The 72089-nt window shown below is 45.3% G+C and overlaps 1 long non-coding RNA gene across 1 annotated transcript; it reads right to left on the bottom strand.

Moving 5' to 3' along the window:
• Nucleotides 1–20928: 20928 nt before the first annotated feature.
• On the bottom strand, nt 20929–51956 carry LOC138657639 (uncharacterized). The gene is made up of 3 exons (XR_011317104.1): nt 51870–51956; nt 50145–50296; nt 20929–21370 (listed from the first exon to the last, which is right to left on the bottom strand). It is a non-coding gene; the product is annotated as an uncharacterized lncRNA (long non-coding RNA).
• Between the last annotated feature and the right edge of the window lie 20133 nt (nt 51957–72089).

Below are 72089 nucleotides of genomic sequence, written 5' to 3'. Positions count from 1 at the left end.
TTGAGGGTGTCAATGATGGCCTTCTTGACATCTGTCAGGTCGCTAGTCTTACCCATGATGGGGGTTTTGAGTAATGAACCAGGCAGGGAGTTTATAAAAGCCTCAGGTATCTTTTGCATGTGTTTAAAGTTAATTAGTTGATTCAGAAGATTAGGGTAATAGGTCGTTTAGAGAACCTTTTCTTGATATGCTAATTTATTGAGACAGGTTTTTTGGGTTATCAGGAGTTGTATGCCAAAATCATCAGTATTAAAACAATAAAAGACCTGACAAAGTTCAGTTGGTGGATAATGAATCTATAATATATGAAAGTTTAATTGTAATCATTACATTATGGTAAATAATGAAATTTAACACTATATGCTAATTTTTTGAGAAGGACCTGTATAAGATATGGCCTGGCGTGAGGCAATGGTCCTTACGGTCATGTAATAGTGAATTGGTACATTGAGGTCAGATTTCACTGCTGTAAAAACTTTTGAGATAGAAATAATGTATATAATCTTTTGTATGGTAATTTCCCCCTTCTATTTACATATAAGATACTTATATACTGAGTATATACTTATAAGTATATATATATATAAGTAAGTAAGTATATCTATAATATAACGCTGGGAGCGTCACTCTGTCCGAAGCCTCTATAGACTGCGCAAGCGCAAGCGCCGGCGCAGTCTGGGCCTCACAGAGCGACGCTCCCGGGAGATCGCGGTGTGCGTTCACACTGAACACACACCGCGATCTCCACCGCAGAAGCAGGGACCGCCAGGAGGGTGAGTATCGGCCTATATTCACCTGTCCCCGTTTCATCGCTGAGCGCCGCCATCTTCCCGGTCTTCGGTCTGTGGCCTTCAGTTCAGAGGGCGCGATGACGCACTTAATGCGCGCCGGCGCCGCCCTCTGACTGAACAGTCACAGCCAGGAAACCGGGAAGATGGCGGCGCTCAGCGATGGAACGCCGGACAGGTGAGTATAGTAAGTGCTGGGGGGGCCTGAGCTGGCGGCGATACCGGCACCTGACCCCCACAGCGCGCTGGTGTCCCCGCCTGCTCAGGCCCCCAGCACTCGGCGCCGAGCGGGTCAGAGGCAGTATGGGGACGCAGGATGGAGCAGCACATAAGGATGGGGACGCAGGATGGAGCAGCACATAAGGATGGGGACGCAGGATGGAGCAGCACATAAGGATGGGGACGCAGGATGGAGCAGCACATAAGGATGGGGACGCAGGATGGAGCAGCACATAAGGATGGGGACGCAGGATGGAGCAGCACATAAGGATGGGGATGCAGGATGGAGCAGCACATAAGGATGGGGACGCAGGATGGAGCAGCACATAAGGATGGGGACGCAGGATGGAGCAGCACATAACAGTATGGGGACGCAGGATGGAGGAGGACATAAGGATGGGGACGCAGGATGGAGCAGGACATAAGGATGGGGACGCAGGATGCAGCAGCACATAAGGATGGGGACGCAGGATGGAGCAGCACATAGCAGTATGGGGACGCAGGATGGAGCATGAACATAAGGATGGGGACGCAGGATGGTGCTCAGCGATGGAACGCCGGACAGGTGAGTATAGTAAGTGCTGGGGGGGCCTGAGCTGGCGGCGATACCGGCACCTGACCCCCACAGCGCGCTGGTGTCCCCGCCTGCTCAGGCCCCCAGCACTCGGCGCCGAGCGGGTCAGAGGCAGTATGGGGACGCAGGATGGAGCAGCACATAAGGATGGGGACGCAGGATGGAGCAGCACATAAGGATGGGGACGCAGGATGGAGCAGCACATAAGGATGGGGACGCAGGATGGAGCAGCACATAAGGATGGGGACGCAGGATGGAGCAGCACATAAGGATGGGGACGCAGGATGGAGCAGCACATAACAGTATGGGGACGCAGGATGGAGCAGGACATAAGGATGGGGACGCAGGATGGAGCAGGACATAAGGATGGGGACGCAGGATGGAGCAGGACATAAGGATGGGGACGCAGGATGGAGCAGGACATAAGGATGGGGACACAGGATGGAGCAGCACATAAGGATGGGGACGCAGGATGGAGCAGGACATAAGGATGGGGACGCAGGATGGAGCAGCACATAAGGATGGGGACGCAGGATGCAGCAGCACATAAAGATGGGGATGCAGGATGGAGCAGCACATAACAGTATGGGGACGCAGGATGGAGCATGAACATAAGGATGGGGACGCAGGATGCAGCATGAACATAAGGATGGGGACGCAGGATGGAGCAGCACATAAGGATGGGGACGCAGGATGGAGCAGCACATAAGGATGGGGACGCAGGATGGAGCAGCACGTAAGGATGGGGACGCAGGATGGAGCAGCACATAAGGATGGGGACGCAGGATGGAGCAGCACATAACAGTATGGGGACGCAGGATGGAGCATGAACATAAGGATGGGGACGCAGGATGCAGCATGAACATAAGGATGGGGACGCAGGATGCAGCAGCACATAAGGATGGGGACGCAGGATGCAGCATGAACATAAGGATGGGGACGCAGGATGGGAGCAGCACATAAGGATGGGGACGCAGGATGCAGCAGCACATAAGGATGGGGACGCAGGATGCAGCATGAACATAAGGATGGGGACGCAGGATGGGAGCAGCACATAAGGATGGGGACGCAGGATGCAGCAGCAAATAAGGTTGGGGACGCAGGATGGAGCAGCACATAAGGATGGGGACGCAGGATGGAGCAGCACATAAGGATGGGGACGCAGGATGCAGCATGAACATAAGGATGGGGACGCAGGATGCAGCATGAACATAAGGATGGGGACGCAGGATGCAGCAGCACATAAGGATGGGGACGCAGGATGCAGCAGTACATAAGGATGGGGACGCAGGATGCAGCAGCACATAAGGATGGGGACGCAGGATGGAGCAGCACATAAGGATGGGGACGCAGGATGCAGCAGCACATAAGGATGGGGACGCAGGATGCAGCAGCACATAAGGATGGGGACGCAGGATGCAGCATGAACATAAGGATGGGGACGCAGGATGCAGCAGCACATAAGGATGGGGACGCAGGATGCAGCAGTACATAAGGATGGGGACGCAGGATGGAGCAGCACATAAGGATGGGGACACAGGATGCAGCAGCACATAAGGATGGGGACGCAGGATGCAGCAGCACATAAGGATGGGGACGCAGGATTGAGCAGCACATAAGGATGGGGATGCAGGATGCAGCAGCACATAAGCATGGGGACGCAGGATGGAGCAGCACATAAGGATGGGGACGCAGGATGGGAGCAGCACATAAAGATGGGGACGCAGGATGGAGCAGCACATAAGGATGGGGACGCAGGATGCAGCAGCACATAAGGATGGGGACGCAGGATGCAGCAGCACATAAGGATGGGGACGCAGGATGCAGCAGCACATAAGGATGGGGACGCAGGATGCAGCAGCACATAAGCATGGGGACGCAGGATGGAGCAGCACATAAGGATGGGGATGCAGGATGGGAGCAGCACATAAGGATGGGGACGCAGGATGGAGCAGCACATAAGGATGGGGACGCAGGATGCAGCAGCACATAAGGATGGGGACGCAGGATGCAGCAGCACATAAGGATGGGGACGCAGGATGCAGCAGCACATAAGGATGGGGACGCAGGATGGAGCAGCGCATGACAGGATGGGGACGCATGATGGAGCAGCGCATGACAGGATGGGGACGCAGGATGGAGCAGCACATGACAGGATGGGGACGCAGGATGGGAGCAGCGCATCACAGGATGGGAGCAGCGCATCACAGGATGGGGACGCAGGATGGGAGCAGCGCATGACAGGATGGGGACGCAGGATGGAGCAGCACATGACAGGATGGGGACGCAGGATGGAGCAGCGCATGACAGGATGGGGACGCAGGATGGAGCAGCACATGACAGGATGGGGACGCAGGATGGAGCAGCGCATGACAGGATGGGGACGCAGGATGGAGCAGCACATACCATGATGGAGACAATATACCAATATAAATGCCACCCGGGCGTAGAACGTGTTCAATAGCTAGTATATATATATAAGTAAGTATAAGTATATACTTATATACTGAAGTTCTCCTCCACTTCCCCTGTCCAATTAGTCCAATAAACGATATGGTCCCATTAACGTATAATTTTGATGGAAGTTGTTCCCGGATATATTAAGTCTTCAAGGTCCAAAAAACGAAGTGCAGAACAAGCGGATCACACATAAGGAATTCACGTACAAGTACTAAATAACAAAAGATAAAAGAACACACAATTAAAAACGTACCATGGTCCAAGGAACAATATATAATCCTTTACATATCTATATGAAGAAAGCTGTGGAGAATGGGCACCCTGGGTCTATGTCTTATAAAAAGGGGGCAAATGTCAGCCTCTCATTTAAACCTCTGGGTACCACGGTGATAGATTTATAGAATACGGGTAGCCATATTATTTTTTTTGACTGTGTTTCTGTACTTATGGTGAGGTGATCGGATGTACACACGTGCATTAGGAGGAGAGATCCTCATGATGCCTGGCTATGGTATAGAGAGAGGATACTCCGATTGCGTTATGCGTTACGTGCGCGTGCGCAGCGGGGTTTGTGTCGAGTGAAGTTACTCTTTTCACGCCGTACACAGCGTACGCATGCACAGTTTGGTTGTGACCTCCATGACAACGGAGGCACAACAGGATCTGGGTTGTTCCGGGTTCCGGGTTAGGTCACCGGTGGTGCGCCTGCGCGTCTTGATTATTCGGCCGCGGTCCACTCATTATGAGCGTCCTTTCCTTATGTGGCGCGGGTGATTAGAGGTACCATAGGCGATATTTCGCCATCATGTGCTCCACATAACGACGCCTAATGAGTGGCTAGTTTTCCTGTGCACGGAGTCCAGGTGCGCATTCGCTAATGAAACCGGTGGGCCAGCGTCCTATAAAAAGTGCAGTAGTGGCAGGACAATTGTATCACTCCCCTTTGAGAAAGCAACTTGGCGAAACGCGCGTCAGGGGTCGTGGCGAGGCTGCATAGAAGTCTGGACTGACTATGGGTAGGTGTTACTCTCCTTTAGGTTATATGCGCACATGTTTTTATGGGAGAATATGAAGCTGTGTCTCTGTAGATAGGACTCCTCATTGTAGGATCAGATAGACTTTGGAACAGTGTATCACCAACCCAGTCCTATGGACTTGTATCCTTGCCCTTTAGTGTACTGGTTGATTCCTTCCTCCTTTCCATGTATTGGAATTTTTTTACATTAATGTTGTAATGTGTATGTATATTGTATTTGTCTTTTTGGATATGTAATGAAATAAAATGTTTATATTTTTATATATTTTGGTGTCTAAAGCTCCCTTTTTCGCTAGTATGACAATTGTTTGTCAGCCTAGACTCCAATCTTAGGATCTTAATTGAGCCTTGTCCTGATTGACAAGTATCACATGGTCTCATCCATACTACCGGTGCTTCACACAAAATTAATATATCAAAAAGTTAGTTTATTTCAGTTCTTTAATACAAAAAGTAGCCCTTGGAAATGAAGGTCCCAGAGTCTGGAGGAAGAGTGGAGAGGCCACAATCCAAGCTGCTTGAGGTGTAGTGTGAAGTTTTCACAATAAGTGATGGTTTGGGGAGCCATGTCATCTACTGGTGTAGGTCAACTGTGTTTTATCAAGACCAAAGTCAGTGCAGCAATCTACCAGGAAATTTTAGAGCACTTCATGCTTCCCTTGCCGACAAGCTTTTTGGAGATGGAAATTTCTTTCTCCAACAGGACTTAGCAGTGCACCTGTCTACACTGCCAAAGGTACCAATACTTGGTTTAAAAACAATAGTATCACTGTGCTTGATTGGCCAGCAAACTCGCCTGACCTTAACCCCATAGAGAATCTATGGGGCATTGTCAAAAGGAAGATGAGACACCTGACCCAACAATGCAGATGAGCTGAAGGCTGCTATCAAAGCAACCTGGGCTTCCATAACACCTCAGCAGTGCCACAGGCTGATCGCCTCCATGCTACTTTGCATTGATGCAGTAATTGATGCAAAAGGAGCCCCGACTAAGTATTGAGTGCATTTACTGAACATACATTTCAGTAGGCCAACATTTTGGATTTTAAAATCGTTTTTCAACCTCATGTCATAAACTATTCTAATTTACTGAGATAATGACTTTTGTTTGTTCATTGTTTGTAAGGCATAATCAACATTAGCAGAGATAAATACTTGGAATACCTAAATCTGTTTCTAATGACTCTATATAATATATGAGTTTCACTTTTTGTACTGAAAAACTGAAATAAATTAACTTTTTGATGATAGTCTAATTTTGTGAGAAGCACGTGTATATACAACAGTCTTGGTGTCTCCCGTGTTATGTATATACAGCAGTCTCGGTGTCTCCCATGTGATGTACATACGGCAGTCTCGGTGTCTCCCATGTGATGTATATACAGCAGTATCGGTGTCTCCCATGTGATGTACGGTGGGGAAAAAAAGCCAGCCACCAATTGTGCAAGTGCTTCCACTTAAAAAGATGAGAGAGGCCTGTAATTGACATCATAGGTAGACCACAATTATGAGAGTTAAAATGAGAAAACAAATCCAGAAAATCACCTTGTCTGGTTTGGCAAGATTTATTTTGCAAATTATGGTGGAAAATAAGTATTTGGTCACCTAAAAAATGCAAGATTTCTGGCTCTCACAGGCCTGTAACTTCTTTAAGAGGCTCCTCTGTCCTCCAATCATTACCTGTAGTAATGGCACCTGTTTAAACTTATCAATATAAAAGACACCTATCCACAATCTGAAACAATGACACTCCAGACTCCACTATGGTGAAGAGTCAGACCAAAGAGCTGTCGAAGGACACCAGAATGAAAATTGTAGCCCTACACCAGGCTGGGATGACTGAATCTGCAATAGGCAAGCAGCTTGGTGTGATGAAATCAACTGTGTGAACAATAATAAAAAAAATGGAAGACATACAACACCATTGATAATCTCCCTCGATCTGGAGCTCCACGCAAGATCTCATCCCGTGTGGTCAAAATGATCACAAGAACGGTGAGGAAAAATCCCAGAACCACACTGGGTAGCAAAGGCTACCATCAGTAACACACTATGCCACCAGGGACTCTCAGTGCCAGAAGTGTCCCCCTGCTTAAGCCAGTACATGTCCGGGCTCGTCTGAAGTTTGATAGAGAGCATTTGGATTATCCAGAAGAGTATTGGGAGAATGTCATATGGTCTGATGAAACCAAAGTGGAACTGTTTTGTAGAAACAAAACTCGTATTTGGAGGAGACAGAATGCTGAGTTGCATCCAAAGAACACCATACCTACATGGGGGATGCAACATCATGCTTTGGGGATGTTTCTCTGCAAAGGCACCAGGACGACCGATCCGTGTACATGAAAGGATGAATAGGGCCAAGAATCGTAAGATTTTGGGTGCAAACCTTCCATCAGCAAGGGCATTGAAGATGAAACTTGGATGAGTCTTAGCATGATAATGATACACCACCAGGGCAATGAAGGAGTAGCTTCGTAAGAAGCATATGAATCTTTATTTTTTTGAATCTTTATTTTTTTTATATAGCGCTAACCTATTACGCAGCGCTTTACAGGTTGCACACATTATCATCGCTGTCCCCAATGGGGCTCACAATCTAAATTCCCTATCAGTATGTCTTTGGAATGTGGGAGGAAACCGGAGCACCCGGAGGAAACCCACGCAAACACAGAGAGAACATACAAACTCTTTGCAGATGTTGTCCTTAGTGGGGCTTGAACCCAGGACTCCAGCGCTGCAAGGCTGCTGTGCTATTCACTGCGCCACCGAAGGTTCTGGAGTGGCCTAGCCAGTCTCCAGACCTCAACACCATAGAAAACCTTTGGAGGGAGTTGAAAGTTTGTGTTGCCCAGCGACATGCCCAAAACATCACTGCTCTAGAGGAGATCTGCATGGAGGAATGGGCCAACATACAACAACAGTGTGTGCCAATCTTGTGAAGACTTACAGAAAATGTTTGACCTCTGTCATTGCCAAAAAAAGGATTTATAACAAAATATTGAGATGAACTTTTGTTAATGACCAAATACTTATTTTCCACCATAATTTGCAAAATAAATCTTGCCAAACCAGGCAAAGTGATTTTCTGGATTTGTTTTCTCATTTTGACTCTCATAGTTGTGGTCTATCTATGATGTCATTTACAGGCCTCTTTCATCTTTTTAAGTGGGAGAACTTGCACAAATGGTGGCTGACTAAATACTTTCCCCCCCAGTGTATATACAGTAGTCTTAGTGTCTTCCATGTTATGTATATACAGCAGTCTCAGTGTCTCCCACTTGATGCATATGCAGCAGTCTCGGTGTCTCCCATGTGATGTATATACAGCAATCTTGGGGTCTCCCATGTGATGTATATACAGCAGTCTCGGTGTCTCCCATGTGATGCATATACAGCAGTCTCAGTGTCTCCCATGTGATGTATATAGAACAGTCTGAGTGTCTCCCACGTGATGTATATACAGCAGTCTCAGTGTCTGCCAAGTGGTGTATATACCGTACTTTACCACAATACAATTTGTTATTGTACATCAATGCAAACTTGGAAAAGCAATTTGTGAATAGAAACATAATCAATACCATCTAACATCACAGCCGCACCAAAGAGAAGCAGCTCCAGCCATCCCTTTTGGGGTGAGCAGTAGCGTAGCTACCGGGGGGGCAGAGTGTGCGGGCGCCCCGGGCCCGATGCTCTGAGGGGGCTCACCCGGAGCTATGATACAGTTAAATTCTGTGGCATACCGGAGAGAATCGATCTCCCTGCTCTGCCACCTGGCCGCTATGGGGCCCCTGAGCAGGCGAGGGGGCCCGGTGCCAGCAGTGGGCACCCCGCCTGTCATCGCAGGGTCAGCTGTACTAGCATTTAGCCGATACAGCTGATTGCATTGATGGGATGTCGCCGACACTGACCCCGGGCTCGATGACTTCACAAGCCGGCGTTCGCTGTCAGGAGATCGTCGGGAGCAGCGCAGAAACCAGGAAGAAGAGAGGTGAGTATTTATTGCTGCTGCCTTATTACAGGGTCTGCCTCTGGGGATCTGCCGCCTTATTACATGGTCTGCTTATGGGATCTGCCACCTTATTACAGGGTCTGCCTATGGGGATCTGCCGCCTTATTACATGGTCTACCTATGGGATCTGCCGCCTTATTACAGGGTCTGCCTATGGGGATCTGCCGCCTTATTACAGGGTCTGCCTATGGGGATCTGCCGCCTTATTATAGGGTCTGCCTATGGCGGGCTGCCTTTATACAGGGTCTGACTATGGGGGCTGCCTTATTACAGGGTCTAAATATGGGGGCTGCTTTATTACAGGGTCTGACTATGGAGGCTTCCTTATACTACAGGATCTGACTATGGGGGCTGCTTTATTTCAGGGTCTGACTATGGATGCTGCCTTATTACAGGGTCTGCCTATAGGGATCTGCCGCCTTATTACAGGGTCTGCCTATGGGGGTGCTGCCTTATTACAGGGTCTGACTATGGGGCTGCCTTATTACAGGGTCTGACTATGGGGGCTGCCTTATTACAGGGTCTGACTATAGGGGTGCTGCCGCCTTATTACATGGTCTACCTATGGGATCTGCCGCCTTATTACAGGGTCTGCCTATGGGGATCTGCCGCCTTATTACAGGGTCTGCCTATGGGGATCTGCCGCCTTATTATAGGGTCTGCCTATGGGGGGCTGCCTTTATACAGGGTCTGACTATGGGGGCTGCCTTATTACAGGGTCTGACTATGGGGGCTGCCTTATTACAGGGTCTGACTATAGGGGTGCTGCCTCATTACAGGGTCTGAATATGGGGGTGCTGCCTTATTACAGGGTCTGACTATGGGGGCTGCCTTATTACAGGGTCTGCTATAGGGATGCTGCCTTATTAAAGGGTTTGACTATAGGGGTGCTGCCTTATTACAGGGTCTGACTATGGGGGTGCTGCCTTATTACAGGGTCTGACTATGGTGGCTGCCTTATTACAGGGTCTGCCTATAGGGGTGCTGCCTTATTACAGGGTCTGACTATGGGGGTGCCGCCTTATTGCAGGGTCTGCTATAGGGGTGCTGCCTTATTACAGGGTGTGACTATGGGGGTGTCGCCTTATTACAGGGTCTGCTATAGGGGTGCTGCCTTATTACAGGGTCTGACTATGGGGGTGCCGCCTTATTACAGGGTCTGACTATGGGGGCTGCCTTATTACAGGGTGTGACTATGGGGGCTGCCTTATTACAGAGTCTGACTATGGGGGTGCTGCCTTATTACAGGGTCTGCCTATGGGGGTGCTGCCTTATTACAGGGTCTGACTATGGGGTGCTGCCTTATTACAGGGTCTGCCTATAGGGGTGCTGCCTTATTACAGGGTCTGAATATGGGGGCTGCCTTATTACAGAGTCTGACTATGGGGGCTGCCTTATTACAGGGTCTGCTATAGGGGTGCTGCCTTATTACAGGGTCTGACTATGGAGGTGCTGCCTTATTACAGGGTCTGACAATGGGGGCTGCCTTATTACAGGGTGTGACTATGGGGGTGCTGCCTTATTACAGGGTCTGACTATGGGGGTGCTGCCTTATTACAGGGTCTGCCACCTTATTACAGGGTCTGCCTATGGGGGTGCTGCCTTATTGCAGGGTCTGACTATGGAGGTGCTGCCTTATTACAGGGTCTGACTATGGAGGTGCTGCCTTATTACAGGGTCTGACTATTGGGGTGCTGCCTTATTACAGGGTCTGACTATGGGGGTGCTGCCTTATTACTGGGTCTTACTATGGGGGTGCTGCCTTATTACAGGGTCTGTCTATAGGGGTGCTGCCTTATTACAGGGTCTGAATATGGGGGCTGCCTAATTACAGAGTCTGACAATGGGGGGGCTGCCTTATTACAGGGTCTGCCGCCTTATTGCAGTGTCTGCCTATGGGCGCTGCCTTATGTTATAGAGTCTTCCTATGGGGAGTGCATTATACTATATCCTGCTCCCACCTTCTAATGATCTGTCTGTTACTCCTCATTGCTGGTGACATATCCCCAAATCCCGGCCCTCCCCAATTCATCCCCACACTCGTTTCTAACCCCCTGCCACGATCCTCCGCACGTTTTCCCAACCACGACAACCTCATACCCATTCATCCAGCCCCCACTCCCCCGCCCCCCCTACTTGGAGCACTATGGAACGCACGCTCCGTCTGCAACAAACTGGCATTTATCCATGACCTCTTCATCACCAACAAACTCTCCTTCCTCGGCCTCACCGAAACCTGGCTCACCCCCTCTGACTCGGCCTCTCCAGCTGCGCTCTCCTATGGCGGATTCCACCTCTCTCACACCCCTCGCCCCAGCAACAAACGCGGTGGAGGAGTTGGCTTGCTCCTGTCCGACACCTGCTCCTTCACTCCAATCCCGCTACCACCCTCCGCTACTCTTCCCTCGTTTGAGGTGCACTCTGTCCGCATCTATTCCTCCTCCAACCTCCAGCTGGCTGTCATCTACCGCCCCCCAGAACTAGCCATCTCCACCTTTCTCGACCACTTCACCACCTGGCTACTTCATTTCCTCTCTGTTGACATCCCCGCTATCATCATGGGTGATTTCAATGTCCCCATTGACACTTTCACCTCAGCTACCTCTAAACTTTTATCACTGACTGCCTCCTTTGGCCTCACTCAATGGTCCTCTGAGGCCACTCACAAAGATGGCCACACGCTGGACCTCATCTTCACCCGCCTCTGCTCCCTTACTAATCTCACTAACACACCCCTCCCCCTGTCTGACCACAACCTACTGACATTCTCGTCCCTCTCCTCTCCTAGTGTGCAACCCCCCACTCCACAAACTCACTCACCCTCGCAGAAATCTCAAACATCTCAACTTACAATCACTCTCTGAGTCCCTTCTCCCTCTCACAGACATAGCATCCCTTCACGACACAGATGCTGCTGCCACTTTTTATAACACCACAATAACAACAACACTCGATTCGGCCGCCCCACTCATGCATAGTAAAACTCGTACAATTAACAGGCAGCCCTGGCTGACCAGCCTGACCAAAGAAGTGAGACGGGCTTCCAGGATTGCTGAGCGGAGATGGAAGCGATCCCACTCTGCCGACCACTTCACTGCATACAAGCAGTCCCTCGCCAGCTTCAAGTCTGCGCTCACTGCCGCAAAACAAACTTACTTCTCATCCCTCATATCCTCCCTGTCCCACAACCCTAAACAGCTTTTCAACACTTTCAATTCTCTACTCCGTCCCCCCGCACCTCCTCCCTCCCCCCTCATTTCTGCTGATGACTTCGCCTCTTTCTTTAAACAGAAGATCGATGCGATCAGAGAAAGCTTTGGCCCACAGCGCCCACTGCCCCTCTTAGCTGCTCAACCCTGCTCCTCCAAAACCAGCTTCTCCACCATGACAGAAGATCAGCTCTCCACCCTCCTGTCAAGATCACACCTCACCACCTGCACGCTTGACCCGCTCCCATCCCACCTCATCCCTAACCTTTCCACGGTCTTCATCCCAACCCTAACGCACCTCTTCAACCTCTCACTCACAACAGGTGTCTTTCCATCATCCTTCAAGCATGCCAAGATCACACCCATCCTCAAAAAGCCCTCCCTCGACCCATCCTCTGTGTCTAGCTATCGCCCAATATCTCTTCTCCCTTATGCCTCCAAATTGCTGGAGCAACACGTCCATCTTGAACTGTCCTCCCACTTCTCCTCCTGCTCCCTCTTTGATCGGTTACAATCAAGCTTCCGTTCCCATCACTCAACTGAAACTGCCCTAACTAAAGTCACCAATGACCTACTAACTGCCAGGAGCAAGCGACACTACTCTGTCCTCCTTCTCCTGGACTTGTCTTCTGCCTTTAACACTGTTGACCACTCCCTTTTGCTACAAATCCTCTCATCCCTTGGCATCACAGACTTGGCCCTTTCCTGGATCTCGTCATATCTAACAGACCGAACATTCAGTGTCTCCCTCCCCCACACCACCTCCTCACTTCGCCCCTTGTCAGTCGGTGTTCCTCAAGGCTCTGTTCTAGGACCCCTACTCTTCTCCATCTACACTTTCGGCCTGGGACAGCTCATAGAATCCCACGGTATGCAGTACCATCTCTACGCTGACGACACGCAGATCTACCTCTCCGGACCTGACCTCTCCTCCTTGCTTACCAAAATCCCGCACTGTCTGTCTGCCATTTCAGCCTTCTTTTCTGCTCGCTTTCTACAACTGAACATGGACAAAACAGAATTCATCATCTTTCCCCCATCTCACTCTACCCCTCCACCAGACCTATCCATCAATGTCAATGGCTGCTCACTATCCCCAGTCCCACTCGCCCGGTGCCTCGGGGTGATCCTCGACTCTGCCCTCTCTTTCAAGCCACATATCCAAGCCCTTGCCTCCTCCTGTCGTCTCAAACTCAAAAATATTTCCCGGATCCGTGCTTTCCTTGACCGCAACACTGCAAAAACGCTAGTGCATGCCCTTATCATCTCCCGCCTCGACTACTGCAACCTCCTACTCTCTGGACTCCCCTCTAGCACTCTGGCACCACTCCAATCCATCCTACACTCTGCTGCCCGACTAATCCACCTGTCCCCCCGCTATTCCCCAGCCTCTCCCCTGTGCCAAGCCCTTCACTGGCTTCCTATCGCCCAGAGACTCCAGTTCAAAACCCTCACACTGACATACAAAGCCATCCACAACCTGTCTCCTCCATACATCTGTGACATGGTCTCCCGGTACCTACCTACACGCGACCTCCGATCCTCCCAAGACCTCCTTCTCTACTCCCCTCTCATCTCTTCTTCCCATAACCGCATCCAAGACTTCTCCCGTGCTTCCCCCATACTCTGGAACTCTCTACCCCAACACATCAGACTTGCGCCTACCATAGAAACCTTCAAAAAGAACCTGAAGACTCATCTCTTCCGACAAGCCTACAGCCTGCAGTGATCCTCAACCTACTGAACAGCCGCACAGCCAGCTCTTCCCTCTCCTAGTGTATCCTCACCCACCCCCTGCAGACTGTGAGCCCTCGCGGGCAGGGTCCTCCCTCCTTATGTACTCGTGTGCCTTGTTATCTGCTCATGTTTAATGTATTTGTCTATATTTGCCCCGTATTCACATGTAAAGCGCCATGGAATAAATGGCGCTATAAAAATGTATAATAATAATAATATCGTGGACTATTTGGTGCATTATGCTACTATATATGGAGGATATCTAGGGGGCCATCATACAGTATGGAGATTACAGTGTGGGGGTCATTATACATTGTTGGAGCCGTCAAACAGTTTGGGGGCTACTAAGGAGTCAGTATACTGTGTGGGTGGTACTATACAGTGAGGGGGCATTATACTGTGCATAAGAGAGCATCATACTGTGTATAGGGGAGCTGTACAGGGGGAGACTCGGGGCATTATTAAATGTAAAGTGGGCACTTCTTGTTATAGGGGAACTCAGGTTACTGTGGCTATCAAAGGGGCACACAGGGCAATATAACTTTCTAGGGGGCAAAATATAGGCACTGTTTTCTAGGGCACTTACACCTGGCATTACTATATTATAGAGGGGTGCCTTACAATTTAGAGGGCACAGAGAACCACACAGCAGATGCAGTAATAGGGACACATACGGCAGCAGCGGCTCAGTATTGGGGTATAAGGTGGAGTAATAGGGACACATAAGGCAGCAGCGGCTCAGTATTGGGGTATCAGGGGCAGTAATAGAGACACATACGGCAGCAGCGGCTCAGTATTAGGGTATCGGGCAGTAATAGGGACACATACGGCAGCAGCGGCTCAGTATTGGGGTATCAGCAGGATGAGGAGTTTTTGCAGGTTGGGAATAGATGGTGATGGGGCTGGAATGTGAGAAGTGAAATGTGTCTTTGTTGTATTCTCTGCAGATGAGTCCTGGCTGGAAAAGGTGTCATGTTGGTCTGGGCCAGATGTAAAAGATGGGAAAAATTAACGATTCCATCAGAGAACGTCAGAGGTAAGTCATTATCTGTAACTGTGCTGTGATCTCTTATATGTTCTGTAGGGCTGGTATCTACCACTGACCATATAGTGGTAATATCCATGTTGGTCGTTATATCTTCAGTAATAGCGCGGTCATCTGCTGAGGTTCTCCTCCACTATTAGGGCGCATCACCGAGTTGTAATCAAGGTTACCTGGTTAGGGGCCCACTCAGAAGTTTCGCCCCTCTGAAACAAAACCCTAGCTACGCCTCTGGGGGTGAGTAAATTGAATTTTTAGTTGATAATTTTGTATGGCCTGTGAATAATGGTGTAAATATCCAAATGGCCTTTGGCAGAAAAGGGTTAATTTCCCCTGTTATAGATGGTCCATTTAACATAGCTAAAGATTTCCAGAGTGAATGCCAGAGATACAGATCTTTACTAGGACCTCTAATATCCTCTTCATTCTTTTATCGGCCTCATCTTTACAAGTATTGCTCTAAAGGTACCGTCACACTAAGCGACGCTGCAGTGATACCGACAACGATGTCGATCGCTGCAGCGTCGCTGTTTGGTCGCTGGAGAGCTGTCACACAGACAGCTCTCCAGCGACCAACGATGCCGAAGTCCCCGGGTAACCAGGGTAAACATCGGGTTACTAAGCGCAGGGCCGCGCTTAGTAACCCGATGTTTACCCTGGTTACCGTTGTAAATGTAAAAAAACAAACACTACATACTTACATTCCTGGTGTCTGGTCAGGTCCCTCGCCTTCAGCTTCCCGCACTGACTGAGCGCCGGCCGTAAAGCACAGCGGTGACATCACCGCTGTGCTGTGCTTTACGGCTGGCCGGCGCTCACCAGTCAGTGCGGGAAGCTGACGGCGAGGGACCTGACCAGACACCGGGAATGTAAGTATGTAGTGTTTGTTTTTTTACATTTACAACGGTAACCAGGGTAAACATCGGGTTACTAAGCGCGGCTCTGCGCTTAGTAACCCGATATTTACTCTGGTTACCAGTGAAGACATCGCTGAATCGGCGTCACACACGCCGATTCAGCGATGTCAGCGGAAGATCCAGCGACAAAATAAAGTGCTGGACTTTCCCCAGCGACCAACGATCTCCCAGCAGGGGCCTGATCGTTGGTCGCTGTCACACATAACGTTTTCGTTAACGATATCGTTGCTACGTCACAAAAAGCAACAATATCATTAACGATATCGTTATGTGTGACGGTACCTTTACACAGGTCTCTTCGGCTCTGTTGTTGCAGCACCCTGCTGTTACTATATCACTAATGCTGAAGCAATACATTAACAAAACTTTTTGTAATGTGATAATTAGCATATCTATAATTGGCTGACAATAGTGTGTTTTTATTAATGTGTCCAGACAGATCACTGCTTTTCCAAATTGCAGTATTTTCTTTGCAGAATCATAATGAAATCATCATGCAAAACACGTCTTTATCTGTACAAGCAGCGCAGCAAGGAGGGCCATTGTGACTTGTATGGTTCATTAAATAGTTAATCTCTTTGTTATACACGTGACACTAGAGTGTGGGCGTTCTGTGGAGAATTCGTGCTTCAAAAACACTTTGCAAATACATTAAAAAGAGCAATAGTTTACACAAGGTGCTACTATGGAAATGGAGTGGAGCGCTCTCACTATATTGCTAGCAAGGCATACATCTAATATGGACACTTTAAATTATGGCTTTGTGAAACAGCTCAAATAAATGACTTTTAATTAAAGACATGTGTTTACAGGGATCACTTCTCTTAATGGTCTCAATTGAGAGAAGCCGGAGAGAAAGTGGATAGTTTTCTTGTGGACGCAAGTGTGCAAATCGCATGTGAGCAATCACATGATGAGTGTAGAAACAGATGATACCTAACAGTACATTGCACACTGTGAGGATTCCACATGTTAGGCTACTTTCACACTAGTCCATCGGTACGGGCCGTCGCAAACCGTCGGCCTGACGTACCGATGGACAGTGTGATTGATTAGCACAACGTGGGCAGCGAATGCAGTTTTATAACACATCCGCTGCCCCATTGTAATGTCTGGGGAGGAGGGGGCAGAGATCCGGCCACGCATGCGCGGTCGGAAATGGCGGACTCGATGCACAAAAAAAGTTACATCTAACTTTTTGTGCCGACGGAGCGCCAAAACACGATGCATCCATCGCACAATGGATGCGACGTGTGGCCATACGTCACAATGCGTCGGTAATGCAAGTGTATGGAGAAAAAACGCATCCTGCAGGCAAATTTGCAGGATGCGTTTTTTCACCAAAACGACGCATTGCGACGTCCGTGACACGACGCTAGTGTGAAAGTAGCCTTAGACTGCCTGCCATATTAAATTGCTGTCCCAGACAACCCCATAAAGGGTTGGTATGATACCTGATATGTCCTTTTATATAAATATTTTTACACCCTAATCCCTAAACCAGGGATTCAAGCTTCAGGAGGCTAATTTGCATATTCCAGGTGCCTTCTGGGAGAAGAGAAGTCTCCCTAAGCTAGAAGATCGTTGGGTACAGCCGGGACCAGCTGCTTCGAAAGCATCACCAAACCAGGGATTCAAGCTTCAGGAGGCTAATTTGCAATAAGTATATAAGGGGACAATACAAATATCTCGCTGAGGATCTGTTTATACCAAGGAAGGTGACGGGCACAAGGGGGCATTCTTTGCGTCTGGAGGAGAGAAGGTTTTTCCACCAACATAGAAGAGGATTCTTTACTGTTAGGGCAGTGAGAATCTGGAATTGCTTGCCTGAGGAGGTGGTGATGGCGAACTCAGTCGAGGGGTTCAAGAGAGGCCTGGATGTCTTCCTGGAGCAGAACAATATTGTATCATACAATTATTAGGTTCTGTAGAAGGACGTAGATCTGGGTATTTATTATGATGGAATATAGGCTGAACTGGATGGACAAATGTCTTTTTTCGGCCTTACTAACTATGTTACTATGTTACTATGTTACTTTTGTAATGAGCTTTATTATAAAATAAAAAAAAGTTATGGCTCTTGTAAGAAGGGGAAGAAAAAATGGAAGCATGAAAATCAAAATTGACTGCGGATGGAAGGGGAGCAAGGGATTGTGTACAGACCTCAACAAACTGATGGACCTTTGAACCACAAATATTCCCACACAATACTGACAGTTTTAAGGTGCTTATGTACCTTATCTGTGGGTGTGTTCCACCAATGTGTGACTTACCAAACTCCCCCATACACATGATCCTTAGTTCATGTGTCTGGAGAAAGTAAAAAGGCCCCCATACACATGTGGTGATAGGCTGATGGCACCAACATCTGAGGGTTTGGCCTATCGGAGGGACTTTAGTGCCTTTGTCAAATTAAGTTAAATGTCGTTAGGTAAAACTACGGCGGAACTGCAGTGTCTTTACATGGCCCATCTAAAAATAAATGTAATCTATAAATACCCTAAAATGATGCCAATAAACACTTATCCCACAACTACAGGTTACTTCCCAAAAAAATCCACCATGCATCTGCATTGATAAAATATGTTTTGTTCTTGAATAAAAATATAGCAAAAATGAAAACAAAAAATACTTAGTCCCGAAGGATTAAAAAGGAGAGCTGAACATATATTTTATATACCTGATGCCACCTCTCTCCACCCACACACAGGCCACATAAACATCTATTCTTGGGCTAGCTGAGTACCTATGTTCTCTGAATCTAAATTTGACACCTCTGGTGGGGGCTTATCTCTAAAAGATTGTTCATGTTAAGATCCAACAGCCTGATCAATTTTTTTCCTCCTGATATTTGCTACCCCTAACCAATCTAATCAGTTTTTATGAAGAGGTAAGCTATAGGCTGGACCACGGTGAGTCATTGGACGTGGTATATCTCGATTTTTCCAAAGCGTTTGATACCGTGCCGCACAAGAGGTTGGTACACAAAATGAGAATGCTTGGTCTGGGGGAAATTGTGTGTAAATGGGTTAGTAACTGGCTTAGTGATAGAAAGCAGAGGTTGGTTATAAATGGTATAGTCTCTAACTGGGTCGCTGTGACCAGTGGGGTACCGCAGGGGTCAGTATTGCGACCTGTTCTCTTCAACATATTCATTAATGATCTGGTAGAAGGTTTACACAGTAAAATATCGATATTTGCAGATGATACAAAACTATGTAAAGCAGTTAATACAAGAGAAGATAGTATTCTGCTACAGATGGATCTGGATAAGTTGGAAACTTGGGCTGAAAGGTGGCAGATGAGGTTTAACAATGATAAATGTAAGGTTATACACATGGGAAGAAGGAATCAATGTCACCATTACACACTGAATGGGAAACCACTGGGTAAATCTGACAGGGAGAAGGACTTGGGGATCCTAGTTAATGATAAACTTACCTGGAGCAGCCAGTGCCAGGCAGCAGCTGCCAAGGCAAACAGGATCATGGGGTGCATTAAAAGAGGTCTGGATACACATGATGAGAGCATTATACTGCCTCTGTACAAATCCCTAGTTAGACCGCACATGGAGTACTGTGTCCAGTTTTGGGCACCGGTGCTCAGGAAGGATATAATGGAACTAGAGAGAGTACAAAGGAGGGAACAAAATTAATAAAGGGGATGGGAGAACTACAATACCCAGATAGATTAGCGAAATTAGGATTATTTAGTCTAGAAAAAAGACGACTGAGGGGCGATCTAATAACCATGTATAAGTATATAAGGGGACAATACAAATATCTCGCTGAGGATCTGTTTATACCAAGGAAGGTGACGGGCACAAGGGGGCATTCTTTGCGTCTGGAGGAGAGAAGGTTTTTCCTCCAACATAGAAGAGGATTCTTTACTGTTAGGGCAGTGAGAATCTGGAATTGCTTGCCTGAGGAGGTGGTGATGGCGAACTCAGTCGAGGGGTTCAAGAGAGGCCTGGATGTCTTCCTGGAGCAGAACAATATTGTATCATACAATTAGGTTCTGTAGAAGGACGTAGATCTGGGGATTTATTATGATGGAATATAGGCTGAACTGGATGGACAAATGTCTTTTTTCGGCCTTACTTACTAACTAACTAACTAACCTTGTGTGCTGTAACCTCTAGTCCTTTCTCCTAGGCATCCTCTCACAGAACTAATCCCAAGGTCTCTTACCCCTCAAATCGCTGCTAAAATCAGATGGTTCATTGGCCATTAATCTAAGGTGTTTGGCCACCACAAGATGGAGCAATCAGCTACAAAACGAAGCCAGTTCTTTCATTTTTCTCATTTCATATCTTTTTCTTAACATTGTCACTAGTTTATCGTTTATATTTCCAGAGGTTAAAAAAAAAAAAAGTGCTTCTGTGCCTTTAGGCCACGTTGTAACTGTATTTCTTGCCACAGGAAATCCTGGCAGACATATTAACTGCTGTTTCAAGATCGGATCAGATCTTTGTTGTTTTTTTTTTTTCTAAACCAAACCTATTATTGTTGTGTTTATGTGGTTGTTACTTCATTATCGTCTAGAGATGAAAGAGGATACGTATTCCAGCCGCGTCCAGTGTCTCTATGCCATCTATCTATTCTGTCAGTATTTCATGGCGTCTCAGAAGCAATAACCCAGCAGGGTAGTGTCTAATACTTATTTTTTTTTAGTTCCGGCAAGGAAAATAAATATATAAATTGCAGAGTATAAAACATTTCACTGAGGCAATCTGTGTAATACGCTATAAAAGACTTGGCCGGGATTCAAAGAAGACATTAAGAAGATACACTTCATCTATACTTCAGTCCGGGCGAGTGCTGGAAAGTGTCCAACACTAGGAGCTGAGTAATAACAATCAGGATCAGAAGATTGCCACAAAGGCTAATTATTGCACAGAAATAAAGCAAAATGTTACAAAATTCAACATATTTGTGTATTTTAATATTGTTAATGTTGTATTACTTTTCTCTCCCATCCCACCTCGGATATCTACAGTAGTCGTAAATTATGAGATAGCATCCTTTTCATCCACGTAGCTCGCAGTAAAATCCATTATCTTCCTTTTGTTTGAATTCAGTTCACATCAGCTTCTCATAGACTATAAAGAGGTTCAATCTGTTCCAGAACAGTAATCACAATCCATTAAACTCTGTTCCCTGTAGCCTTTGTTCCCAGTTACATGTGATACTGTAATTCTGAACAAGCAGACAAGAGACTGTAGGAAAAGAGGAGACGAAGGAGCGCAGCTTCCACCGCTGCTGCGCGTGATGCATTTAATAGCATATCACAGAATCATTATCGATTCCACATTACCGAAAGAATTAGTCTGCGGAAAACGGCACCGTTATTATGAGCTGTGTGTAAATCTTCTACCTGTAAAAGACGAAGATATCTGTAGTTTAGTTATTAGAAAATTTCCAGGTTTGGCACACTTTCTCCAAAGTGCAGGCAATACAAGAATTTTTTTTTTACATACAAAACCACAAGCAGATTTTAAGGCATGCATCATATTTTCAAATCTGCAACATATGCTATAATATATATTGCGGATTTCCAGCTTTTACCATGGCTTTTTAACACAAGCAAACGTTGGCATGGAATGTGGTCACATCTATGTCAGATTTTTTATGCAAAATTTTCTGTATCCCAGCATATTCTCCCTGAAAAAGAACCTGCCAGCATGATTCTGAAAAGGTACCTTCACACTGAGCAACTTTAGAACGAGAACTACAGCGATCCGTGACGTTGCAGCGTCCTGGATAGCGATCTCGTTGTGTTTGACACGCAGCAGCGATCAGGATCCCGCTGTGCCATCGCTGGTCGGAGCTAGAAGTCCGGAACTTTATTTGGTCGTCAGGTCGGCGTGTATCGTCATGTTTGACAGCAAAAGCAATGATGCCAGCAATGTTTTTTCATGGAGCAACAACCAGCTACAACGATAAGTACGTCACTGGATCGCTCCTGCATCGTTCAGCTCTTTGCCGTGTTTGACGTCTCCTAGCGAGCTAAACAGCGACGCTGCAGCGATCGGCTCGTTGTCTATATCGCTGCAGCGTCGCTTAATGTGACGGTACCTTTAGGTAAAGGAAAGACATGGCTGTAATTGCGCCGTAATACTGATTCAATTGCTAAAAGTTTTTTGCTAATGAGATTTTGGTAATTAAAACAGAATAAATCGGAGTATTAAGTCCAATTTTTGGACTTATTCTGTTTTAATTTCCCAAATTAGGAGTGTCCTTTTTCAATGTTTTGCCTGAGACCTCCCCACAGGATGATTGATCTGTTTGGCAATGTTGTACTAATGGTTCCCTGAATTATTATTATTTTATTATTATTATTTATTGTTATAGCGCCATTTATTCCATGGCGCTTTACATGTGAGGAGGGGTATACATAATCAAAACAAGTACAATAATCTTAAACAATACAAGTCATAACTGGTACAGGAGGAGTGAGGACCCTGCCTGCGAAGGCTCACAATCTACAAGGGATGAGTAGTTCAAGAAAAGCACATCCAGCCCATGAATGGCAGCGCTTCCCAGGACTCACATTCAAAGATGATATTTCATATTTTTTTATTTCATAACTTAAAATAGAAGAGATACAACGCGTTTCGGATACAGTATATATCCTTCTTCAGGTATCATAAAAACACAGTACAAATCCTACTAGTATAAAATTCAATTACACATATATAGTATCAAACCTTTTATCCCAAGCTCAGAAACTTGATTTGGGGTGTGGACCAAGTTCAGGAAAACACCCACTGATTGATACAGCCTTGTTAACATTGATGCAAGAAAGAGAGCAAAAAAAAAAAAAAAAAACACAAGAAAAAAAAAAAAAATAATAATAAAAAAAAAAAAATCCTTTAAACTCTCTCTATGATATCATTCAATCCATTTGGAAATAATGTTCCCAAACGATATATCCAAAACGTTTCTTTCCTGTTTAAAAGAGCTTTCCTGTTTGCAACTCCAGAGGGTATCTGCTCCACTGGAGTTACTTTTATGTTAAAAATTTTATTATGTTTAAGTAGTAGATGCCTTGAGAGACTATGTTTTAAAAAGCCATTTTTTGCTCTATTTCTGTGGCCATTAATGCGGGACCGCAGTGTCTGTACAGTGCGTCCCACATACTGCAAACCACAACTGCATGAGATGACATATACAACATGATCACTACTACAGGTGAGTCTTTGTGAGATTTCAAAGACATCACCAGTATTATTGCATTTAATAGTTTTAGCCCCATGATCTAGGATCCCACAGGTACAACATTTTTTGGAGTTACATTTAAAAACTCCGTTGCCTTGAAGAACTCCACATAAAGTTTGATCCTTATTTTTATAAATGTTTTTTCTTTTTGGATCCAGCTGTTTTTTTAATTTACTGGGGGCCACCAAATTTTTCAAAGTTTTCCCCCTTCTATATGTAATCCCCCTTCTATATGTAAAAAAAAAAAGACACTGCGGTCCCGCATTAATGGCCACAGAAATAGAGCAAAAAATGGCTTTTTAAAACATAGTCTCTCAAGGCATCTACTACTTAAACATAATAAAATTTTTAACATAAAAGTAACTCCAGTGGAGCAGATACCCTCTGGAGTTGCAAACAGGAATGCTCTTTTAAACAGGAAAGAAACGTTTTGGATATATCGTTTGGGAACATTATTTCCAAATGGATTGAATGATATCATAGAGAGAGTTTAAAGGATATTTTATTTTTATTTATTTATTTATTTATTTGTTTATTTTATTTTATTTTTTTTGCTCTCTTTCTTGCATCAATATTAACAAGGCTGTATCAATCAGTGGGTGTTTTCCTGAACTTGGTCCACACCCCAAATCAAGTTTCTGAGCTTGGGATAAAAGGTTTGATACTATATATAAGTGTAATTGAATTTTATACTAGTAGGATTTGTACTGTGTTTTTATGATATCTGAAGAAGGATATATACTGTATCCGAAACGCGTTGTATCTCTTCTATTTTAAGTTATGAAATAAAAAAATATGAAATATCATCTTTGAATGTGAGTCCTGGGAAGCGCTGCCATTCATGGGCTGGATGTGCTTTTCTTGAACTACTCATCCTGTGTGAGCCTTACGCTGGCTCTCTCACTTGGATCCACCCGAGGCAAGCTGCAAGCCCTGTATATTGAAAAGTATCTCAGAGGGAATTTGGAGGATACACGATCTAAAGCCATTTTAGTCTTTTATCAGGTGAGTGCATAAAATTGTGCACCCTTTAAAGACTATAATATTGTGTTTACGCACTTAGGGCGCCGCGATTTGTCTGTTCTTCTCTCCCAAACAGATTTTTTTTGTATAATCTACAAGGGATGGGTGAGGATACAGTAGGCGAGGATAGAGCTGGTCATGCAGCGGTTTGGTCGATCGGTGGTTACTGCAGGTTGTAGGCTTGTCGGAAAAGGTGGGTCTTCAGGTTCTTTTTGAAGGTTTCGATGGTAGGCGAGAGTCTGATGTGTTGTGGTAGAGGGTTCCAGAGTAGGGGTGATACGCGAGAGAAATCTTGTATACGATTGTGGGAAGAGGAGATAAGAGTGGAGTAGAGTAGGAGATCTTGTGAGGATCGGAGGTTGCATGTAGGTAAGTACCGGGAGACGAGGTCACAGATGTATGGAGGAGACAGGTTGTGGATGGCTTTGTACGTCATGGTTAGGGTTTTGTAGTGGAGTCTCTGGGCAATGGGGAGCCAGTGAAGGGATTGACAGAGGGGAGAGGCCGGGGAATAGCGGGGGGACAGGTGGATTAGTCGGGCAGCAGAGTTTAGAATAGATTGGAGGGGTGCGAGAGTGTTAGAGGGGAGGCCACAGAGCAGGAGGTTGCAGTAGTCAAGGCAAGAGATGATGAGGACTAGGGTTTTTGCAGATTCATGGTTGAGGAATGAACGGATTTGTGAGATATTTTTGAGTTGAAGTCGTCAGGAAGTGGAAAGGGCTTGGATATGTGGTTTGAAGGAGAGATCAGCGTCAAGGATTACCCCGAGGCAGCGAGCTTGTGGGACTGAGGAGAGTGGGCAGCCATTTACTGTAATGGATAGGTTCGTTGGGGGGTCGCGTGAGATGGGGGAAAGATGATGAATTCTGTTTTGTCCATGTTAAGTTTCAGAAATCTAGCGGAGAAGAAGGATGAAATAGTGGACAGACATTGAGGGATTCTGGTTAGAAGGGAGGTGATATCTGGTCCAGAGATGTTGATCTGTGTGTCGTCAGCATAGAGGTGATACTGAAAGCGATGAGATTCTATGAGCTGTCCCAGGCCAAAGGTGTAAATGGAGAAGAGCAGGGGCCCAAGGACTGAACCTTGTGGGACTCCGACAGATAGAGGGCGAGGTGAGGAGGTGGTGTGAGTGGGAGACGCTGAATGTCCGGTCTGTTAGGTATGATAAGATCCAGGATAGGGCCAAGTCTGCGATGCCAAGGGATGAGAGGGTCTGTAATAATAGGTCCACTGTGTCAAAGGCAGCCGACAGGTCGAGGAGGAGGAGGACAGAGTAGTGTCGCTTGCTCTTGGCGGTTAAGAGGTCATTGGTGACTTTAGTTAGGGCAGTTTCAGTGGAATGGTGTGACCGGAAGCCAGATCGTAGGCGGTCAAAGAGGGAGCAAGAAGAGAGATGGGAGGACAGTTCAAGGTAAACGTGTTGTTCCAGTAGTTTGGAGGCATAGGGGAGAAGTGATATAGGGCGATAGCTAGATACAGAGGATGGATCAAGAGAAGGCTTTTTGAGGATAGGTGTGATGGAGGCATGTTTAAAGCTTGAGGGGAAAACACAAGTTGTTAGTGATAGGTTGAAGAGATGGGTTAGGGTTGGGATGAAGACTGTGGTGAGGTTTGGGATGAGGTGGGATGGGAGCGGGTCAAGTGCACAGGTGGTGAGATAAGATCTTGAGAGTAGATCTTCTGTAATGGTGGAGAAGTTGGTTTTGGAGGTGGAGGGCTGGGAAATCGGGAGGAAGGGCTCTGGGGGTTGTTGACCAAAACTGTCTCTGATGCTATCAATCTTCTGCTTGAAAAATGAGGCAAAGTCTTCAGCGGAGATAAGTGAGGAGGGAGGAGGTGCTGGGGGACGGAGGAGAGAATTGAAGGTGTTGAATAACTGTTTAGGGTTGTGAGACAGAGAGGATATGAGAGATGAGAAGTAGGTTTGTTTAGCTGTGGTGATTGTGGTCTTGAAAGTAGTGAGGGACTGTTTGAATGCGATGAAGTGCTCGTTAGAGTGGGATCTTTTCCATCTGCGCTCAGCAGCCCTGGAAGCTCGCCTCAGTTCTTTGGTCAGGCTGGTGTGCCAGGGCTGTCTGTTGATTTTGCGAGCTTTGGTATGTGTAAGTGGGGCAGCAGATTCCAAAGCTACAGCTATTGTGGTGTTATATAGAGCGGCAGCGTCATCCACATTGTGTATGGAACTTATGTCTGTGAGAGGGAGGAGGGATTCAGAGAATGAATGTAGATCAAGATGTTTAAGATTTCTGCAAGGCTGTGAAAGTTTGTGGGGTGGGGATTGTAGACATGGAGTGGAGAGAGATGAGAATGTGAGAAGGTTGTGGTCAGAGAGTGGAAGAGGTGAGTTAGAGAGGTTAGATAGAGAGCAGAGGCGGGTGAAGATGAGGTCCAGTGTGTGACCGTCTTTGTGAGTGGCTGCAGAAGACCATTGAGTGAGGCCGAAGGAGGAAGTGAGAGATAGAAGTTTAGTGGCAGCTGAGAGGGAAATGTCAATGGGGATGTTGAAGTCGCCCATGATGATAGTGGGGATGTCCGCAGAAAGGAAATGGAGTAGCCAGGTGGTGAAGTGGTCAAAGAAGGTGGTGGCTGGCCCTGGGGGGCGGTAAATGACAGCCAGTTGGAGGTTGGTGGGGGAGTAGATGCGCACAGAGTGCACCTCAAAGGAAGGGAGGGTAACAGAGGGTGGCAGTGGGATTGGGGTGAAGGAGCAGTTATCTGACAGGAGAAAGCCAACTCCTCCGCCATGTTTGCTGCTGGGGCGGGGTGTGTGGGAAAGGTGGAAGCCACCGTAAGAGAGTGCAGCAGGGGAGGCTGTGTCAGAAGGGGTGAGCCAGGTTTCGGTGATGGCGAGGAAGGAAAGTTTGGTAGTAACAAAAAGATCATGGATGTAGGAAATCTTGTTGCAGACAGAGCGAGCGTTCCACAGAGCTCCTATTAGTGGGACTGGGGAGGCGGGGGCTGGGCGAATGGGTATAAGGTTAGAGAGGTTACGGAAGTTTGTGATAGAACGTGGATGGGAGGAAGAAAAGATTGTGGGAATATGGTGAGGACCAGGATTTGGAGAGATATCACCAGCAGTGAGAAGGAGCAGAGAAGGTGTTAGCAGGTGGGAGCAGGAGAGGGCATGAGGGGGCTGTCTGTGTTTGGAGACAGAAGATTGTATGTTAAGGAACAGTTCAGAGGCGGAGGTGAGGTGAATGGGGAGGATTGAAGAAGAGAGTTCCTTACTTGGTGTGGGGATTGGGGGAGGTAGCAGAAAGTGAGGGATTATAGGGGTGAAAGTGAAAACAAACAGAAACATTGTTTACAGTGACTGGCTTGTTACCTTCAGTTCCCTTCAGGTTCAATTCAGGTTTTAATTCTACTGTAATCCACACTTTTAAGGACACACTTCTAAGGGATCACACAGCAGACTAAAGTCATTGCAGACTTTTGCTATGCAATATATGGAAAACTAAGTGCGTTCAGGTGTGAAGCAGAGACGAGTGGTCTCTGCTCATCTTGGTCAGAGAATTAAGAGTGGACCAGATGCATACAATCAGGCCTGAGTAAACAATGTCATAAATAACAGGATGATTGATCTGTTTGGCAATGTTGTACTAATGGTTCCCTGAAAGGTCTATATTTGTCTTAATGAGATTTTAGTGCACAGGGGCCAGACTATGCACTGGATCTTCTCCTCCTTGTCGGAGATTCCCTTCCCCTGCCTTCTGTTCTGAATGATAGGTCACTGCTGAGATGTAAAATAGAAGAGGCAGGATATTATTATTTATTATTATAGCGCCATTTATTCCATGTGAAAATGCATATACATAATAAAAAACAAATACAATAATCTTGAAGAAAACGAGTCACTGACTAGTACAGGAGGAGTGAGGACCCTGCTCTCAAGGGCTCACAATGTACAAGGGATGGGTGAGGATACAGGAGGTAAGGGCAGAGCTGGTCATGCAGCGGTTTGGTGGAACGAGGGTTACTGCAGGTTGTAGGCTTGTCGGAAGAGGTCAGTATTCAGGTTCATTTGAAGGTTTCCACAGTAAGTGAGAGTCTGATATGTTGAGGTAGAGAGTTCCAGAGTAGGGGTGATGCATGGGAGAAATCTTGTATGCGTTTGTGGGAAGAGCGGAGTAGAGAAGGAGATCTTGTGAGGATCGGAGGATGCGTGCAGATAAGTATCTGGAGACGAGGTTACAAATGTATGGAGGAGACAAATGGTGGATGGCTTTATATGCCAAGGTTAGGGATTAGAACCGGAGTCTCTGGGCAATGGGGAGCCAGTGAAGGTGGTGACAGAGAGGAGAGGCCGGGGAATAGCGGGGGGATAGTTGGATAAGTCGGGTAATGGAGTTTAGGATAGATTGGAGGGGTGTTAGAGGGGAAGCCATAAAGCAGGAGATTGCAGTAGTCAAGGTGGGAGATGATTATGGCATGCAGTATTGTTTTTCTAGATTCTTGGTAGAGGAATGTGTGGATCTGGGAGATATCTTTTGAGTTGGAGTCTGCAGGAAATGGAAAGGCTTGGATGTGTGGTTTGAAGGAGAGATCAGGGTGAAGGATTACCCCGAGACAACGAGCTTGCGGGACTGGGGAGAGTGGGCAGCCATTGAATTTAATGGATAGGTCTGTTTGGGGGGTTAGTGAGATGAAGAAAATATGCTGAATTCTGTTTTATTCATGTTAAGTTTTAGAAATTTAACAGAGCAGAAACATTAAATAGTGGACAGACATTGTGGGATTCTGGTTAGTAAGGAGGGGATATCGGGTCCGGAGAGGTAGATCTTTCTGTCAACAGCATAGAGGTGATATTGAAAGCCGTGTGACTTTATCAGCTGTCCAGGCCAAAAGGTGTAGATGGAGAAGAGTAGGGGACCTAGGACTGAACCTTGTGGGAAACCGACAGATAGGGGGCGAGGTAAGTAGGTGGTGTGTGAGTGTGAGACGCTAAATGTCCGTTGTGTTAGGTATGAGGAGATCCAAGATAGGGCCAAGTCTGTGATGCCAAGAGATGAGAAAATCTATATTAAGAGGGAATGGTCCACTGTGTTGAAGGCAGATGACAGGTCCAGGAGGAGGAGGACAGTGTTGCTTGGATTTGACAGGACAGATAAAAATGGACTTGTTCCAGTGGCTTTGAGGCATAGGGGAGAATTGATATGGGGTGATAGCTAGACAGAGAGAATGTGTCAAGTGAGGGCTTTTTTAGGATGAGTGTGATTGAGGCATGTTTGAAGCATGAGGGGAAGACACCAGTTGTTAATGACAGGTTGAAGAGATGGGTTAGGGTTGGGATGAAAACTGGTGAGTTTTGGGATGAGGTGGGATGGAATTGGGTCAAGTTCACAGGTGGTAAGGAGTGATTTGGAGAGTAAAAAGGAACGTTCAAGTTCTGTAATGGTGGAGAAACTGTTTTTTGAGGAGGAGTGCTGAGCAGTTAGTAGGAGGGGCTATGGGGTCTGTAGGCCAAAGCTTTCTCTAATGTTATCGATCTTCTGCTTGAAGAATGAGTCAGTCTTCAACTGAGATGAGAGAGGAGAGAGAGGAGGTGCTGGGGGACAGAGGAGAGAATTGAAAGTGTTGAATAGCTGTTTAGGGTTGTGAAACAGGGAGGATATGAGAGATGAGAAGTAGGTTTGTTCAAACTGGAGTTGGGGTATAGTGACATTCAAAAACCAGAAAACCCTTTTAATCATCAAAGTGGCAGGTTTAATCACAGAGGGTCAACTTAAAGGGACTCTGTCACCTGAATTTGGTGGGACTGGTTTTGGGTCATATGGGCGGAGTTTTTGGGTGTTTGATTCACCCTTTCCTTACCCGCTGGCTGCATGCTGGCTGCAATATTGGATTGAAGTTCATTCTCTGTCCTCCATAGTACACGCCTGCGCAAAGCAATCTTGCCTTGTGCAGGTGTGTACTATGGAGGACAGAGAATGAACTTCAATCCAATATTGCAGCCAGCATGCAGCCAGCGGGTAAGGAAAGGGTGAATCAAACACCCAAAAACTCCGCCCATATAACCCAAAACCAGTCCCGCCAAATTCAGGTGACAGGTTCCCTTTAACGTAAGGTGCACCAGAAGCAGAGATAACAATGCGATAATTCTCACCTACAGTATCCTCACCCATCCCTTGTAGATTGTGAGCCCTCGCGGGCAGGGTCCTCTCTCCTCCTGTACCAGTTGTGACTTGTATTGTTCAAGATTATTGTACTTGTTTTTATTATGTATACCCCTCCTCACATGTAAAGCGCCATGGAATAAATGGCGCTATAATAATAAATAATAATAATAATAATTGGCAAGCAAGAGATGTGACCTGAGGAGTTGAAAAGGCACAATGAACTCCCCCATTGACTGCTAAATCTGTCCTGATTGGTCCATTGGTCCATTGATCGACTCTAGCAGTTGGCTGATAAATTGGAGCTGATTTACATGTAACAAAATAGTTAGTAGCTGGCTGCACAGAGGAGTTAAAACTTATCTGACCTCACATTTTAATTTTTTTAGTTGGAAATGTCTTTTTTTTAATTCCGGTCACAGTTTTGCTGTCACCACTTCTCATTTTGATGAACAATGGGCCTGAATACCTGTAGATGTGTTAATGCGCCAGCAAAGGCCAGAGTGACCCAGACCTTTATCTCTACTTTAAATTGTGGAATAAAACATTTCAAAAAATGTAATTGATGCATTTTCAGTGCAATAATTCATTTCTGGTGGAAAACCATGCAGTTATTATCTCGTTTTGTACCTTAAATCTTTTCTATAAATCTGCTGTAATATTTTATAAGACTATTAGGACAAGACAGCCCTTGTCTCTCTAAGTAAACTGTAGTCTGCTGATGTTCAAAATATAGGAAACCATGAAGACTAAATTAAAGAAGAAGCAAATGACAACCAAAGAACATCCAGTGCAACTCTTCAAATTTGAAGGAGTTGGTCAGTCTTGATATATCTGGTCCATTGTTTTGACTCATATTATTGTCCTTGAGGCTGACAACCAAAAGGTCCATTTTAATGATCCAAATGGTAGCACTACACGACCGTTGATCGGTACGCATTTACTGATCAGCCGTTGTTTAATAGTCTCTTTATGAGGCAGAAAGCAGTAGATGATGTGTGCTGAGCAGTCAGTAGTAGAGCTGTAGTAGTGCGAGTCCTGTTCACGCAAGATGATGCACCGTGGAGGACGATGATCTTTTGTGCTACAGCCTGTTTACGTTGTAAGATGATTGTGAAATGAGCATTCTTAACCCCTTTACGACCTTGGACGTATAGGTACTTCCAAGGTCGCCTCCCTCCCTTTGATGCGGGCTCCGGCGATGAGCCCACAACTTTACTGGCACATGTCAGCTGATTTCATCAGCTGACATGTGCCCCTCACAGCTGTTCATGGTTCTGCCAGCAGTATTTAACATGCGAGCTCCGGAAGCGTGTTATAAACCCCGCTAATAGGCGCCCATGTAACATGATCGTGGGTCACCGATGGGTTGGCATGACAACCCGGGGTCTGCAGGAGAGCCCTATAGTTGTCATCGCTCATAGCAGATGAGTATTTTTGCTGCACACAGCAGAGCTGAAGGTAATCGGATGATCGCAACTTCTAGTCTCCCATGGAGACTAATGAAGGCAGTGAAAAGTAAAAAAATATAAAAAATATAAAAGTTTAATCACCCCCCATGCAAAATATAACCAAAAAATACACATATTTGGTATAGCTGCGTTCAGAATCGCCCGATCAATATATAAAAAGAATAAATCCGATTGGTAAATGGCGTAACGAGAAGGTGCTTTGAAGGTGGAAATGGGTCCCCTTACTTCTTGGCCAATGTGCAGTTGCACAATTCCACCAATAACATGTCTGCCTCTGTCCACCCCTGAATGTAACCATAGGAAAGATGACACTACAGCCACAAAGGTGACCGTCTGATAGCCTAGCTCGACTACCCACCTCTCCTGAAGACCCTTCCAGCTTTTTGAGACTTGGGTGGAGGACATCATCTCTGAAAATAGTATCTTGAGGTGTTTTTTTTGGTGGGTAATAAAACATTTTTCTTGTGTTTTCCAATGATGATGGGAATAGCGGTTGCACTGAGTATGTGGCACTCTGTTTTGGGAGTTGAGTTCCTTATAGTTTTGGTTACCTGACTGTGGAACTTCCCATCTGAGGGAAAAAAACAAAACATCATCTCTGAAAATAGGGGCCCACAGCTGCACCCCATCAGTTTGAGTAGCAATCTTAGATGAGTAAATAGCCTCAGAGAAGAAGAGGGTGCGCAACCCCTCACTATGTCACTAAGGATTTTAGCATTCTCCCGTGAATACTCCGGATAGTTTCTTGTGGTGGGATGCAGGTCTGGACAGCTGTCGTCATCATATTAGATAGATAAGAATTAATATATGTGTGTTTATGCCTCATTGGGAATCTGTCATCCCCGAGACATATATAACCTATTAATATGGGCATACAGGTAATAGAAATGTTAAGCTTGTCCTACCTGAATGCCTCATATTAATGGTTTTGTTGTGGAGAAATGTTATATTCTGTCTTTATGCTAATGATCAGACCAATAACTCATCATAAAGCACAATTTCATATGCTTTGAAGGTGGAAATGGGTCCCCTTACTTCTTGGCCAATGTGCAGTTGCACAATTCCACCAATAACATGTCTGCCTCTGTCCACCCCTGAATGTAACCATAGGAAAGATGACACTACAGCTACAAAGGTGACCGTCTGATAGCCTAGCTCGACTACCCACCTCTCCTGAAGACCCTTCCAGCTTTTTGAGACTTGGGCGTAACGAGAAAGAAATCAAAATTACGTTTTTTTGTCACTGCAACATTGCATTAAAATGCAATAACGGGCAATCAAAAGATCGTATCTACACCAAAATGGTATCAATAAAAATGTCATGTCAATGCGCAAAAATAAGCCCTCACCCAGCCCCAGATCACGAAAAATGACAAAAAATTTATGGGGACAAACTTTGGATTCTTTTTTCACCACTTAACTAAATAAGAACCTAGATATGTTTGGTATCTAAAACGTGTAATGACCTGGAGAATCATAATGACAGGTCAGTTTTAGCATTTAGTGAACATGGTAAAAAAAAAACACAAAACACTTTTTTTTGCGATTTTCATCGCACTTTGAATTTTTTTCCCGATTTCCAGTACACTGTATGGTAAAACCAATGATGTAATTCCAAAGTACAGCTCATCCCGCAAAAAATAAGCCTTCACATGACCATATTGATGGAACAAAGTTTTGGCTCTGGGAAGAAGAGGAGCAAAAAACGGAAAAACCAAAAGGGATACAGGGTTAATAAAGCTTGTGCACATGAATTTCTTTGTAAGATCAGGTGCAGATAAGTATATTTACGGTCCGAGTGTGATCTGTAAAATATCGGATCGCTCACAGAACAATATTAGTCTATGGGCACATGCCAGATTTATTTCTCAGACAGAGCTAGAGGCAACGTTTGCTTTTTTAGCATTAGTATTCTTGAGACAAGTCACATACAGATACTATTACAAGAATATTTAGAATTGGGACACGCAGCACTTAATTTATTTATGACCTTCGTGTACAGCCAATATTTGAGAACTTGCAGTTACTGTTTAACCCCTTTAACCCTCAAGGGTGGTTTGCACGTTAATGACCAGGCCAATTTTTACAATTCTGACCACTGTCCCTTTTTTGGGGAATTGAGATCGGACGCCATGTCGCGTTTGGTGAGCCCCCGATGTGCCTAAACAGTGGAAACCCCCCATAAGTGACCCCATTTTGGAAACTAGACCCCCTAAGTAACTTATCTAGATGTGTGGAGAGCACTTTGAACCCCCAACTGCTTCACAGTAGTTTATAATGTAGAGCCGTAAAAATAAAGAAAATCATTTTTTTCACAAAAATTATCTTTTCGCCCCCAATTTTTTATTTTCCCAAAAGTTGTCCAGTTTGTCCTGAGTACGCCAATACTCTATATGTGAGGATAAATCACTGTTTGGGCGCACAGCAGAGTTCGGAAGGGAAGGAGCGCCGTTTGGCTTTTTCAACGCAGAATTGGCTGAAATTGAGATCGGATGCCATGTCGCGTTTGGAGGGCCCCTGATGTGCCTAAACAGTGGAAGCCCCTCAATTCTAACTCCAACCCTAACCCCAACACACCCCTAACCCTAATCCCAGCCCTAACCATAGCCTTAACCACAAACCTAACTAACACACCCCTAATCCCAACCCTAATCCAAACACTAACCCTAACTTTAGCCACAACCCAAACCCTAACTTTAGCCCCAACCCTAACTTTAGCCTCAACCCTAACCCTAACTAGCTCCAACCCTAACCCTAACTTTAGCCCCAACCATGACCCTAACTTTAGCACCAACCCTAACCCTAATGGGAAAATGGAAATAAATGCATTTTTTTATTTTATTAATTTTCCCTAACTAAGGGGGTGATAAAGGGGAATTTGATTTTCTTTTTATAGCAAGTTTTTATATCAGGTTTTTATGTTTGGCAGCTGTCACATGTTAGAAGACACTTTTTATTGCAAAAAATAGTTTTTGCATCACCACATTTTGAGAGCTATAATTTTTCCATATTTTGACCCACAGTCATATGAGGTCTTCTTTTTTGCAGGACGAGTTGACGTTTTTATTTGTACCATTTTCGGGCATATGACATTTTTTGATCGCTTTTTATTACGATTTTTGTGAGCCAGAATGAACAAAAAACAGCAATTCATGAATTTCTTTTGGGTAGGGCGTTTATACCATTCCACCAGTAGCGTAGCTACCGTGGGGGCAGAGGGTGCGGGTGCCCCAAGCCCGGTGCTCAGACGGGGCCCACCAGGAGCTAAGCTACTGTAACTACAACAGCGCGCAGTGCGCCAATACAGTTACCTTCTGCGGCAGAGCAGGGAGAAGCGATCTATGGGGCCCCTGAGCAGGCTGGGGCCCCGGTGCCCGCAGTGGGCCCCCCCGCCTGTCATCACAAGTTCAGCTGTACCGGCATTTAGCTGATACAGCTGACCGCAATGATGAGGGAAGGAGCGCTGCGACGCTGACAGTTGGCGCGATGATGTCACTGCCCGGCGCCCGCTGTCAGGAGATAAGCAGGCGCTCAGAGCAGCACAGGAACCAGGAAGAAGAGAGGTGAGTATTTATTTTTTATAGGGTGCTGCCTAATACTACAGGGTCTGCCTAGGGGGGATCTGCCTTATACTACAGGGTCTGCTTATGGGGGGTCTGCCTAATACTACAGGGTCTACCTATGGCGTGCTGCCTAATACTAGAGTCTGCCTATGGGTGGGTCTGTCCTATACTACAGGGTCTGCCTGCGGGATGCTGCCTTATACTACAGGGTCTGCCTATGGGGTGCTGCTTTATGCTACAGGGTCTGCCTGGGGGGTCAGTCTTATACTACAGGGTCTGCCTATGGGAGGGTCTGCCTAATACTAAAGAGTCTGCCTATGGGGGTCTGCCTAATACTGCAGAGTCTGCCTATGGGGGGTCTGCCTAATACTACAGGGTCTGCCTATGGCGTGCTGCCTAATACTAGAGTCTGCCTATGGGTGGGTCTGTCCTATGGGGGTGCTATCTTATATTACAGGGTCTGCCTATGGGGGTGCTGCTTTATACTACAGGGTCTGCCTATAGGGGTGCTGCCTTATACTAGAGGGTCTGCCTATGGGGTGCTGCCTTATACTACATGGTTTGCCTATGGGGTGCTGCCTTGTGCTATAGAGTCTGCCTATGAGGGGTGCATTATACAATATAGAGTAGGCCTATGGGCAGTGCATTATACTATATTGAGGACAACCTGGTGCATTATACTATATTGAGGACGATCTGGTGCATTATACTATATGGAGGTTATCTAGAGGGGCATCATACAGTGTGAAGATTACAGTGACGGGGCCATCATACAGTGTGGGGATTACAGTGAAAGGGCCATCATACAGTGTTGGAGCCATCAAACAGTTTGGAGGCTACTAAGGGGTCAGTATACTGTGTATAAGAGAGCATCATACTGTGTATAGGGGAGCTGTACAGGGGGAGACTCATGACATTGTTAAATGTAAAGTGGGCACTTATTGTTATAGGGGAACTCAGGTTACTGTTACTATCAAAGGGGCACACAGGGCAATATTACTTTCTAGGGGACATAATGTGGGCACTGTTTTCTAGGGCACTTGCACCCGGCATTACTATATTATATATTTGTGCTTTAGAATTTAGAGGGCACAGAGAATCACACAGCAGGTGCAGTAATAGACATACATATGGCAGCTCAGTATTGGGGTATCAGGGGCAGTGATAGGGTCACATACGGCAGCAGCGGCTCAGTATTGGGTTAACAGGTGCAGTAATAGGGACACATACGGCAGCAGCGGCTCAGTATTGGGGTGTCAGGGGCAGTAATAGGGACACATACGGCGGCAGCAGCTCAGTATTGAGGTATCAGGTGCAGTAATAGGAACACATACGGCAGCAGCGGCTCAGTATTGGGGTATCAGGGGCAGTAATAGGGACATATACGGCAGAGGCTCAGTATTGGGGTATCAGGGACAGTAATAGGGACACATACGGCAGCAGCGGCTCAGTATTGGGGTGTCAGGGGCAGTAATAGGGTCACATACGGCAGCAGTGGCTCAGTATTGGGGTATGGGGCAGTAATAGGGACACATACGGCAGCAGTGGCTCAGTATTGGGGTATGGGGCAGTAATAGGGACACATATGGCAGCAGTGGCTCAGTATTGGGGTATCAGCAGGATGAGGAGTTTATGCAGGTTGGGAATAGATGGTGATGGGCCTAGAATGTCTTGTTGTTTTCTCTGCAGCTGCTGAGGTTCTCCTCCATTATTAGGGTGCATCATCGAGTTGTAATCAAGGTTACCTGGTTAGGGGCCCACTCAGAAGCTTCGCACCCCCCCCCCCCCCCCCCGAACCAAAGCCCTAGCTATGCCTCTGCGTTCTACATGTGGTAAAACTGATAAAGCAGTTTTATTCTTCGGGGCAGTACGATTACAGCGATACCTCATTTATATTTTTTTATGTTTTGGCGCTTTTATACAATAAAAACTATTTTATAAAAAGACTGTAATATAATTGTTTTTGCATCGCTTTATTCTGAGGACTATAACTTTTTTATTATTTCGCTGATAATACTATATGGCAGCTCGTTTTTTGTGGGACAAGATGACGTTTTCGACGGTACAATATTTATATATATCCGTCTTTTTGATTGTGTGTTATTCCACTTTTTTTTCGGTGGTATGATGATAAAGCATTGTTTTTTGCCTGTTTTTTTTTTTACGGTGTTCACTGAAGGGGTTAACTAGTTGGACAGTTTTAAAGGTCAGGTCATTTCGGATGCAGCGATACTAAATATGTGTACTTTTGTTGTTTTTTCATTTACATAAAGAAATGTATTCATTGAAACAATATTTTTTTTCTTTATTTAGGAATTTAAAAAAATATATTTTTACACAGTATAGTATTTTTTTAAGCTTTTTTAACATTGTCCCAGGGTGGGATATCACTGTATAAAGTCAGATCGCTGATCAGACACTTTGCACAGCACTGTGTCAGATCAGCGATCTGACAGGCAGTGAAGGAGGCTTCTCAGGTCCTGCTCTCAGCAGGCACTGAGAAGCCACCTCCCTGCAGGACCCTTAAGGACCCAGTGGCCATCTTGGATCCGGGGGTCTGCAGGCAGGGAGAACCTCAGAACAACACGATCACATTGCGTTGTTCTGAGAGTCTGAGGGAAGCACGCAGGGAGCCCCCTGCCTGCGCGATTCTTTTCTATGCCACCGGAACGCTGCGATCTTGTTTGATCGCAGTGTTTCGGGGGTTAAAGTGCCGGAAGCTGTCTGTGACCGCTCCTGGCACTTAGTGTCAGCTGATCGCACGTCACGTACTATTCCGTCCATGCCGATTAAATCCCAGGTCACATGGACGGAATAGTAGGTCGGATGACAGAAAGGGGTTAAAAGTCAAAGTGAAGTTGTCAGGGGATTCTCACTTCCTGACCCATAAGCATCATAGCTCAAAGACGGACTTCATCATTACCAATATCAGTGCTTGACTAAGGGACCTCTCCCTTTGTGTGTATAGGGAAAGAGCTGACATTCAAGCAGAGTCGGATATGTAGAAGCCGGTGAGGTCCCAACTCATCCCTGTAGCTCGTCATCTCAGTATTTCCATTCCCAGGTTTCTTTTCAAACTCTGTTTTCTCTAAAATGCTTCAACATGTCAGAGTACAGGGCTGTACTAGCCATCTGACAATTCTGGCAAATTCCGGAAAAACCTGTCTGGTTATGGGCTTCCTTGTCTGCTACGTTGTTAGCAGAATGGGTGTTCTCAAGACTGTTGAGTTGTGAAGGAGCACAAAGTTGTTGACTCCATCACTTACTCCAGCAGGTCACAAGTATCATTAGAAATATCGGTCTTGTAGTAAATCTAGCTTTCCTCCATCCAGGGTAATATTAGTGTGGCACCCCTAGGGGTATTTGCCACAAAAATAGTTACTGACACTAAACACAAATATTAAGATAGCAAAACTGCACTACCACCTCCGGCCAGAAGGGGGAGCTCCAGAGACTCCCCTTAATCCATTCTGGTCTGAGAAAAGAACTGGCAGTTGGGCACTTGGGCTAAGGAGCTGATAGTGAGAGGTCATACAGCTGAATTTCTAACAGCCCTATGACGGTTTCCAGGCCTAAATCACCGGCCTGAGGAGAAGAGGGACAGAGAAAAGGGACATTGTGAGAACCGGGTAGCATTAATCACTACCCAGAACAGGCGCAAAGACGGATACCGGATCCGTGGCTGTATTCATTATATATAATACAGCAACCGGAAAAACGTGAGGTGATATCAGCTTCACTAGGGCCGGACGCAGCAACAGACGCAGAGTTCAGCGGTACTCCCAGAGGGGGTAAACCGATAAAAGGACTCGGGTTGCCCGTCGAACCAGGACCCGGAGGGGACAGATTGGGCAGGCCGCCAGTTCACATACAGCAGCAGGGCCACACAGAAATTGCGCACAATAAGAGGCGAAGACCCCGGCAGGGTCAAAGTAACTCAGAGTTCCCATACAGACTCCGGTGACAGGACTGGTTGTAAATCCTTTTATGTTAAAGTAAACTGGTTAAACGTTTCAGTGCCTCAGTCTTTCATTTGGACAATAGCCATCTATCCAGGATCGGGATCGTCACCGCTGGGAGAACCTGCTGCTGATCAAGTAAGTGCCTGTCCCCTCACGATACCCCTTACACTGTGCATTGCCTGAGGCCACAGCACCGGGTCAAGCCACCTGTGACATCCCCCTCAAGAGACAGACCCCATTGGTCCGGTGCTGGGTATCCCGGTCTCCTGGGCGTCACAATTGGCGTCACGAACAGGATCTAGCCAGCCCGTATACCGGGTATTGTGTGCCGTGATTGGAGCCCAAAACTGTGAAAACTTGGATGAAAAATCTTGAAAATTGACTTTATTAAAGAAAAATCCATTCCCCATTGAAAACTATTGAAAGTGACTTTTCCACATTGGTTATAATGGAGTAAAGATGGCCGCCATCCCCTGAGGTAATCACCTCATAACCGTTAGGCACGAGACTGTTAATTGAGCTACGCCATCACCTGAGCCCCAGTCTAACTGAAAAGCTTCAGAATCCGCCATTACAGAGCGCGCGGCCGGCAGGAGCAGCAGGGGGCGTGTCATTGTGGGCGGCACCGAGCTGAGCGCTCTGACATCAGAGCAAGGGGAAAATCGATCCTGCTGCACAGCGGAACGAATCTACACTATCCCGACGGAAGCGGAGGACCGGAAGGTTCCGGATTAACTAAGGGGGCACAGTATGTCGCAGCACGGAGACGCCGCAGCATCCGGCGACGCTAATGCAGCTGAAAGACAGAGTGTCGATAGAGAGTCCGGTAGTGCAGCGGTGCAAGGAGTGGCGCCCATCATGCCGGTGCTGATGCCATATACCCCGGGTGGCCCATGGCTTCCAATGTATGAAGGTGAGCCTAATACCCTTGACGATTTCAGAGAAAAGATGCTGGCCCATTTTGACATGTTCCCCGTGGGTGAAGTTCAGCGTGTTAGTCTCCTGATGATGCAGTTAAGTGGCCATGCTAAGCGAGAAGTCACAGCATGGGCAGCTGATCTAAAAGGCACTGTTGAACCCATATTTGCTGGATTAAAAGCTACATTTGAAACCACTGCCAGCAGCAAAGCTAAAGTACGATTCTTTAATTGCAAACAAAAAGTTAATGAGGGCGTGAGAGACTTTGCCTTAAACCTGCAGGAAGCCCTTAAATCACTTACACTGGCTGAACCCATTTTTAACACCGGAGCGGATAAACTGCTAAGAGATCAATTTATTGAGGGACTCTACACCCCTTCTCACCGGGGGCATGTGAGCATGCTTGTTTTTAAGAACCCTGAATTGACATTTGCCCAATTAAAGGAGAGCGTTATACGTCTCCAGCTGGCAGAGGCACCTCGGGATCAGGAGCCTGCGCAACTCATGGCAGAGGCTCCTCAACAACATGGAGTACCAGTGACATCAGCTATGTCCGGGGCCATTGCTAAGCCCCTGGGGCCCAGTACTAATGAGGCTTTTCAACAAAAGCTTGACTCTTTAACTGATGTTGTTGCTTCAATGGCTAAAACCATGCAGGAGATGAGAGGACCCAAGATGGAGTTGTCAAACCGTAGAGAAGGTGTTCCATGGATGAGACCCCGGAGATACCCGACATGGAGAGGACGACCCCGCGACCGCTACCAACCGGATGGACAGCCCATTTGCCGCCGTTGCCAGCAGCCAGGCCACTTTGCACGAGATTGTGATTTAAATGGGAATCCCCTGGGAATGCGGGCCGCTTCGCAGGAATGAACTTTCAAGGCCCAACACCCTGGCACGACAGGTACATCGGAGGACGACCCATTATCCCTATCGTGCTGGACGGAATGCCCCTCAACGCTTTGCTGGACACAGGTTCCCAGATTTCATCTATACCGTATATCCTTTATAAGAGGTACTGGGCTGATGCAGATATTGATAAAGGGCCCTCTGATGTTGAACTTAGATATATGGGCCAGTAATGGTAAGTTGGTACCGAAACTAGGATTCAGGGAGATGACCATAAAGATTGGTAAAGTAGAATTGAAGAAACAGGGTATAATTGTTGTTGATGTTGACCGGCGGAACTGTGAACCAACTGTATTGATAGGAATGAATGTGTTAGAGAACTGCTTTTCCGAAGTCATTTCTGTCTTACAGCAAATTGCTGAAACTGCCCAATCCTGCCAGCAGAGAGTTCTCCGGAGGGAAATAAAAGTATTGATGTTAAGGCAACAGGTAGAAGTTGCAGGTGGAGAAATCGGCAGTGTGAGGGTAAGTGATCCAACGTCTATTGTAATCCCACCAAAAACAGAAATGCTAGTATGGTGTAGAGCAGCCATTGGTACTAAGGGACAAGATTATCAGGCCTTAATAGAACCAGTGTACACCGACAGCAGGGCCACTATACTCACAGCACGAGGGATAGTCGAGGTACACCGGGGACGAGTGCCGGTACGACTTTTGAACTGTGGAGAGGAAGAGGTCACTTTGCCAAGGTATGCTACAATGGCAAAGCTATATACTGTTGACAACAATGCCATCACAACCATTGAGCCCTTAGAACCAACCTGTCAGGTGGAAGGCAATGGCTCAGATGGAGAAATGGAGGATTGGTGCCAACAGCTACACGTGGGCATAAATTCAACACCTACCCATCAAAAACAAGGGGTGTATAGGCTAGTGACGGAATATGAACAAGTCTTCAGTAAACACCCATTGGACTTCGGACGGATAGAAGGGGTAGAACACACAATCCCCACAGGTGACCATCCCCCAATAAAAGAAAGATATAGACCCATACCGCCCGCTCACTATCAATGTGCAAAAGATATGCTGAGGGAAATGAAACAGGCCGGGGTAATAAGAGACAGCTGTAGCCCCTGGGCGGCCCCTCTAGTGATTGTCAAAAAAAAAGATGGAACTATGAGAATGTGCGTAGACTACCGGCAGATTAATAACATCACCCATAAAGACGCCTACCCCTTGCCTAGGATAGAAGAGTCCTTGACTGCTTTGAAATCTGCTAATTATTTTTCCACCTTAGACTTAACAAGTGGGTATTGGCAAGTCCCTGTGGCTGAGAGAGATAAGGAAAAGACGGCATTCACCACACCAATGGGTCTAAGTGAATTTAATCGCATGCCGTTCGGACTCTGCAATGCATCCGGTACCTTCCAGCGGCTGATGGAATGCTGCCTTGGACACAAGAACTTCGAGACCGTCCTCCTGTACCTAGATGATGTGATCGTCTACTCAAAGACTTACGAACAACACTTAAAAGACTTGGCAGAAGTGTTCGAAGCCTTATCCAGGTATGGCATGAAAATCAAGCCATCCAAATGTCACCTTCTCAAGCCAAAGGTACAGTACCTGGGACACATCGTGAGTTCGGAGGGAGTAGCACCGGATCCCGAGAAAATAACCGCCATAAGGGATTGGCCGAGACCTACCAGCGCAAAAGAAGTGAGGCAATTCCTGGGATTGGTGGGTTACTATCGCAGATTTATAAAAGGATTTACCAAGTTGGCAGCATCCTTGCAAGACGCCTTGGTAGGGCAGACGAAGAAACCTTCAAACCGAAACCCTCCTTTCCAGTGGAACGACGAAAGGGAAGACTCCTTTGAACAACTAAAGAAGGCACTAACCGGAGAAGAGGTTCTGGCATACCCAGATTACCATCAACCTTTCATCCTCTACACCGATGCCAGTAATGTGGGACTAGGAGCGGTGCTGTCACAAAAGCAAGAAGGTCGGGAGAAAGTCAACGCCTTTGCAAGTAGAAAGCTCCGGCCTACTGAAAGAAATCCAGAAAATTATAGCTCCTTCAAATTGGAACTACTGGCAGTAGTTTGGGCTGTGATGGAACGTTTCAAACACTATCTGGCCGCTTCAGAATTTATTGTCTATACTGACAACAATCCGTTGACCCACCTGGACACAGCCAAATTAGGTGCGTTAGAACAGCGATGGATAGCCCGGTTATCTAATTACAACTTCAAGATCAAGTATCGAGCAGGTCGCAAGAATGGAAATGCCGATGCCCTATCCCGGATGCCACACTTGAGAGATGTAGAAGAAGAAACGGGGGAGCTTGAAGAAATTGAACTACCAGCCTTCCATCATCCCAAGGCAAAACATCATCAGTCAAGTACCTATCAGAAACAACAAGAGGTGAATTTTAATCCGTTAGCACACCATAGATGGGCTGACACCCAAGACAGCAATCCGGCTGTGAAGTTGGTGAAGGAACTGTTAACTGAGCAAAGTGCATATCCCGATGAGGATGCCCCAGAAGAGACGCATCAACTCTGGAAAGAGAGAGGCAAAATGTTCCTGTATCAAGGGAAGCTCTGTAGAAGGTACACCAATCCGAAAACACATGAATTGGTTTGGCAGATTATCGTGCCTAACCAAGATGTCAAGATGGTCCTCGAAGCTTACCATAATGGTGCTGGTCACTTTGGTTGGAAAAAGTTAGAAGTACTTCTAAGAGAAAGATTTTATTGGGTGGGGATGAGAAAATCAATCGAACAGTGGTGCAGAAATTGTGGCCCGTGCAACCTCAGAAGAAACGATCAAAAGAAACAAAGAGCACCACTGCAGCCCATAATCACCAAACAACCACTTGAACTTGTAGCCATAGACCACGTGAAGTTAATACCAAGCCGGTCCGGCTATGTCTATGCCTTGACCATCGTGGACCATTATTCACGCTTCTTGGTAGTAGGACCCGTAAAAGATCTGACAGCAAAAACAGCAGCCAAAGCGTTCCAAACGTACTTTTGTAGACCCCATGGATATCCGGAACAGGTTCTCACCGACCAAGGTACAGCCTTTGAATCAGAGATCTTCAGAGAATTCTGTAATATGTATGGTTGCAAAAAGATCCGGACGACGGCCTATCATCCACAAACAAACGGCTTATGCGAGAAGATGAACCATATTATAATAGACCTACTAAAGACTTTACCTGAGACAGAAAGGAATCAATGGCCAGAGAAATTGCCTGACTTGGTAGATCTATATAATCATGTCCCGGTAAGCTCCACCAACTGCACCCCAGCTTACCTTATGCGTGCAAGACCCGGCCAATTACCAATCGATCTAGAAATGGGCATTCTGAAACCAGACGCAGAAGTTCAAGACTCCAATTGGGATATCATACGGCAAAAGCAGTATCGCCAAGTGCAAGAGAGTGTGGAAAGAAGCCTTCAGCAAACTAGAGAAAGACAAGAGCGAACTTTCAACCAGAATGCTCTAGCGACCCCATTAAGACCGGGTGACCAAGTGCTCAAGAGAAATCGTCGAACCAATAAACTAGACAATCAGTGGGAAGCCGTACCCTACACAGTTTTACCAACAAGAATGGATAATCCTAAAATGTGTCTCATTAGCAAAAACGGGGGCTTATCATCTGTACTAGTGTCAAGAGACAATCTAAAATTATGTCCGGAAGCATTGAAAGAGACAGAAGTTGTCCAGCCAGAACCAGAAGTTATTCAACCCATGCAGGTCCAACCAGTAAAGGAAAAAGAAGAGGAAATGTATCACACCTGTATAGGAGACTTTTCCAAAACCCTACTAACATACCATGGTGCAGTAGTGGTTCCCATGGTGGCCTTTTACCCAACACCGAACCCAATACCAGAAGTCCCAAGACAGGAAGAGGCTGACCCCGTACTACAGGAGGTTCCAGGCCAGGAAGAACAGATTCCTGATCAGAGTAATCTCATTCACGGTGGACTTGCCAACTCCATAGTCATGGAATTATCTTTAGCAGAGCGGGCAGATACTACATCCGCAGTAGACAGTAGTACACCACATGAAGAGATACCGCTATTACGTAGATCACAGCGTAGTACCCAGGGCCAATTACCGGCCAGGTATGCAGATTACCAACTATAAAGCTCATAATGTGAATTGTATATATGTTATGCCATATATAGTTAAACAGAAAATGTAGTATAGTCATTGTTATCAGTCTGCAACGTTTAAGCCCAGTACCTACAGAGACTTGTCTGTATGAACTTCTTGCATATTCTTGAACTTGTTATCAGCCCGGAGGCACTAAATCAAAGCTCCGGAAAGACTGCTTTTTGAACTTTGCTTTTTGCTCTTTTTGAACTTTCTTTAGACTTTCTATTGAGTACCTTCAAGGGTAGAACTGTATTAATGGACGCTATTTGAAGTGACTTTTTACAGAACTCTATTTTTGTTTCCTTGAGTGGTTTTTGTAACTTTTCATTTTTAAGACTCTGTACATATTAATTGTTATTTCAAAATGTTATCGTCCCACAGTCCCGGAGTACTGTTCTTAACTAAGGGGGAATGTGGCACCCCTAGGGGTATTTGCCACAAAAATAGTTACTGACACTAAACACAAATATTAAGATAGCAAAACTGCACTACCACCTCCGGCCAGAAGGGGGAGCTCCAGAGACTCCCCTTAATCCATTCTGGTCTGAGAGAAGAAATGGCAGTTGGGCTAAGGAGCTGATAGTGAGAGGTCATACAGCTGAATTTCTAACAGCCCTGTGACGGTTTCCAGGCCTAAATCACCGGCCTGAGGAGAAGAGGGACAGAGAAAAAGGACATTGTGAGAACCAGGTAGCATTAATCACTACCCAGAACAGGCGCAAAGACGGATACCGGATCCGTGGCTGTATTCATTATATATAATACAGCAACCGGAAAAACGTGAGGTGATATCAGCTTCACTAGGGCCGGACGCAGCAACAGACACAGAGTTCAGCGGTACTCCCAGAGGGGGTAAACCGATAAAAGGACTCGGGTTGCCCGTCGAACCAGGACCCGGAGGGGACAGATTGGGCAGGCAGCCAGTTCACATACAGCAGCAGGGCCACACAGATATTGCGCACAATAAGAGGCGAAGACCCCGGCAGGGTCAAAGTAACTCAGAGTTCCCATACAGACTCCGGTGACAGGACTGGTTGTAAATCCTTTTATGTTAAAGTAAACTGGTTAAACGTTTCAGTGCCTCAGTCTTTCATTTGGACAATAGCCATCTATCCAGGATCGGGATCGTCACCGCTGGGAGAACCTGCTGCTGATCAAGTAAGTGCCTGTCCCCTCACGATACCCCTTACACTGTGCATTGCCTGAGGCCACAGCACCGGGTCAAGCCACCTGTGACATCCCCCTCAAGAGACAGACCCCATTGGTCCGGTGCTGGGTATCCCGGTCTCCTGGGCTTCACATTAGTATTATATCCCATCTGGTTCATGGGGACGGGGACAACATGGGCCTGTGTGATTCCAAATGCCAGGGCTGAATTTCAGCCCCAGTCCGTACCGGTCAGAGTGAATGTTTCTCATGATGAATCCTGTCTCTGATTCCTGCTTCTCGTTGTTTGGGCAGCATGAATCATCTGACAGGTTCATTGTAAAACCTCTGGAAATGAAAGCTAATAGATCATAACAACATAAGCGTTCTGCAGACAAATCTGTGGTACTGTACATATATCACTAGTAACTGGCGCAGGCTACAAACGTCATTTCACTATCTGTATTGACTGACTTTTCTTCTCTGTGAACCTTCACGACTGATGATTGAAGCACAAATACATTTTAAAAAGGAATATGTGAAGTCATATGAATCTAGCTTTAACCCCTTACCGTCATCGGACGTACTATACCGTCCGATGCCGGCTCCCCTGCTTTGATGCAGGGCTCCGCGGTGAGCCCGCATCAAAGCCGGGACATGTCAGCTGTTTTGAACAGCTGACATGTGCCCGTAATAGGCGCGGGCAGAATCGCGATCTGCCCGCACCTATTAACTAGTTAAATGCCGCTGTCAAACGCAGACAGCGGCATTTAACTACCGCTTCCGGCCGGGCGGCCGGAAATGACGTCATCGCCGACCCCCGTCACATGATCGGGGGTCGGCGATGCTTGTATATTGTAACCATAGAGGTCCTTGAGACCTCTATGGTTACTGATGACCGGTGGCTGTGAGCGCCACCCTGTGGTCGGCGCTCACAGCACACCTCCATTTCTGCTACATAGCAGCGATCAGCAGATCGCTGCTATGTAGCAGAGCCGATCGCGTTGTGCCTGCTTCTAGCCTCCCATGGAGGCTATTGAAGCATGGCAAAAGTTAAAAAAAAAAGTTTTAAAAAATGTGAAAAAAATAAAAAAAACAAAAGTTTAAATCATCCCCCTTTCGCCCCAATCAAAATAAATCAATAAAAAAAAATCAAATCTACGCATATTTGGTATCGCCGCGCTCAGAATAGCCCGATCGATCAATTTAAAAAAAGTATTAACCTGATCGCTAAACAGCGTAGCGGGAAAAAAATTCGAAACGCCAGAATTACGTTTTTTTGGTCGCCGCGACATTGCATTAAAATGCAATAACGGGCGATCAAAAGAATGTATCTGCACCAAAATGCTATCATTAAAAACGTCATCTCGGCACGCAAAAAATAAGCCCTCAACCGACCCCAGATCATGAAAAATGGAGACGCTACGAGTATCGGAAAATGGCGCAATTTTTTTTTTTTTTGGGCAAAGTTTGGAATTTTTTTTCACCACTTAGATAAAAAATAACCTAGTCATGTTAGGTGTCTATGAACTCGTAATGACCTGGAGAATCATAATGGCAGGTCATTTTTAGCATTTAGTGAACCTAGCAAAAAAGCCAAACAAAAAACCAATGTGGGATTGCACTTTTTTTGCAATTTCACCGCACTTGGAATTTTTTTCCCGTTTTCTAGTACACGACATGCTAAAACCAATGATGTCGTTCAAAAGTACAACTCGTCCCGCAAAAAATAAGCCCTCACATGGCCAAATTGACGGAAAAATAAAAAAGTTATGGCTCTGGGAAGGAGGGGAGTGAGAAACGAACACGGAAAAAACGAAAAATCCCCTCGTCATGAAGGGGTTAAGGAGTAATCGCCATTTTATCTTTTTTTTCATAAATTAATACAATACATGAAAATAAGCAATTTTGTAATATATCTTATCAGAGAAATCTCCCTCCACCTGGATTGATCTCTCGCTCTCAAATTGATGGGTAAAATCTGTGTGCAGTGAAGATAGGTTTTTCCATTACTGAAATAGATGACAGTTGGAGCCTAAAGTATTCTGTGGACACGGGAGGAGTGAAGAGCTAGAGGCCGACACAGACATTCAACTGTAAGTTCTCCTAAAACAACACTTACTTTTCTCCATAGAACTTTATGAGCACCAAATGTCATCTTCTATCATCGTAACGGGAAAGTATACAGTATATTCACCTAACACTGATTTTACCCATGAATTGAGAATATTAATAATGAAAAATCCATGCAGGAGGAGAAAAACATTTCTCTGATAAGATATACTGCAAACTTTATTTATTTTTTCAAGTGTACTATTGATTAACGACAAAAAAAAAGATGGTTACTCTTTAACCCCTTTCTGACCTCGGACGGGATAGTACGTCCGAGGACAGAAGCCCCTCTTTGATGCGGGCTCACCGCCGGAGCCCGCATCAAAGCCGGGACATGTCAGCTGTTTTGAACAGCTGACATGTGTCCGTAATAGGCGCGGGCAGAATCGCGATCTGCCCGCACCTATTAACTAGTTAAATGCCGCTGTCAAACGCAGACAGCGGCATTTAACTACCGCTTCCGGCCGGGCGACCGGAAATGACGTCATCGCCGACCCCCGTCACATGATCGGGGGTCGGCGATGCGTCAGGATGGTGACCATAGAGTTCCTTGAGACCTCTATGGTTACTGATTACCGGTGGTTGTGAGCGCCACCCCGTGGTCGGCGCTCACAGCACACCTGATTTTCTGCTACATAGCAGCGAACATAAGATCGCTGCTATGTAGCAGAGGCGATCGCGTTGTGCCTGCTTCTAGCCTCCCATAGAGGCTATTGAAGCATGGCAAAAGTAAAAAAAAAAAAGTGAAAAAAAAGTGAAAAAAAAAAATATAAAAGTTTAAATCACCCCCCTTTTGTCCCAATCAAAATAAATCAATAAAAAAAATCAAATCTACACATATTTGTTATCGCCGTGTTCAGAATCGCCCGATCTATCAATTAAAAAAAGCATTAACCTGATCGCTAAACGGCGTAGCGAGAAAAAAATTAGAAATGCCAGAATTACGCTTTTTGGTCGCCGCAACATTGCATTAAAATGCAATAACGGGCGATCAAAAGAAATTATCTGCACCAAAATGCTATCATTAAAAATGTAATCTCGGCATGCAAAAAATAAGCCCTCAACTGACCCCAGATCATGAAAAATGGAGACGCTACGAGTATCGGAAAATGGCGCAATTTTTTTTTATTTTTTTTTAGCAAAGTTTGGAATTTTTTTTCACCACTTAGGTAAAAAATAACCTAGTCATGTTAGGTGTCTATGAACTCGTACTGACCTGGAGAATCATAATGTCAGGTCAGTTTTAGCATTTAGTGAACCTAGCAAAAAAGCCAAACAAAAAACAAGTGTGGGATTGCACTTTTTTTGCAATTTCACCGCACTTGGAATTTTTTTCCGTTTTCTAGTACACAACAAGCTAAAACCAATGATGTCGTTCAAAAGTACAACCCGTCTTGCAAAAAATAAGCCCTCACATGGACAAATTGATGGAAAAATAGAAAAGTTATGGCTCTGGGAAGGAGAGGAGTGAAAAACGAACACGGAAAAATGAAAAATCCCAAGGTCATGAAGGGGTTAAAGCGAACCTTTCAGCAGGATTTTGCTAAGTAAACTGCAAGCATTGTCAGGTTGGCAGTGTTAAACAGATTAAAATTATACCTGAATGAAGAAATCCGTCTTGTGGTTCTTGTGTAATCAGTGTTAGAAGTTTTCAGTTAATGAGATGCACGATGCATCTTCCTGCTCTGACTGCCTGACCTGACTGCAGGCCACCCCGAAGCACAAACATGTTCCTCATCATAGAGTCACACCTGAAACCAAATAAAAAGGGGAGAAGTCTTTGTATTGTGTGTCTGTGTGCCACACTAAGCATTGGAAACATAAAGGGGAGAAGAGAACTGTCTGAGGACTTGAGAACCAAAAGTGTTGAGAAATAACAATCTCAAGGTTACATGTCTATCTCCAGAGATCTTGATGTTCCTTGTCCACGGTGCGCAACATAATATAGGACCTTTTCTCCTTCCCCCATGACACCACCATGGAGAGAGGATCCACCCTTCAGGGACAGGAAACCTACAGATAAAAAGGACGGGACCTCTCCCTCGCATTAGTTGGTTTCCTGTCCCTGAAGGGGAACCTTCAGTTCGGCGGTACCTGGAATGAAGATCCAGATGAAGATAGTCCAGGCCCGGCCAGTCTGGTTCAGGCAGCAGAGAGGCCCCTACCATGGCTGGTGCGTTGCCCTGAAGCCACCACTTCTAGGACCGAGGGTTCTTGCAGGGTGAGCGGGGGGAGTGCAGCTGCCTCACTAGATCTGGGTGCAGGGCTTCCGGCCAGTGTGCGTGCGACCTCCTGGGCAGAAAGGTCAGAGGTATCAATAGAGCAGATCTGTAAGGCTGCCACTTGGTCATCACCGTCTACCTTTTTCAAGCACTATCGGCTGGACCTAGCCTCTTCTTCTGACCTAACCTTTGGAATCAGGGTTCTACAGGCTGTGATCCCTCCCTAAGTTGCAACTCTCTGTAATTCTCTCTGTAGTGCTTTCATGGGGGAAGGAGAAAGACAGTTACTTACCGGTAACGGGATTTCTCAGAACCCATGACAGCCCCCGTTTATTCCCTCCCATCACATGTGTAGTGAGCACGTTTTTCACTGTTTGTAGTATGATTTATGTATAGACATGGTTTGTTTTTTGATAATCAGTATGATAAAGATATATAATTGTTGTCATTAACCTGGAGGTACTCCTATGCTCTATAAACCAACTGATGCGAGGGAGAGGTGCCACCCTTTTTTATCTCTAGGTTTTCTGTCCTTGAAGGGTGGATCCCCTCTCCGTGGTGCTGTCATGGGCTCTGAGAGATCCCGTTACCGGTAAGTAACTATGTCTTTTCCCTTCCTGTATAATGCACTTCTTCATGACATTTTAGGAAAAGAGGTGTAAGCGTTAAACCTCAAAGAATTTAAATGGGATCTAAATAACTTTCAAACCAATAGGGTGTATAGGTGGCATAAGTGATAGACTAGGGAGCAAAGATTCTATAGATCTTTCTTGTTATCTTCTATCTCATCGGGTGGCAGTAATATGGATTCACTACAGGTAATCAGTTTCTGGCATCATTTCTAAGGAACAAAAGGAATTTTGGCCAAAGATGCTAGGCATGTGCAGAACAAAGTAAATATCCTCTTTTTTTAAGATGATATGTCGCTACTTACATTGGATGGAGAAACCTTGCACACATCCTTTAAACACCAAGATAGCAAGGAAATTCCTTACAGCTTCTAGGCTGTGTCCACATTAAAATTTGAACTTAAACAATTTTTGATGATAGCTTTGGAATTCACCTAAACTCAGAATTTCTTTTTATTTAAGAAGACATCTACCTTCAGCTCAAGGGGGCTGCTATGGGGACAGTCTTTGCTGCCTTGTGTGCCAATTTGTTCCTGGAGCTGTGGAAGAAGGAATCCTTTTTACCAATCCAATTAAACATGTTGAGAAGGTTTAACTTAGGTACAGATTTATTGTTGACATTTTTCTGATCTGGTAAAGAAATGAAAATTGTTTGAAAAATTAGAAACAAGGATTAAATAACAACTAGAATATCAAACCTTGTCACAAATACAGTGAGGAATCAAGTGAATTCTTGGACATCTAGATGTGAAAGGATACAACAGGTTTCACACAAACAAAAATTTCCCATAAGGACACAGTGGTAAATTAATTGTTGCATGTTTCGTCAGCACATCCGAAACCATTGAACTGCATTCCAGTACTGCAGTTCTTCAGACCGGTATTTTCTCAACAGGCTCGTGAATTACCTCTCAGAGTATACTGACAATGGAACAACAGGTAAGATTTACTCACCGGATAACAAACAGTAGCAGAAAATGAGATCTTATGTTGATGTCAGAGTGATAGACGGAAAGGGGTCAGAAGATCTTGGCATCTGGTTACATGAAACCCTGCACTGATTAGAAATGCTTCACTTTCCTATTAGAAGTGCAGATTTTCCTTACTCTGTTATTGCGATGTTTAAGCAGTTCTGTTTATCTCCTGGAGCTCTCCATCCTGAATTGTCTCAGCTGTTCTGTTTTGGTCACTCTCCTCTGGTATATATGCTCACCATTCGCATTTCGGAGTGGTCAATGATAGTTTACTGCTACCTAGTTTGGAGTTGAAGGTGAAGGTCAGTGTTTGGAGTAGTAGGTTGGAATGAGGCGGTTGGACTGATGCATCTGAGGGGGCACGCAACTCGATGACGTGGTGTGCCGAACATGGGGATACGGGACCTTGGTGCCCTCACAGTGAATTCCAGCCCCAGTTGCTGATACATGAGGTAAATTCATCACTAATTGATGTTCTCTTATAAGATCTCTGCCCTCAACACCCACCAAGCCCTTTTTAAAAGCAAATGTGAAACGGGCATTAGGGGTTGTCTACATTGTATGGTATCCATTTTGGTAAAATTAGTTTTTCCTCTTTCATATGTCCTAACTATAGGTTAAAGGTTGTTTATATACAATTCTGACACTCCCATGTGTCAGGAAATGTTTATATGACATTTATTTTATATGCAGTATGTCATTTTAACTGCACCTACTAACCATATCATAGTAAACAGAGCTATGGCTATTCCTTCTTTGTCTAACTGGGCTTCTTAAAAATTGCCTTATTAGTATTTGTACATTTTTGAGGTGGTCCCTTTAGAAATTACCTAAACTATTTGACTACCCCGCCCATTTAGATCTTTGGGAATTGTTGCTCAAGCATTTGTATGCTTTGGGAATTGTTTTTGTGAGTTTATTTATATATCAATAATATTTTCAAATTTCATTTTTTTTATACTTTGGCCATTTGCTAAACCTAATAAAATCTACTAAACACATTCAACATTACCTTTTTCCATTCCTGTTTCATGCACTTCTTCGAGACATTTTATTTGCATTTTATGGTTTTTTTTTATGACATAATAAAGTTGGTGTATTCTATTATACGTTGGAATACTCTCGTCTCATTATAGGTTTATATACAAAAAGTTTTGCCCTTCATTTTTTGGTGGAATTTTAAAGACAGGAGTTAGCTATGTAACATAGCCGGCATCTGTTTTATATGTAGGGGTCCGCATCAACACTTGACTTGTCCGCCAAATGCCTAAGAAAGTTAGCGGATATTCGCAACAGTATTATGTGTGTATCTGTCAGTACTCATTAGATGAACATTTGTCAAAGATACAGTCCAAAAACTCACTTTCAAAGTATGGTATGTTCAAGCAAAAACCACAGGCAGTCAATCATCTGTTTTTTGTACATCGTCACAAACATGTTTTGCCTTAAAGGAGTTGTCTGTGTGACTGCAGACTTCTGAATCCCCCCAGTGCACGCACTGCACCCTACGAGGATTTTCTGGTGTTTGAGCTGGGACCGACAGGTACGTATGTGTTATACATACTCCTGGCCAGGGCCCCACTAGATGGCGGCACCCACTGGACGGCCGCGTCACTAGACGGGGCATGTCCTTGCTCAATATAAGTGTATAGAGTGAGGCCGCACCCAATAGTCAGGCTCTGACCGAGTATGTATAGCGCATACATACCCTCTGGTCCTGGCCAGAAACCAGCGAATCCTAGCAGTGCATAGTGCATGGAGGATTCAGAAGTCTGCAGTCACACAGAGTAACTGCAGACTTATAAATGTAGACTGGCCAACCCCTTAGAACTAATATGTAAAAGGGCCTATCCACTCTCCGTAGGTGGCACAGGTGGAGTAGGATCAGGTGTTTGGATTCCAACTTCCCTATCCTTGTGTTCTCAGAGTGATTTGCTGCCCCCCAGATATATATGTTAGGGCTAGCGGAACGCACCAAATAGTAAGACAAATAGAGTATGGTGCGTTCGCAGCCCGGGGTCCACCGTGCAGAGATGGAACCTGCTGCCAAGTAATGACGGACTATATGGCGGTACTCATAAGTATACACACGTGGGTTAAACTTCACCCAGCGTGAAGGAAGCGATCCTGTTGCGTCACAGGACCGCGGTACCGCACATAGAGCGCGAGCAAGTAGTCAGCGAACTCAACCCCAACTAGGATTGAAGTCCGATTAGACACTTGCTGGCACAACACCGCAACTGGGTGTGTAAGGAAACTAAATAATAATATTAAAGCACAAGAGTGCATGCGGTGCCGCACTGACGAACGCCACTAACCACCCAGGCTTGGGTAAGGAAAGCACAGAGGAAGTGCACGGCGCCGTACTGGCGGTCACAGCAACTGGACGCTGTAATGTGTGATTAGTGCTGTAGGATAAGTCGGGCGCTAGACAGCAAACATACACCTTCCGCGAACAGGCATTCAATAGGGAGGGTTATTTAAAGAGCGACTTTCACTCACAACATACACACATTAACAATTGTACACTAGCGCATGGCCGTGCGGTCATGCGCAGTTTATATAGTTGCAGCACAGGAAGTGGCCACAGAAACTTTACCCTTCCAAGACCTGCCAAGAGGACCAATGGAATGTGCTGCAGAGCCTGAGCACATGACCCTCGATCTCCAACGGGAGATCTTGCCCTGGGCATGCTCAGTGTGTGCAGACAAGGACTTAGTCCCAGAGAAGTCCGCTCGCTGCTGACCAGCACTGGCTTTAATGGCAGAAGCTGAAGAAGCAGCAGTAACTCTCAGTACAGAGTGAGACTGAGCAAGACGCTGGGACCGACGTCCCTGCTGAGCAGACTCCACTGCGGCTGGATAAAAATGGGAGACCGCAGCGGAGATGGCTCGAGATTCCCCCTGTGCAGAAGCGGGAACTCGAGACCTAACATTCCCCCCCCTCCTTGAGCCTCGCTACGCTCGAAGGCAGCAATGAGCTGTGGGGCCCAAATGTTTTCAGCAGGCTCCCATGACCTGTCCTCTGGGCCATAACCCTTCCAATCCACCAGATAGAACTTTTTGCCGCGTACCACCTTGCACCCCAAAATAGCGTTCACCTCGTAATCGTCTGTAGACGAACCCGATGTCCCGGCAGATGACTCGGAAAACCGGGACATGTATACGGGTTTCAAGAGGGACACATGAAAGGTGTCGGTGATACCCAAGCGTGGAGGAAGAGCCAAACGGTAGACCACAGGATTAACCCGTTCGAGAACCTTGAAGGGACCCAAGTAGCGAGGAGCAAACTTAGTGGACTGAACTCGCAGCCTGATGTTACGGGCGGAGAGCCACACCAAGTCGCCAGGAGCAAAGGTCGGAGCGGGGCGCCGATGAACATCGGCGGAGGACCTCATTCTCTCCTTGGAGGCCCGAATGGCATCCTGCGTGCGGTCCCAAATGTCCCGTGCCGCCACAGCCCAGTCTGCCACCCTGGAGTCAGCAGAAGACACAGGCATGGGCACAGGAACACGCGGATGCTGGCCGTAATTTAGGAGGAATGGAGTCTGACCGGTGGAGTCGGCTACGGCATTGTTAAGTGCAAACTCTGCCCACGGTAGCAAGGATGCCCAGTCATCCTGCCTGGCAGAAACAAAATGTCGTAAATATGTGACCAAGGTCTGGTTGGCCTTCTCTACCAACCCATTCGTCTCGGGATGATATGCCGAAGAGAGATTCAACTCAATACTGAGCAGACGACAAAGCTCTCTCCAGAATCGAGACGCAAACTGGGGACCCCGGTCACTAACAATTTTGTCTGGCATACCGTGTAGGCGAAAGATATGCTTGACGAACAAGACAGCCCGTGCAGAAGGTAACCGTGGAAGAGGCACCAAGTGCACCATTTTGGAAAAATGGTCGGTGATCACCCAGATAATGGTGCAGTTACGAGACTTGGGTAAGCCCACCACAAAGTCCATCCCGACCATCTCCCAGGGCCTGTCCGCCACCGGCAGAGGATAAAGCAAACCAGCTGGCCGTTGCCGAGGAGTCTTGTTCTTGGCGCAAGAGACACACGCACGAACATACTCTGCGACATCAATAGCCATATGCGGCCACCAGTATGTCCTCGCCAGTAACTCAGATGTCCTTTTGGTACCAAAATGTCCACCCACCCTGGACGAGTGTGCCCAAGAGAGAACCTCCGGTCGCAAACTGGATGGAACAAAAGTCTTGCCCGGGGGCACAGACTCTAGCGAAACCGGGGCCACAGTTCTCAAGCTCTCGGTGGGGACAATAAGCCGAGGCTCCTCCTCCTCCTCCGCAGATGACACAACGGAGCGAGAGAGAGCGTCGGCCCGAATGTTCTTCTCCCCAGAAAGAAAATGGAGGGTGAAATGAAACCGGGAGAAGAATAAGGACCATCTGGCCTGGCGAGAATTCAACCGCTGGGCTGTCTGCAGGTACACCAAATTTTTATGGTCTGTGAAGACTTGGAAGGAAAAACGTGCTCCCTCCAAGAGATGTCTCCACTCCGAGAAAGCCAACTTCATGGCTAGCAACTCCCTGTCCCCAATGGAATAATTCCTCTCTGCTGGTGAGAAGGTCTTGGAGAAAAAGAAGCAAGGATGCTTCCGACCTTGAGCATCCTTTTGGAAGAGGACTGCTCCAGCACCAACAGAAGAGGCATCCACCTCCATGATAAATGGCTTATCAACATCGGGGCGATGTAGGATGGGAGCGCTAGCGAAGTGTGACTTTATAGAGTTAAAGGCCTTGGAGACCTCCTCAGACCACAATTTGGGATTCGCCCCCTTCTTGGTGAGGGCAACCAAGGGAGCTACCAAAGTTGAGAAATGCGGAATGAACTGGCGATAATAATTAATGAACCCCTTAAAGCGCTGCACCGCTTTAAGAGAATGGGGTTCCTGCCAGTCCATCACAGCCTGTAGTTTGGCAGGATCCATAGCCAATCCCTGGGCAGAGATGATGTAGCCTAGGAAAGGTAAGGACTCCTGCTCAAACATACACTTCTCCAACTTGGCATAGAGGGAGTTTGCCCGTAGGAGGTCGAAGACTTTGCAAACATCTCTCCGGTGAGAGTCAATATCTGGAGAGTAGATGAGAATATCATCCAGATAGACTACGACCGAGGTGGAAAGCATATCCCGAAAGATATCGTTCACAAAGTCTTGGAAAACGGCTGGGGCATTACAGAGCCCGAAGGGCATCACCAGATATTCATAGTGCCCATCCCTGGTGTTAAAAGCCATCTTCCATTCGTCCCCCTCACGGATGCGAATCAGGTTGTAAGCACCCTGCAGATCTAGTTTAGTAAATACCCTTGCTCCCCGAAGCCTATCGAAGAGCTCAGATATCAAGGGCGAAGGATACTTATTTTTAACGGTGATGGCGTTAAGACCCCTGTAGTCTATGCATGGACGTAGTTCCCCATTCTTCTTCTGCACGAAGAAGAACCCTGCCCCAGCAGGTGACACTGACTTCCTAATGAATCCTCTTGCCAGATTTTCCTGGATGTACTGAAGAAGCAGCAGTAACTCTCTGTACAGAGTGAGACTGAGCAAGACGCTGGGACTGACGTCCCTGCTGAGCAGACTCCACTGCGGCTGGATAAGAATGGGAGACCGCAGCGGAGATGGCTCGAGATTCCCCCTGTGCAGAAGCGGGAACTAGAGACCTAACATATATATATATATATATATATATATATATATATATATATATATATATATATGGGGTCTGGAGAGAGAACTTTTGGCTGAATACTTGTTTCCCACCCAACAGACATGTCTCTGCATAGTAATACCTTGTACAGCCATGCGTTCGGAGCTACTGTTGGAAGTTCTATGAGATTTGAAAGCAAGAATAAAGCAGTGGGAATGTAGAGGTGTTGGCTACTCTAGGAAACGTATTTTTATTTTGAAGCTTCATGAAAAACTGATCACTATAGATCCAGCTTCAGGAAATCTCCACTGATCAGCTGTAATCCCTGGGGTAAGCTCTGGCTGGCCACACAATTCCTCTGCAGCCTCTGCTGTCAATCATTCCTTCAATGGGTCGGGACCACCACGATCTCTGCTGTTGCTTACAGGGGGAGCACTAAGCAGAGAACCCTCGCCATATGCTGGTAGGAAATAAGAAAGATTTTCATAGTGGGATAAACCCTTTAATTTGAGCTAATCACTCCTTATTTTTTGAACATGCATAAAGGAGTTGCCCACAAAAAATGAAAAATAACTTTTATAAAAGAGGCCCATGGTAATGCTAAAATTAAAAAGAAACATGCCTACTAGTCCCCGCTGCTTCAACGTACTACTGTCGGGGGTTCCTCACCAGTGTTTTGACTTCCTCTCCTGGGGGTAGGCCATTTGGAGGGCTTTCAGTCACTTTCAGTCACTAAACAGTCTTGTGGCTATATTTTATCCAGCTCAGATGAAACGTGACTGCGGCAGTCGGTCAACTAACTGCTAACTGACTGTAGTAGTCACTTGTGGGCATTTTTAGTGCCTCCATGAGCCCATTTATAAAATGTCTATTAGTGGTGGACAACCCCTTTAAAATGTTGAACAGTACAGCTCCAACTTCCCTGGAATATAGTGCAGGTCATATGGCACATCCATATTAGTAACCTTCCACTATAAAAGGCAACAGAAGCAGGAGACATTGTACTAGATAGAAAATTGTTGCAGGTATTTTCCCTGAAAACCTCGGGGGTGGTCCAAAAGAGATTGGCTTCTTAAAGGAGCACAGTGGTCTCATCATTTAAAAGGAGAAATATTGAATTTACAGACACACAAAAAACATTTTTCATGTTCACATAATGTGTATAAAAATGAGTTAAACTGGTTCTCATCTGGATCCTGCAGAACCTTCCAAGGTGGTCCACAAAATGAAGAGTTTGTTCCAGTAGATCCAAGTACATCAGAGGTAAAGATTGGCATTCTGTGATTGACAAGCTGGGCATTATCATGCAGACTTTTTGCTCTGCCTAGATGCATTTTGTAGTTGAAACTTTGTCAATGACTAAAATTGGATAGTAGCAATAATGGCTATGATAGAACAAAATGTGAGGGGAAATTGCAGAGTAGAATAGGAAATGAAATGACACATCTATGAATTATAGCACCAATGAGCTTTTATCAGCTTTTTTTTCCTTCTTAAAAGAAATGTACAAGAGGAAATGAAAAAGAAAACCTTTCTTAATCATTAAAAAATGTTAAAAATAATGTTATTATCTTAAGAGCTAATATGTTATTATTTGATGTTATGACCTCGAATTCTAAGACTGCATTACTGGGAGATCCTGATTTAAGGTGCACACTTTAATTTTTGACATTTTGATAATCAGAATCACCAAATATGACAAAATCTGCATCCTACCTTGCGTGAGGCACTTAGAAACTATGCAAGTCTCAATGATAACAGTGTACATGACATTACTTTTCTGGATATTAGATGTAATTTCTTTGTGCTATGTAACCCCTGCCCATGTGTATATACCATGCCCCACAATATCGCATTGCAGAGGGTACAGTGGAAATCACCAAGAAGACGCTCCATTATATGAATTACACCCCTCTGGGAATTTAGGGGTGTTGTATTTCTGCGACATCAGTGCTGTTGATGCCTGTTCCTTCTATTTGCTCTTCTGTCATAGGCTACGTTCACATTTGCGTTGTTGTGTGTTGCGTCGGCGACGCTACGCACAATGCATGCAAAACGCATGCAAAAACGCATTGTTTTGTGACGCATGCGTCCATTTTTGGCCGATTTTGGACGCAAAAAAATGCAACTTGCTGCGTCCTCTGCGCCCTGACGCTTGCGCCAAAAAAGACGCATGCGTCACAAAACACAAGACAATGCATGTCCATGCGCCCCCATGTTAAATATAGGGGCGCATGACGCATGCGTCGCCGCGGTTGCGCCCGACGCACCGCAAATGTGAACATAGCCATAGGGCGACGCAGAGTGGCTATATGGTAGCAGTTGTGGTTCTGCACAGCCCACAAAATTAGAAGTTAGATCTTGGCTAGTTTGTAGTGCTTGGCAGGGCTGCTCCCTTCTTATTGGGATGGCCCATTATCTATCAAGCCCTTTATAAACACCTATCTTTAAACGCTAAGCACTTTTGTAATTAGCTTTATTATAAAATACACTACACTTGTCCCTATCCTTGCTATTTCCTATACAATGGGGAAAATAAGTATTTGATACACTGCCAATTTTTAAACATATAACCCAAACCCATTACCAGACACTTAGGATGGGTAACACTCCAATACAACACTAAACATACTGATCCACTAAGCAGATATTAAGCTGCATGTCGAATCAAAACAGAGTGTCACATTTTTTTAAATAAAAAGTTAGAACTTTATTAACACAAACAATACACTTAATAAAACAATGCCTCAAAACCATATACAATATACACTGGAAATAGGCGTTTACAGAATTCTGGGAAAGCACTAGGTAATATACGTACAATTAAATACGTTGAATTTGGCACTAAAGCATGCTGAGAAACATTCCTAATAAGATGTAATATTTATTTTTTGTTATCTGGTGACACCAATATATACTTTAATTCCATACAACTATAGATTATATCTATACCCTTGGTCCCACTGATCTTTAAAGGATGTGTGTTTTGCGGATACAGATGTCTCCTTCTACCCTGGCCCGGGAGTAATGATGATATTCAAAAGATGTCCTGTAGTTATGTCCCCGCTGACTCTTCTTTGGAATATGCAGCTGTGTCATAAGCGGCTTTCCACTTTTCATCTGGACCTGTTATAATTCACGAAGTATGGTTCATGAATAAATAGGAGCCACGATGGACCTTTAACAACTCTGAACGCATATTTATAAGTGGAAATTTTTACGTGGATATTGGACTATAATGATCTGGAAGAATATTTTCATTGCTCTATAGCTTTTTATTATATATTGCACTATAAACACCTTAAGTAGCTGTGGATGTGTTTTACTGATTTGAGCTGTGTATTGGTTTAATACAGTATTCATCATTCATTGTTCATTAATTCCAGTATGGGTGATATTTTTCCTAGTAAATGTTTTTGTTTTTTTCACTTGGTTTAGTATATCTTGTATGTATCAGTAGGTTTGGCCTTTATGGGTCAATTCATTGTTTTTCACTCATGCGGAGGTTATGATGGTGGTTGGTCCTATCAGACATTGGCATTAATATTATTAATCAAAAGCGATCATGGTTATTGCCGGTCTGTGTGTGATTTGTTTATAGTTAATATTGCGTATTCATCTTTCTTTGAGCTCCGTGCTCATTATCAGCAAGTAAATCTGGCTGGAAATGCTTTCCGCCAAGAAATACAACAGACATATAGATATTTTTAATAGAAGGAGGTTATCTAAAATACGGCAATGTAACCTGTGATTGTGCGTGCATTACTTGTCCCGCGGGTGTAGTGGACTCAGCTGATTGTTTCAACTAACGCTATGAGTCGGCATGGTCCGCCCCTCTAAGATTCTATTGGTTCTTTGATACTTAAAAGCTCTATGATGCCTCTCTATAGACACGCCCCCAAGAGGAAGCTGTCGCGAAACGCGCGTCGGGGTTGTGGAAAGTGGCGTGCCATGTGCGGCTGGCAGAGAGAAGCACCTCACAATTAGGTAATATGTATAGATGTGGGTCTTTAAGTACCCATTATTCAGGCATGTGTTTATGTGTATAAGGGACTTATTACACGGCATCTGGATCCATCTGGCACCAGTTAATGGGCGCATTGTGTATTTATGCACTTATGGATGGCTATATCGCTCTAGTATAGCTCTAAGTACTACCTGCTAGCTTATTTATAGCACCGTGTGGATATTTTGGATATAGAGCGTACTTGGTTCATGCGGTGTTGAAATCAGGGTGTGTGCCAGCTTTATATCGTTGGTTTACTACAGCTAGTGTTGTCTACACTTTGTATGCGTTGTATTACATCTATCCAGTGTATTTTGTATGGCTAAATTCAGTTTTTGCTACTTTAGAGCTATTTATCCTCATGGCAACTAATACTTATGGATAAGGGGCTATGCTGTTTATATTATTAGTCTAGCTGTTACGGCACTTTTAGTGGTTGATTTGACATTTTTAGCCCTGTATCTACACGGCAGCAAGCGCGCATTTAGAACATGCTGCCATGTGTGATGAATCATTAATTCTGTGGTCACGATATCAACAGTAGCTAGTTGGTCATTTCAATAGCTATTTACTCTTACGGCGGTCAGTACTTATTGCTATCGGGCGGCTTTGCATATATAATTACTAATCCAGTGGTCACGGTATCAACAAAAGCTGGTTTGATATTTAAGGGGTATTTACCCATATGGCATTTAACGCCTACTGACAATAGATTGTCCGGACTATATAATTATCAGTCCAGTAGTTGTTGTACTTACTATGATTCAAATAGGGGATTTTCTGAGGTTATATGCATATCATCACTAAGTAGTATTTCAATCCAAAGTATCAATCGTGGACTGAATACTCTTCGTGCCCATTGGTGGTATTTATTTTGATATAACTGTATTGTGAATAAAATATTTATAATAGTGTCTCTAGCGCCCGTGCGCAGTAATTTACTTTAGTGCTTTCAAGTGCCTATCTTTGGTTTTCTAGCATGCTTTTTAATAGTAATGATATAATCTATAGTTGTATGGAAGTAAAGTATATATTGGTGTCACCAGATAACAAAAAATAAATATTACATCTTATTAAGAATGTTTCTCAGCATGCTTTAGTGCCAAATTCAACGTATTTAATTGTACGTATATTACCTAGTGCTTTCCCAGAATTCTGTAAACGCCTATTTCCAGTGTATATTGTATATGGTTTTGAGGCATTGTTTTATTAAGTGTATTGTTTGTGTTAATAAAGTTCTAACTTTTTATTTAAAAAAATGTGACACTCTGTTTTGATTCGACATGCAGCTTAATATCTGCTTAGTGGATCAGTATGTTTACTGCCAATTTTGCAAGTTTTCCTACCTACAAAAAACGGAAAGGTCTGTAATTTTTATGGTAGCTACACTTCAACTGTGAGAGACTGAATCTAAAAAACCCAGAAAATTACATTTGTAGGATTTTTACATAATTAAATTGCATTTTATTGCATGAAATAAGTATTTGATCACCTAACAACCAGCAAAAATTTTGTCTCTCACAGACCTGTTAGTTTTTCGTTAAGAAGCCCTCCTACTCTCCACTCATTACCTGTATTATTTGCACTTGTTTGAACTCATTACTTGTATACAAAACACCTGTCCACACACTCAATCTTTCTGACTACAACCTATCCACCATGGCCAAGATCAAAAAGAACAAAAAGCTATCTACTGTAAGGTCTCCAGGTACAAGGCTGGGATGGAGGTAGATCTGTACAAGGCTGGGATGGGCAACAGGACAATAGTAGGGAAGCAACTATTGGCACAATTATTAGAAAATAGAAGAAAAACAAGATGACTGTCAATCTTCCTCAGTCTGGGGCTCCATGCAAGATCTTGCCTTGTGGAGAAAGAATGATTCAGAGAAAGGTCAGGAATTAGCCCAGAATTACATGGGAGGACCTGGTCAATGATCTGAAGAGAGCTGGGACCACAGTCTCAGTCATGACCATTAGTAAGACATTATGTTGTCATGGATTCAAATCCTCCAGGGTACGCAAGGTCCCCCTAGTCACACCACCACATGTCCAGGCCCGTTTGAAGTTCACCAGTGACCATCTGGATGGTCCAGAGGAAGCATGGGAGAAGGTCATTTGGTCAGATGAGACTAAAATAGAACTTTTTGATATCAACTTCACTCGCCGTGTTTGGAGGAAGAAGCAGGATGAGTACAACTCCAAGAATGCTGTTCCAACCGTGAAGCATGGTGGGGGAAACATCATATTTTGGGGTGCTTTTCTACAAAGGGGACAGGATGACTGCATCATATTGAAGGGAGGATGGATGGAGTCATGTATCGTGAGATTTTGACAAACAACCTACAACCCTCAGTAAGAGCATTGAAAATGAGTTGTGGCTGGGTCTTCCAGCATGGCAATGACCCCAAACACACAGCCAGGGCTCCGTAAGAAGCATTTCAAGGTCCTCGAGTGGGCTAGCTAGTGTCGTCCAGACCTGAAACCAATAGAAAATATTTGGAGTAAGCTGATACTCAATGTTGTCTAGCTACAGCCCTGAAACCTGAAAGATCTGGATTTTTAAAAGCTTTGTCTGAAAAAAAAATAGAACATTTATTGCTATCAGAACATGGAATAAAAATTAAATAAAACAATATAGGAGTTGCTGGTAATGCCCCTTTCATTTTAAAAAAGCTATAAAGGCAGTTTCTCATGGAGATCTTTGTCCAGCCCGTAGATCTTAACAACTCCTTTACATATAAAGAAAAACATGGATTTTATTCAGCTTCCTATGACCTGCATGTCCGTATTGCCCTTAACATTGCAACGGATTGGAAAGTTTTGTAATTTATTTATTTTTTTATTTAACCATATGTGAAAAACAATGATGACACAGATAGCATTTTTTTTCATGTGTAAAATCACTGGTATCTGAACAAGGCCTTAGCAACTATTGGATTGGAGGAAACATTCCAAAGTTATTACCATGTAAGGCCGGTTTCACACGTCCAGATAATTCCGGTACCGGAAAAAATCGGTACGGGAATTATCCGTGTCCGTGTGCCCCTACGTTTCTGTGGCACATCAGTGTGGCACACGTGCGGCACACGTGTGCCGCCCGTGTGCCGCCCGTGTGCCCACTGGGTACCACACGCACCGTGCTGGGTACCACACGTACCAGCATCTGGTGCTGAAGCCCCGATTCATATCTTCCCTGCAGCAGCGTTTGCTGCATAGAAGATATGAATAATAGTGTTTAAAATAAAGATCTATCTGTCCCCCGCCCTCCCACCCCCTGTGCGCTCCCCCACCCCCTGTGCGCCCCTCCGCTGTTCTGAAAATACTCACCAGGCTCCCTCGTTGGCTGTCGCTGCTTCCTGTTCTGGCCGCATCTTCTCCTGTATGTACGTGGGGCCGCCGATTACAGTAATGAGCCTGGTGAGTATTTTCAGAACAGCGGGGGGGGGGGCGCACAGGGGGTGGGATGGCGGGGGGCACATAGATCTTTATTTTAAACACTATTATTCATATCTTCTATGCAGCAAACGCTGCTGCAGGGAAGATATGAATCGCGGATTCAGCACCTGTGGGGGGGACAGCGCTTAATGTAGCGCTGTCTCCTGCAAGGAACACGGACTGCACACGGACCCATTGACTTTAATGGGTCCGTGTAATACGTGCGCTCCCACGAACACTGACATGTCTCCGTGTTTGGCACATGGAGACACGGTCTGCAAAAAATCAATGACATCTGAACAGATGCATTGATTTTAATGGGGCTATGTGTGTCAGTGTCTCCGGTACGTGAGGAAACTGTCACCTCACGTACCGGAAAAAAAACGCAGCGTTTGCGCACGTTATAACATTGCAGAAAGTAAGATTTGGAAATGGTGGACAAAAAAGTAGCTTGATTGAACGGTCACTTGGTGAGAAAATTAGAGGTTCTTTTAATCAGTGCCGTTACACAGGATTACTCCTGATTTGTCCTCTTGACTGCATTGCTGTGACTGTGACATCACCATTGGCGGATTATTTAAACCCATTTTGCTCAGGTTTTCTTTGCTTGAGCTTCTTCTTGCAATGTGTTTCACTGATCAGATGCTAATCCAGAAAAATACCAGAGTTTCTACAACATATGTCTGCTAATGTGGCAGAATCTGCAAGTAGAATGTATTTTGTGGATTTCAAACTTTGCATTAAAAATATTTTGTTTTGCTTTGATTGACACTACTGCTAAATGTAGATGAGAATGTTAGAGCGTTCTGACAGTTTTCTACCTCTGGAAATGACATTATTTGGCATCTTATAACAACATAGATGACAAGGTGATGACTCTGCTGTAACAGCTGTGGCCGGCACACAAAACAAAGTGACCAAAGCTTCATCCTGTAACTACGTGAGTAGGAGAAAAATAAAAATATGGTAGCAAAACACATGAATTAATAATAAAGACTACAAAGTATACCATTAGATATTGCAGTCACTTTTCTGGGAATCTCAATGATGTCAAACATTAAATGTCCTATCAGAGATTTGAAGGAGTTTTCTGTTACTAAACAATTGATAACTGATCTGTATGATCAATTATCTTTATAAAATCGTTAAGGTTCCTTCTTAATATAAGGGATGTATGGGGCGGATCAGAGCAGCCACGAGCATTCTTTAGTGGCTGCGCTCAGTACTAGGCTTTATCTTTTATTCAAGTGAATATACTGCATTTCTCAGCAGGGGCCACAAAACAATTTACGGGGCGGCTTATTGTTTTGTGATCTTGACAATGCAATAAGAAATGATATTATTCAGGTGTGTTAAAGAAGTTGATCACTACTTGGACAACTTCTTCTGATACCCAGGGCTGTATTTAGAGTTTCTGCTGCCCTAGGCACTTTTAGTGCTGCCTCCCCCATTGGTGAGTATGACACTATCGGCAGTGACTTTGGTAAGAATTGCTGATGTGAAAGTCGCCTTTTGCAGCAGATCGGGCAGTTTTTCTGCATCTGCCGTGTAACGGATCACTTACGGCAACACTGCGTTTGGCCTCATTCATTCCCCATGGGATTTGTGGCACTTGCCGTGATCTGGCAAATATGGTACCATACCTCCCAACTTTTGAAGGGAAAGAGGCATAAAGTTTGCGGCGCACTATGTGCGCCGCTGCAAATTTTAGGCCACACCTCTGACCACACCCATTTCACAACTAGTCACACCCATATCCACGTCCCAACCACACCCATTTAGCACTGCTGATCACACTGTTTCATATACAATAATTATAAACAAAAATAAATATGGCCACACAGTGCTCCATAATGTATAATGGCCACACATGATGCTCCATACTGTATAATGGCCACACATGATGGTCTATACTGTATAATGGCCACACATTATGCTCCTTACTGTATAATGGCCACACATGATGCTCCATACTGTATAATGGCCATTGGCCACACATGATGCTCCATACTGTATAATGGCCACACATGATGCTCAATACTGTATAATGGCCACACATGATGCTCCATACTGTATAATGACCCCACATGATGTTCAATACTGTATAATGGCCACACATGATGCTCTATACTGTATAATGGCCACACATGATGCTCCATACTGTATAATGGCCACACATGATGCTCCATACTGTATAATGGCCACACATGATGCTCCATACTGTATAATGGCCATTGACCACACATGATGCTCCATACTGTATAATGGCCACACATGATACTCCATACTGTATAATGACCCCACATGATGCTCAATACTGTAAAATGGCCCCACATGATGCTCAATACTGTATAATGGCCACACATGATGCTCAATACTGTATAATGGCCACACATCATGCTCCATACTGTATAATGACTACACATGATGCTCTATACTGTATAATGGCCACACATGATGCTCAATACTGTATAATGGCCACACATGATGCTCAATACTGTATAATGGCCACACATGATGCTCCATACTGTATAATGGCCACACATGATGCTCCATACTGTATAATGGCCATTGGCCACACATGATGCTCCATACTGTATAATGGCCACACATGATGCTCAATACTGTATAATGGCCCTACATGATGCTCCATACTGTATAATGACCCCACATGATGCTCCATACTGTATAATGACCCCACATGATGCTCAATACTGTATAATGGCCACACATGATGCCCCTCCCATCTTGTATGCGTGGCTCATCTCCCTCATATCCCATATGCATGGCTCATATTCCCCCCCTCCTCCTGTATGCATTTCGGTCAAGAGGTGACACAGGACTTTAAAAAAAAAACTGCTCAGGTGCCATTTTCCCCGCATCATCCCTGCCCTAGGCACGTGCCCTCAAGTGTCTGGTGGCAAATACAGCCCTGCTGATACCCCTTGCTTGACTCAATAAAATAAAAAAGTCTATACTCACCTCCCGTGCTGGTGCCATTTCCACAGTTTTGGCAGTTGCTCTAAGGCCCTTGTGCAGTGTTGTCACATGACGCCGGCGTCCAATCAGACATCTGCACCACAGCCCCAAGAAGAGTGAGCCAACACCACGGCAACGGTGTCGGCACAGGAGGGGAGTATAAGCTTTATTATTTTATGAGGGCAAAACATTTTGATCAAGAAGGTGTTGTCCTAGTAGACTCTCCCATACACAAGAGCGCTTGTTTGGCTGAGCACTGCTGTGTTCTCTATGAGATGGCTTGTCTGGTGGTGGTTTATCTCTAGAGAGCAAAGCCATCGGCAGTCTGAATTCGGATATGCCAGTTCTTTCAAAGGATAATAAAGAAAACTTGGCACTCAACTTCTAGAATATTTTTGGATTTTTTTAATACAGCCAGAAAATAATATAGACATTTCGGCCTCACTGGCCTTCATCAGTAACGGATTGCAGTATCATGGTTAATCGTGTTCAGTGCGATAATAGGAGTGACATCATAGTCACTTTAAATGTGTCTGGTATCTGGTTTTCGTCTGTGTCTGGTAATGCACTAGGCGCTGGGCATGGAGCCTGTATAAGATAGTACCTGGGTGACCGCTGACCAGCGGTGGATAATGCATTGATGATGAATGCACGCCGGCACCCCCACCCACCCACGCAGCAGTCACCCCGACTAGAGATCAGACTGCGGAATCGGCGGCGCGAGCCATCTGTCAAGACTTCATCTGGGTGTATGAGTGCCCAAAGCGCATCCACTCCGACCAAGGCGCATGTTTCCAAGGCAAAGTGATGGAAGAACTGTATAGTATGTATTGCATCGAGTGGACCACCCCTTACCACCCTGAACGTAATGGAGCATGTGAACACTTCAACCGAACCGAACTTCAAATGCTGAGAATATTGGAGGAGGATAAGAAGGAGTGTTGGCCTGACTACCTGCCAGAGTTGGTCTGGACCTACAAAAATCGGATCCTCTCCACCATGGGTTATACCCCCTATCTACTGCTGTTTGGAAGAGCTGGACGAGAGATTATTGAGCTAAATTTGGAATAGCCAGAGGAGCTGATGGAGCAAATTGTCACCTCGTGGGTGAAAGAGCATCAGCAACGATTACAAATGATACGGTGGTTGGCGGGTCAGCAGCTGCATGAAAAAGAACATACGGGCCGTAAACCGACTCAAGAGTTACAGCTCCAACCCGGAGACCGAGTATTAGTCAGAGAGAAACACCCCAAGGGAAAACTAAGTGAGAGATGGGAAGTACAGCCATACAGAGTATTTGAGCGAGTGTATGCTAATGGCCCTGTCTACAAAGTGCAGATTGAGAGTGGGGCGTCCGTCCCAGAGTACTTCACAGAAATATGCTGCGGCCCTGCTGGTCTGAGATCTGTTCTACGCCATTGTCGCCTGAAGGCACTACTCCATTTCCTGAATCTGTCATGCCTGATGGTGAAATCGATGACGAGTGGTGGACCATCCCTCACACAGTAGGGGGTCCTCAGCCGCACAGAGATGGTAATCCCATGGATGTACCAGTACCACCACGTGAAGATGAGACCAGACAAGAGCCCACGATGACTCCTGCAGCAAGTGATCTTCTTGAAGATCGTCAAGCCTTGCCTGACAGCCAAGAGATCCGGAGATCCCAGAGGTCTAATGCAGGGGTTCCACCAGTCTGATATGTAGAACAGTGTGCTCTGTCTGTTTTTCCAACTTTGTTGCCTCCTCAATAGGTGCTGTTTCCGCATTGCACGTTCCTTCATTACACTTTGACCTTGATGCTGTGATGGCCGAGAACGACCATCATTAACCACTTCCCGACCTCCGCCGTACTATTACTGCGGAGGTGCGGTCCCCTGTTTTGATGTGGGCTCTGGCGCTGAGCCCACCTCAAAGTAGGGACATGTCAGCTGTTTTGAACAGCTGACATGTGCCCGCAATAACGGCGGGTGAAATCGCGATTCACCCGCGCTATTAACCAGTTAAATGCCACTGTCAAACGCTGACAGCGGCATTTAACCGGCGCTTCCGGCCGGGCGGCCAGAAATGATCGCATCACCGTCCCCCGTCACATGATCGGGGGTGGGGGTCGGCGATGCTTCAGGATGGTAACCATAGAGGTCCTTGAGACCTTTATGGTTACTGATGCCAGCCTGCTGTGAGCGCCACCCTGTGGTCGGCGCTCATAGCAAGCCTGCAATTCAGCTACATAGCAGCGATCTGATGTACCAGCTTCTAGCCTCCCATGGAGGCTATTGAAGCATGGCAAAAGTAAAAAAAAAGTTTTAAAAAATATGAAAGAAATAAAAATATATAAAAGTTTAAATCTCCCCCCTTTCGCCCCATTCAAAATAAAACAATAAAAAAAATCAAACCTACACATATTTGGTATCGCCGCATTCAGAATCGCCCGATCTATCAATAAGAACAGGATTAGCCTAATCGCTAAACGGCGTAGCGAGAAAAAAATTTGAAACACCAGAATTACGTTTTTTTGGTCGCCACAACATTGAATTAAAATGTAATAACTGGCAATGAAAAGAACGTATCTGCACCAAAATGGTATCATTAAAAACGCCAGCTCGGCACGCAAAAAAATAAGCCCTCACCTGACCCCAGATCACGAAAAATGGAGACGCTACGGGTATTAGAAAATTTCGCAATTTTTTTTTCTTAGCAAAGTTTGGAATTTTTTTTACCACTTAGATAAAGCGTAACCTATACATGTTTGGTGTCTATGAACTCGTAATGACCTGGAGAATCAAAATGGCAGGTCAGTTTTAGCATTTATTGAACCTAGCAAAAAAGCCAAACATAAAACAAGTGTGGGATTGCACTTTTTTTGCAATTTCACCGCACTTGGAATTTTTTTCCAATTTTCTAGTACACGATATGCTAAAACCAATGATGTTGTTGAAAAGTGCAAGTTGTCCCACAAGAAACAAGCCCTCACATGGCCTATTGTTAGAAAAATAAAAAAGTTATGGCTCTGGGAAAGAGGGGAGCAAAAAATGAGAACGCAAAAACGGAAAAGGGCAAGGTCGTGAAGGGGTTAAGAAGGGAGGCATGTAGGAGGGTGGTGCTGTTATGGACAGTAAGGAACACCAATTAACAAAAAGCACAACAAACTGCAGCATAATACATTCACAAAAAATATTCTGATGCAAACATATGTAATCGTAGACTGAACCCACAAAAAGGGGGGGACTGAAAAAAGGACTAGTCGCTAATGACCATAGAACAGATCATGGTCCACAAGAACTGAAGAAACGACCACTAAGTCCATATAAATAGGTACATACAAAAAATCTTTATTAGACTTAAAAACAGTATTAATGGACAATACAGAACAGATGGGACAGTGTACCACATGGTGTGCACAAATGCCTCACCGGTGTATGAACCACCACAGGCACACGGAACCAGGGAAGGAAAGCACCTGCATACTAATATATACTAACAGCTCACAAAGGAGCTGAAACAGACCACAACAAAAGGACACATCTAAATTGGTATAAGTGGCGGTGCCAGCCTTTAGCAGAGGTAAAGAAGCATAGTGCCAAAAAATTAGTACCTTGAAATAGTTAACTAGCCAAAGCCCTGCTTATAATGAGG

Source organism: Ranitomeya imitator, chromosome 1, assembly GCF_032444005.1.
Source record: "Ranitomeya imitator isolate aRanImi1 chromosome 1, aRanImi1.pri, whole genome shotgun sequence".
NCBI lineage: Eukaryota > Metazoa > Chordata > Amphibia > Anura > Dendrobatidae > Ranitomeya > Ranitomeya imitator.
Note: the sequence above shows the minus strand (reverse complement) of the source record. Positions and strands in the feature narration are given on the sequence as shown.